Source organism: Aegilops tauschii, chromosome 5, assembly GCF_002575655.3.
Source record: "Aegilops tauschii subsp. strangulata cultivar AL8/78 chromosome 5, Aet v6.0, whole genome shotgun sequence".
In the NCBI taxonomy this organism is placed as follows: Eukaryota; Viridiplantae; Streptophyta; class Magnoliopsida; order Poales; family Poaceae; genus Aegilops; species Aegilops tauschii.
This window is the reverse complement of record NC_053039.3, coordinates 232,451,300-232,522,876: the sequence shown is the minus strand read 5'-3', so window position 1 is coordinate 232,522,876 and position 71,577 is coordinate 232,451,300. Positions and strand designations below refer to the sequence as shown.

The window sequence follows — 71,577 nt, the reverse complement described above, 5'->3', positions numbered from 1 at the left end:
CCAACTCGGCGCGCGCCGCTCAGTCGCTGACGTCAAAAAGAGCTTCGGCTGATACCACGACGCCGGTTGCCCATATCTTGTCCCACGTGGCGGTTAGTGCGTATAAGGTCAACGACCCAACTCGGATCAAATACCAAGATCTCGTTAAGCGTGTTACTATGAAGTAACCGCGGACGCCGACTAGGGCCAGGCCCACCTCTCATCTAGGTGGTCTCAACCTGCCCTGTCGCTCCGCCACAAAGTAACAATAGGGGCCGTCGGGAACCCATGCCCACCTCTACTGGGATGGAGCCACCTGTCCTTTCAGCCCCCACATCGGAATCACTTGCGGGTACTCTACGAGCCGACTTTAGTCACCACATGTATCATATAATATGTATGTAAGTGTATACCCGTGATCACCTCCCGAGTGATCACGGCCCGGTAGTATAGCATGGCAGACGGACAAGAATGTATGGCCACTGATGGAATACTAGCATCCTATACTAAGCATTTAGGATTGCAAGTAAGGTATCAACAACTGTAGCAACAATGTCAGGCTAAGCAGCAGAATAGGATTAATCGAAAGCAGTAACATGCTACACTACTCTAATGCAAGCAGTAGAGAGAAGGAATAGGCGATATCTGGTGATCAAGGGGGGGCTTGCCTGGAAGCTCAGCCGAGAAGGAGGGGTCGTCAACACAGTAGTCGTACTGGGTAGCAGCGGCGTCGGTCTCGGTGTCTAGCGAGAGAAGAGGGGGAAGAAACAATAAATATAATGCAAACATATGCATGACGATGCATGACATGACAATGAGCGTTGCTAGGTGTGCCCTAACGCGGTAGTAGGTGATACCGACGAAGGGGGGAAACATCCGGGAAAGTATCCCCGGTGTTTCGCGTTTCCAGACAGATGAACCGGAGGGGGAAGTTGCGTGTTCGCTATGCTAGGGATGTGTGGCGGATGAACGGGCTACGTATTTGGATTCGTCTCGTCGTTCTGAGCAACTTTCATGTACAAAGTATTTTCATCCGAGTCACGGATTATTGTATATTAATTTCCAAATTTTTAATTCATTTTCTAATTTATTTTAATTCGAAAATTTAATGTTAAATTGCTAGATGTACCCAACACAGTGTACCCAAAAATGTACACTGGCTAACATGTGAGACCAGGGGGACCCAGTTGACCGGTCAAACTTTGACTGGTCAACAGGGGGTGGGGCCCCTGTCATTGGCTGCCTAGTTAACTAACAGGATTAGTTAGACTAATTAAGTAGTTAACAGGTTAAGTAACATGATTAATTAGGTTAATTAGTTCACTTAATTAATTAATTTAATTATTATTTACTTTACTTTTTTTCATATTCTTTTTCTTAAATGTTCTCAGGGGCTGGGGCCCACTTGTCATAGGCAGGAGGTCCTTAGCGGGCATCGGGCGCCAGCGGGCACTGCGGGCGTCAGCCCGTTTGGGCGCCGGCCCAGGCCAGTGGAGGCGTCGGGGTGCCGGCGGCTGCGGCGAGCAGGCGCGGTGGAGGCGGCGACGAAGCGAGCAGGGCCGTGGCAGTAGCGGGCGCGAACGGGGCTGTTGGCCTAGTGCGGCGGCGGAGGCAGAGCCGACGAGGCCATGGCCCGTGCGCGGCCAGCGGCCACGGTCGGGGCTCCAGTGCAGCGGAGGTGATGCGGGCGAGGGAGCAGCAGGGGCCGAGGGTGCGCGGCAGGCTGCGGGCGCGGGCTTGGCCACGGCCGGAGGCGGAGCAGAGCGGGGGGAAGCAGGGGCGGGCCGGAGTGCGCGGCACGGGGCGCACAGCAACGGTGCGAGCACGTGGAGGAGAGGGGCGCTACGCAGGCAACCGATAGCGATGGTCGAGGGCGCAACCACGGGGCGCGGGTGGGCGCGCACAGGCGCGTGCAGGGGGCGCTCGGCGCGGCCCCGAGCGGTGTGCAGGGGAGGGGCGAGCTGCGTGTGAGCGGAGGCATGACCGGGCGCAGCCGTGCGGGGTCAGAGTAGGGGAGGACGCCAGGGTTCCTCACCGTGGGGCCGTAGGGACTAGGGCAGCAGGGCTCGAGGTGGAAGACAGGGACGCGCGACGGAGATGGGGAGGCAGTCCGGCGAGTCGGCTTCGGGCGACGGCGAGGTCAAGATCCGGCGAGGGAGTCCGACGAACGGCGGGGTCCAGGCGGGATGAGGCGGCGACAGTGTGCGGCTGCGGCGTCGGGTCGCGGGGAGGACGGGCGGCGCGGGCGGCACGCCGAGGTCGGGCCCCTCCCCGATCCAGACGGGATCGAGAGGAGAGGGAGAGGCGAGCGAGTGGGGGGAGTGGGGGTTGCTGGGTGTCGGTTAGGGTTTCGGCAGGGGTGTATAGGGAGTGGGGTGGGCCGTCCTAGTCGGCCTGGTGGCCAGCTGGGCCGGTTGGCCCAGTGGGAGGGGGGCTCCTTTTCTTTTTTGTTAGTTTTCTGTTTTTGTTTTTCCTTTTCTTTTTCTCATCTTATTTCTTTTCTGTTTTAATTTATTTTAAAGTATTTAGGCATTCTGTAAAAGCGTGGTTTCTTCACCATAAATACCTAAGCATTAATTGGCACACTCCAAACATTTTAGTTTTAATGTTTGGAAACTTTTATTGTTTGCCTCTGTTTTAAATTTGAAATTCGAACTAGGTTTCGAACTAACGCGAGTTTATCCACAGTAACCGAGGTGACGTGGCATCATTAGCGGGGATCACTGTAGCTTAATTATCCGGGCGTCACATTGTCGGAGAGGTGTTTCTAGGCCCTCTCGGTAATGCACATCACTATAAGCCTTGCAAGCAATGTGACTAATGAGTGGAGAAGAGGAGGGGCGGCCACGGCAGGCCGCGCGCCCCCTCCCCCTCTAGTCCGAATTGGACAAGGAGGGGGCGGCGCCCCCTTTCCTTTCCCCTCTATCCTCCTTCCCTCTCTCCTACTCCTACTCTTGGAAGGGCACTAGGAGTATGACTCCCCTTGGGGATCTCCGAGGAGGGCCGGCCCCTCCCCCTCCTCCACTCCTTTATATACGGGGGAGGGGGGCACTCCATGGACACACAAGTTGATCATTGATCTCTTAGCCATGTGCGGTGCCCTCCTCCACCATAATCCACCTCGGTCATATCGTAGAGGTGCTTAGGCGAAGCCCTGCGTCGGTAGCTTCATCATCACCGTCATCGCGCCGTCGTGCTGACGGACCTCTCCCTCGAAGCTCTACTGGATCGTGAGTTCGTGGGACGTCACCGAGCTGAACGTGTGCAGATCGCGGAGGTGCCGTATGTTCGGTATTAGGATCGGTCGATCGTGAAGACGTACGACTACATCAACCGCGTTGTCATAATGCTTCCGCTTTCGGTCTACGAGGGTACGTGGACAACACTCTCTCCTCTCGTTGCTATGCATCACCATGATCTTGCGTGTGCGTAGGAATTTTTTTGAAATTACTACGTTCCCCAACAGTGGCATCTGAGCCAGGTTTATGCGTAGATGTTATATGCACGAGTAGAACACAAGTGAGTTGTGGGCGATACAAGTCATACTGCTTACCAGCATGTCATACTTTGATTCGGCGGTATTGTTGGATGAAGCGGCCCGGACCGACATTACGCATACGCTTACGCAAGACTGGTTCTACCGACGTGCTTCGCACACAGGTGGCTGGCGGGTGTTAGTTTCTCCAACTTTAGTTGAATCGAGTGTGGCTACGCCCGGTCCTTGTGAAGGTTAAAACAGCACATACTTGACGAAATATCGTTGTGGTTTTGATGCGTAGGTAAGAACGGTTCTTGCTCAACCCATAGTAGCCACGTAAAACTTGCAACAACAAAGTAGAGGACGTCTAACTTGTTTTTGCAGGGCATGTTGTGATGTGATATGGTCAAGACATGATGCTAAATTTTATTGTATGAGATGATCATTTTTTTAACCGAGTTATCGGCAACTGGCAGGAGTCATATGGTTGTCACTTTATTGTATGAAATGCAATCGCCATGTAATTGCTTTACTTTATCACTAAGCGGTAGCGATAGTCGTAGAAGCAATAGTTGGCGAGACGACAACGATGCTACGATGGAGATCAAGGTGTCGCGCCGGTGGCGATGGTGATCATGACGGTGCTTTGGAGATGGAGAAAGGCACAAGATGTTGATGGCCATATCATATCACTTATATTGATTGCATGTGATGTTTATCTTTTATGCATCTTATTTTGCTTAGATCGACGGTAGCATTATAAGATGATCTCTCACTAAATTTCAAGGTATAAGTGTTCTCCCTGAGTATGCACCGTTGCGAAAGTTCGTCGTGCCGAGACACCACGTGATGATCGGTTGTGATAAGCTCTACGTTCACATACAACGGGTGCAAGCCAGTTTTGCACATGCAGAATACTCGGGTTAAACTTGACGAGCCTAGCATATGCAGATATGGCCTCGGAACACTGGAGACCGAAAGGTCGAGCGTGAATCATATAGAAGATATGATCAACATAGTGATGTTCACCATTGAAAACTACTCAATCTCACGTGATGATCGGACATGGTTTAGTTGATATGGATCACGTGATCACTTAGAGGATTAGAGGGATGTCTATCTAAGTGGGAGTTCTTAAGTAATATGATTAATTGAACTTTAATTTATCATGAACTTAGTCCTGGTAGTATTAGCATATCTATGTTGTAGATCAATAGCTCGCGTTTAGCTCCCCTGTTTTATTTTTAATATGTTCCTAGAGATAACTAAGTTGAAAGATGTTAGTAGCAATGATGCGGATTGGATCCGTGATTTGAGGATTATCCTCATTGCTGCACAGAAGAATTATGTCCTTGATGTTGGAAATATGCCCTAGATGCAATAATAAAATGGTTATTATTGTATTTCCTTGTTCATGATAATTGTCTATTGTTCATGCTATAATTGTATTAACTGGAAACCGTAATACATGTGTGAATACATAGACCACAACATGTCCCTAGTAAGCCTCTAGTTGACTAGCTCGTTGATCAATAGATGGTTATGGTTTCCTAACCATGGACATTGGATGTCATTGATAACGGGATCACATCATTAGGAGAATGATGTGATGGACAAGACCCAATCCTAAGCATAGCACAAGATCGTGTAGTTCGTTTGCTAAGAGCTTTTCTAATGTCAAGTATCGTTTCCTTAGACCATGGGATTGTGCAACTCCCGGATACCGTAGGGATGCTTTGGGTGTACCAAACGTCACAACGTAACTGGGTGGCTATAAAGGTGCACTACAGGTATCTCCACAGTGTCTGTTGGGTTGGCACGAATCGAGACTGGGATTTGTCACTCCGTATGACGGAGAGGTATCTCTGGGCCCACTCGGTAATGCATCATCATAATGAGCTCAATGTGACTAAGGAGTTAGCCACGGGATCATGCGTTACGGAACGAGTAAAGAGACTTGCCGGTAACAAGATTGAACGAGGTATTGGGATACCGACGATCGAATCTCGGGCAAGCAACATGCCGATAGACAAAGGGAATTGTATACGGGATTGATTGAATCCCCGACATCATGGTTCATCCGATGAGATCATCGTGGAACATGTGGGAGCCAATATGGGTATCCAGATCCCGCTATTGGTTATTGGCCGGAGAGGTGTCTCGGTCATGTCTGCATGGTTCCCGCACCTGTAGGGTCTACACACTTAAGGTTCGGTGACGCTAGAGTTGTTATGGGAAATAGTATGTGGTTACCGAAGGTTGTTCGGAGTCCCGGATGAGATCCCGGACATCACGAGGAGTTCCGGAATGGTCTGGCGGTGAAGATCGATATATTGGACGAAGGGTATTGGAGTCCGGAAGAGTTCCGGGGGTACCAGGCTATGGCCAGCATGACCGAAAGGTGTTTCGGGAGCCCCGGCAAGTGTTGGAGGGCCTCATGGGCCAAAGGGGAAGGGGCAAACCAGCCCACTAAGGGGTGGTGCGCCCCCACACCCTTTCCCACGTTACTTGGGGAGGTGGGGCGCCTCCACCTGGCTTGGGAGGCAAGCCTCCACCTGCTTGGCTTGGGGGGCAAGTCTCCCTAGGATTTTCCCTAGGGAGATCCAATCTGCTTGGCCGCCGCCCCCTAGGGGAAACCCTAGGGCGCCTCCCCCTCTCCCCTTGCCCCTATATATAGTGGAGGGGTGGGAGGGCAGCCGCACCTCTTCCCTGACGCAGCCCTCCCTCCTCATACACCTCCTCCTCCTCCGTAGTGCTTAGCGAAGCTCTGCCGGTGAACCACGAGCTCCATTGCCACCACGCCGTCGTGCTGCTGGAGTTCTCCCTCAACTTCTCCTCTCCCCTTGATGGATCAAGAAGGGGAGACGTCCCCGCGTTGTACGTGTGTTGAACGCGGAGGCGCCGTCCGTTCGGCGGTAGATCGGATCTTTCGCGATTTGAATCGCTGCGAGTACGACTCCATCAACCGCGTTCTTGTAACGCTTCCGCTTAGCGATCTTCAAGGGTATGAAGATGCACTCCCTCTCTCTCGTTGCTAGCATCTCCTAGATTGATCTTGGTGACACGTAGGAAAATTTTGAATTATTGCTACATTCCCCAACAGTGGCATCATGAGCTAGGTCTATGCGTAGATTCTATGCACGAGTAGAACACAAAGTAGTTGTGGGCGATGATTTGTTCAATTTGCTTGCCGTTACTAGTCTTATCTTGATTCGGCGGCATTATGGGATGAAGCGGCCCGGACCGACCTTACACGTACTCTTACGTGAGACAGGTTCCACCGACTGACATGCACTTGATGCATAAGGTGGCTAGCGGGTGTCTGTCTCTCCCACTTTAGTGGGATCGGATTCGATGAAGAGGGTCCTTATGAAGGGTAAATAGCAATTGGCATATCACCGTTGTGGCTTTTGCGTAGGTAAGAAACGTTCTTGCTAGAAACCCATAGCAGCCACGTAAAACATGCAACAACAATTAGAGGACGTCTAACTTGTTTTTGCAGGGTATGCTATGTGATGTGATATGGCCAAAAGGATGTGATGAATTATATATGTGATGTATGAGATTGATCATGTTCTTGTAATAGGAATCATGACTTGCATGTCGATGAGTATGACAACCGGCAGGAGCCATAGGAGTTGTCTTAATTTATTGTATGACCTGCGTGTCAATGAAAACGCCATGTAATTACTTTACTTTATTTCTAACCGTTAGCCATAGTAGTAGAAGTAATAGTTGGCGAGACAACTTCATGAAGACACGATGATGGAGATCATGATGATGGAGATCATGGTGTCATGCCGGTGACGAAGGTGATCATGCCGCGCCTCGAAGATGGAGATCAAAGGCGCAAGATGATATTGGCCATATCATGTCACTTTATGATTTGCATGTGATGTTTGTCATGTTTACATCTTATTCGCTTAGAACGACGGTAGCATAAATAAGATGATCCCTCACTAAAATTTCAAGAGACGTGTTCCCCCTAACTGTGCACCGTTGCGAAGGTTCGTTGTTTCGAAGCACCACGTGATGATCGGGTGTGATAGATTCTAACGTTCGCATACAACGGGTGTAAGCCAGATTTACACATGCGAAACACTTAGGTTGACTTGACGAGCCTAGCATGTACAGACATGGCCTCGGAACACAAGAGACCGAAAGGTCGAACATGAGTCGTATAGTAGATACGATCAACATGGAGATGTTCACCGATGATGACTAGTCCGTCTCACGTGATGATCGGACACGGCCTAGTTGACTCGGATCATGTATCACTTAGATGACTAGAGGGATGTCTATCTGAGTGGGAGTTCATTAAATAATTAGATGAACTTAATTATCATGAACATAGTCAAAAGGTCTTTGCAAATTATGTCGTAGCTTACGCTTTAGTTCTACTGTTTAAGATATGTTCCTAGGGAAAATTTAGTTGAAAGTTGATAGTAGCAATTATGCGGACTGGGTCCGTAAATAGAGGATTGTCCTCATTGCTGCACAGAAGGCTTATGTCCTTAATGCACCGCTCGGTGTGCTGAACCTCGAGCGTCGTTTGTGGATGTTGCGAACATCTGACATACACGTTTTGATGACTACGTGATAGTTCAGTGCGTAATGTTGAACGGTTTAGAATTGAGGCACCGAAGACATTTTGAAACGTCGCGGAACATATGAGATGTTCCAAGAGCTGAAATTGGGATTTTAGGCTCGTGCCCACGTCAAGAGGTATGAGACCTCTGACAAGTTTCTTAAGCCTACAAACTAAGGGAGAAAAGCTCAACCGTTGAGCATGTGCTCAGATTGTCTGAGTACTACAATCGCTTGAATCGAGTGGGAGTTAATCTTCCAGATGAGATAGTGATGGTTCTCCAAAGTCACTGCCACCAAGCTACTAGAGCTTCGTGATGAACTATAACAAATCAGGGATAGATATGATGATCCTTGAGCTATTCGCGATGTTTGACACCACGAAAGTAGAAATCAGGTAGGAGCATCAATTGTTGATGGTTAGTAAAACCACTAGTTTCAAGAAGGGCAAGGGAAAGAAGGGATACTTCATGAAATAGCAAATCAGTTGCTGCTCTAGTAAAGAAACCCAAGGTTGAACCCAAACCCGAGACTAAGTGCTTCTGTAATGAGGGGAACGGTCACTGAAGCAGAACTACCCTAGATACTTGGTAGATGAGAAGGTAGGCAAGGTCGACAGGAGTATATTGGATATACATTATATTAATGTGTACTTTACTAGTACTCCTAGTAGCACCAGGGTATTAGATACCGGTTCGGTTGCTAAGTGTTGGTAACTCGAAATAAAAGGCTACGGAATAAACGGAGACTAGCTAAAGGTGAGATGACGATATGTGTTGGAAGTGTTTCCAAGGTTGATGTGATCAAGCACCGCATGCTCCCTCTACCATCGAGATTGGTGTTAAACCTAAATAATTGTTATTTGGTGTTTGCGTTGAGCATAGACATGATTGGATTATGTTTATCTCAATATGGTTATTCATTTAAGGAGAATAATGGTTACTCTGTCTATTTGAATAATACCTTCAATGGTCTTGCACCTAAAATGAATGGTTTATTGAATCTCGATCGTAGTGATACACATGTTCATGCCAAAAGATATAAGATAGTAATGATAGTACCACATACTTGTGGCACTGCCACTTGAGTCATATTGGTATAAAACGCATGAAGAAGCTCCATGTTGATGGATCTTTGGACTCACTCGTTTTTGAAAAGATTGAGACATGTGAACCATGTCTATTGGTATATATGCATGAAGAAACTCCATACAGATGGATCATTTGGACTCACTTGATTTTGAATCACTTGAGACATGCAAATCATACCACATGGGCAAGATGACTGAAAGGCCTCGTTTTCAGTGAGATGGAACAAGAGAGCAACTTGTTGGAAGTAATACATTTTGATGTGTGCAATCCAATGAGTGCTGAGGCACGCAATGAATATCATTATGCTCTTACTTCACAGATGATTTGAGTAGATGCTAAGTATGTTTACTTGATGAAACACAAGTCTGAATTATTGAAAGTTTCAAGTAATTTCAGAGTGAAGTTGAAGATCGTCGTGACAAGAGGATAAAATGTCTATGATATGATCATAGAGATGAATATCTGAGTTACGAGTTTGGCACACAATTAAGACATTGTGGAAATTGTTTCACAACTAATACCGCCTGGAACACCATAGTGTGATGGTGTGTCCGAACATCATAAATGCACCCTATTGGATATGGTGCATACCATGATGTCTCTTTTCGAATTACACTATCGTTTATGGGTTAGGCATTAGAGACAACCGCATTCACTTTAAATAGGGCACCACGCAATTCCGTTGAGACGACACCGTATGAACTATGGTTTAGAGAAACCTAAGCTGTCGTTTCTTAAAAGTTTGGGGCTGCGACGCTTATGTGAAAATGTTTCAGGCTGATAAGCTCGAACCCAAAGCGGATAAATGCATCTTCATAGAATACCCAAAACAGTTGGGTATACCTCCTATTTCAGATCCGAAAGCAAGGTGATTGTTTCTAGAAACAGGTCCTTTCTCGAGGAAAAGTTTCTCTCGAAAGAATTGAGTGGGAGGATGGTGGAGACTTGATGAGGTTATTGAACCGTCACTTCAACTAGTGTGTAGCAGGGCACAGGAAGTTGTTCCTGTGGCACCTATACCAATTGAAGTGGAAGCTTATGATAGTGATCATGAAACTTCGGATCAAGTCACTACCAAACCTCATAGGATGACAAGGATGCGTACTACTTCAAAGTGGTACGTAATCCTGTCTTGGAAGTCATGTTGTTGGACAACGATGAACCTATGAGCTGTGGAGAAGCGATGGTGGGCCCGGATCCATGTATGAAAACAAAGTATAGACTTTGAAAGAACTACTTGATGGTCGTAAGGCTGTTGGGTACATATGGATTTTAAAAGGGGAGACAGATAATGATGGTAAGTATCACCATTAAGAAAGCTCGACTTGTCGTTAAGATGTTTTCCTACAAGTTCAAGGAGTTGACTACGATGAGATTTCCTCACTCGTAGCGATGCTAAGAGTCTGTTGGAATTATATTAGCAGTTACTGCATTATTTATGAAATCTTGCAGATAGGATGTCAAAACATTGTTTCCTCGATGATTTTCTTGAGGAAAGGTTGTATGTGATACAACCAGAAGATTTTGTCAATCCTGAAAGATGCTAACAAGTATGCAAAGCTCCAGCAATCCTTCTAAGGACTGGAGTAAGCATCTCGGAGTTGGAATGTACGCTTTGATGAGATGATCAAAGATTTTGGGTTCATACAAAGTTTAAGAGAAACTTGTATTTCCAAAGAAGTGAGTGGGAGCACTATAGAATTTTTGATGAGTATATGTTGTTAACATATTGTTGATCAGAAATGATGTAGAATTTCTAGAAAGCATCCAGGGTTATTTGAAAAGTGTTTTTCAATGGAAAACCTGGATTAAGCTACTTGAACATTGAGCATCAAGATCTATAAGGATAGATCAAAAACGCTTAATAGTACTTTCAAATGAATACATACCGTGACAAGATTTTGAAGGAGTTCAAAATAGATCAGCAAAGAAGGAGTTCTTGGCTGTGTTACAAGGTGTGAGTATTGAGTAAGACTCAAGACTTGACCACGGCAGAAGAGAGAGAAAGGACGAAGGTCGTCCCCTATGCTTTAGACGTAGGCTCTACAGTATGCTATGCTGTGTACCGCACCTGAAGTGTGCCTTGCCATGAGTTAGTCAAGGGGTACAATAGTGATCCAGGAGTGGATCACATGACAGTGGTCGAACTTATCCTTAGTGACTAGTGGACTAAGGAATTTTCTCGATTATGGAGGTGGTAAAAGAGTTCGTCGTAAAGGGTTACGTCGATGCAAACTTTGACACTAATCCGGATGACTCTGAGTGGTAAACCGCATTCCTATAGTAGAGAAGTTATTTGGAATAGCTCCAAATAGCGCGTGGTAGCCGCATCTACAAGATGACATAGAGATTTGTAAAGCACACACGGATCTGAAAGGTTCAGACCCATTGACTAAAAACCTCTCTCACAAGCGAGATATGAACAAACCCCATGGGTGTTGGATTCATTACAATCACATAGTGATGTGAACTAGATTATTGACTCTAGTGCAAGTGGGAGACTGTTGGAAATATGCCCTAGAGGCAATAATAAAATGGTTATTATTGTATTTCCTTGTTCATGATAATTGTCTATTGTTCATGCTATAATTGTATTAACTGGAAACCGTAATACATGTGTGAATACATAGACCACAACATGTCCCTAGTAAGCCTCTAGTTGACTAGCTCGTTGATCAATAGATGGTTATGGTTTCCTAACCATGGACATTGGATGTCATTGATAACGGGATCACATCATTAGGAGAATGATGTGATGGACAAGACCCAATCCTAAGCATAGCACAAGATCGTGTAGTTCGTTTGCTAAGAGCTTTTCTAATGTCAAGTATCGTTTCCTTAGACCATGAGATTGTGCAACTCCCGGATACCGTAGGAATGCTTTGGGTGTACCAAACGTCACAACATAACTGGGTGGCTATAAAGGTGCACTACAGGTATCTCCGAAAGTGTCTGTTGGGTTGGCACGAATCGAGACTCGGATTTGTCACTCCGTATGACGGAGAGGTATCTCTGGACCCACTCGGTAATGCATCATCATAATGAGCTCAATGTGACTAAGGAGTTAGCCACGGGATCATGCGTTACGGAACGAGTAAAGAGACTTGCCGGTAACAAGATTGAACGAGGTATTGGGATACCGACGATCGAATCTTGGGCAAGCAACATGCCGATAGACAAAGGGAATTGTATACGGGATTGATTGAATCCCTGACATCGTGGTTCATCCGATGAGATCATCATGGAACATGTGGGAGCCAATATGGGTATCCAGATCCCGCTATTGGTTATTGGCCGGAGAGGTGTCTCGGTCATGTCTGCATGGTTCCCGAACCTGTAGGGTCTACACACTTAAGGTTCGGTGACGCTAGAGTTGTTATGGGAAATAGTATGTGGTTACCGAAGGTTGTTCGGTGTCCCGGATGAGATCTCGGACATCACGAGGAGTTCCGGAATGGTCCGGCGGTGAAGATCGATATATTGGACGAAGGGTATTGGAGTCCAGAAGTGTTCCGGGGGTACCAGGCTATGGCCAGCATGACCGAAAGGTGTTTCGGGAGCCCCGGCAAGTGTTGGAGGGCCTCATGGGCCAAAGGGGAAGGGGCAAACCAGCCCACTAAGGGGTGGTGCGCCCCCCACACCCTTTCCCACGTTACTTGGGGAGGTGGGGCGCCTCCACCTGGCTTGGGAGGCAAGCCTCCACCTGCTTGGCTTGGGGGGCAAGTCTCCCTAGGATTTTCCCTAGGGAGATCCAATCTGCTTGGCCGCTGCCCCCTAGGGGAAACCCTAGGGCGCCTCCCCCTCTCCCCTTGCCCCTATATATAGTGGAGGGGTGGGAGGGCAGCCGCACCTCTTCCCTGACGCAGCCCTCCCTCCTCATACACCTCCTCCTCCTCCGTAGTGCTTAGCGAAGCTCTGCCGGTGAACCACGAGCTCCATTGCCACCACGCCGTCGTGCTGCTGGAGTTCCCCTCAACTTCTCCTCTCCCCTTGCTGGATCAAGAAGGAGGAGACGTCCCCGGGCTGTACGTGTGTTGAACGCGGAGGCGCCGTCCGATTTGAATCGCTGCGAGTACGACTCCATCAACCGCGTTCTTGTAACGCTTCCGCTTAGCGATCTTCAAGGGTATGAAGATGCACTCCCTCTCTCTCGTTGCTAGCATCTCCTAGATTGATCTTGGTGACACGTAGGAAAATTTTGAATTATTGCTACGTTCCCCAACACTTGATGCACCGCTAGGTGACAGACCGACTGCAGGAGCAAATGCAGACGTTATGAACATTTGGCAAGCTCAATATGATGACTACTTGATAGTTTAGTGCACCATGCTTTACGGCTTAGAATCGGGGCTTCAAAGACGTTTTTGAAACGCCACAGAGCATATGAGATGTTCCAAGAGTTAAAATTAGTATTTCAGACTCATGCCCATGTCGAAAGGTATGAGACCTTTGACAAGTACTTTGCCTACAAGATGGAGGAGAATAGCTCAGCTAGTGAGCATGTGCTCAGAATGTTTGAGTACTACAATCACTTGAATCAAGTGGGAGTTAATCTTCCAGATAAGATAGTGATTGACAGAGTTCTCTAGTCATTATCACCAAGTTACTAGAACTTCGTGATGAACTATAATATGCAAGGGATAACGGAAATGATTTCTAAGCTCTTCGTGATGCTGAAATCGATGAAGGTAGAAATCAAGAAAAGCATCAAGTGTTGATGGTTGACAAGACCACTAGTTTCAAGAAAAGGGCAAAGGGAAGAAGGGGAACTTCAAAAAGAACAGCAAGCAAGTTTCTGCTTCCGTGAAGAAGCCCAAAGCTAAACCCAAGCCTGAAACTGAGCGCTTCTACTGTAAAGGAAATGGTCACTGGAAGTGGAACTGCCCTAGATACTTGGCAGATAAGAAGGATGGAAAAGTGAACAAAGGTATATTGGATATACATGTTATTGATATGTACTTTACTAGTGTTTATAGAAACCCCTCGGCATTTGATACTGGTTCAGTTGCTAAGAGTAGTAACTCGAAACGGGAGTTGCAGAATGAACAGAAAGTAGTTAAGGGCGAGGTGACGATGTGTGTTGGAAGTAGTTCCAAGATTGATATGATCATCATCGCACACTCTCTATACTTTCGGGATTAGTGTTGAACCTAAATAAGTGTTATTTGGTGTTTGCGTTGAGCATGAATATGATTTGATCATGTTTATTGCAATACGGTTATTCATTTAAGTTAGAGAATAATTGTTGTTCTATTTACATGAATAAAACCTTCTATGGTCATACACCCAATGAAAATGGTTTGTTGGATCTCGATCGTAGTGATACACATATTCATAATATTGAAGCCAAAAGATGCAAAGTTAATAATGATAGTGCAACTTATTTATGGCACTGCCGTTTAGGTCATATTGGTGTAAAGCGCATGAAGAAACTCCATGCTGATGGGATTTTGGCATCACTTGATTATGAATCACTTGATGCTTGCGAACCATGCCTTATGGGCAAGATGACTAAGACTCCGTTCTCCGGAACAATGGAGCGAGCAACTGACTTATTGGAAATAATACATACTAATGTATGCGATCTGATGAGTGTTGAGGCTCGCGGCAGGTATCGTTATTTTCTGACCTTCACAGATGATTTGAGCAGATATGGGTATATCTACTTGATGAAACATAAGTCTGAAACATTTGAAAAGTTCATATAATTTCAGAGTGAAGTATAAAATCATCGTAACAAGAAAAATAAAGTTTCTACGATCTGATCCTGGAGGAGAATATTTGGGTTACGAGTTTGGTCTTCATTTGAAACAATGTGGAATAGTTTCGCAACTCGCGCCACCTGGAACACCACAGCGTAATGGTGTGTCCGAACATCGTAACCGTACTTTATTAGATATGGTGCAATCTATGATGTCTCTTACCGATTTACCACTATCATTTTGGGGTTATGCATTAGAGACAGCTGCATTCACGTTAAATAGGGCACCATCTAAATCCGTTGAAACGACACCATATGAACCGTGGTTTGGCAAGAAACCAAAGTTGTCGTTTCTTAAAAGTTTGGGGTTGCGATGCTTATGCCAAAAAGTTTCATCCTGATAAGCTCAAACCCAAATCGGAGAAATGTGTCTTCATAGGATACCCAAAGGAGACAGTTGGGTACACCTTCTATCACAGATCCGAAGGCAAGACATTCATTGCTAAGAATGGATCCTTTCTAGAGAAGGAGTTTCTCTCGAAAGAAGTGAGTGGGAGGAAAGTAGAACTTGATGAGGTAACTGTACCTGCTCCCTTATTGGGAAGTAGTTCATCACAGAAATCTGTTTCTGTGACTCCTACACCAATTAGTGAGGAAGCTAATGATGATGATCATGTAACTTCAGATCAAGTTACTACCAAACCTCGTAGGTCAACCAGAGTGAGATCCGCACCAGAGTGGTACGGTAATCCTATTCTGGAGGTCATGTTACTTGACCATGAGGGGCCTACGAACTATGAGGAAGCGACGATGAACCTAGATTCCGCGAAATGGCTTGAGGCCATGAAATCTGAGATGGGATCCATGTATGAGAACAAAGTGTGGACTTTGGTTGACTTGCCCGATGATCGGCAAGCCATAGAAAATAAATGGGTCTTCAAGAGGAAGACGGACGCTGATAGTAGTGTTACTATCTATAAAGCTAGACTTGTCGAAAAAGGTTTTTGACAAAGTTCAAGGTGTTGACTATGATGAAATTTTCTCACTCGTAGCGATGCATAAGTCTGTCCGAATCATGTTAGCAAGTTACCACATTTTATGAAATCTGGCAAATGGATGTCAAAACTACATTCCTTAATGGATCTCTTAAAGAAGAGTTGTATATGATGCAACCAGTAGGTTTCGTCAATCCTAAAGGTGCTAACAAAGTGTGCAAAGCTCCAGCGATCCATTTTTGGACTGGTGCAAGCATCTCGGAGTTGGAATATACGCTTTGATGAGTTGATCAAAGCATATAGTTTTATACAGACTTGCGGTGAAGCCTATATTTACAAGAAAGTGAGTGGGAGCACTACAGCATTTCTGATAAGTATATGTGAATGACATATTGTTGATCGGAAATAATGTAGAATTTTCTGGAAAGCATAAAGGAGTATTTGAAAGGAGTTTTTCAAATAAAGACCTCGGTGAAGCTACTTACATATTGAGCATCAAGATCTATAGAGATAGATCAAGACGCTTGATAAGTTTTTTCAATGAGTACATACCTTGACAAGATTTTGAAGTAGTTCAAAATGGAACAGTCAAAGAAAGAGTTCTTGCCTGTGTTACAAGGTATGAAATTGAGTAAGACTCAAAGCCCGACCACGGCAGAAGATAGAAAGAGAATGGAAGTCATTCCCTATGCCCCAGCCATAGGTTCTATAAAGTATGCCATGTTGTGTACCAAATCTATTGTATACCCTATACTGAGTTTAGCAAGGGAGTACAATGGTGATCTAGGACTAGATCATTGGACAGCGGTCAAAATTATCCTTAGTGGAATAAGGATATGTTTCTCGATTATGGAGCTGACAAAAGGTTCGTCATAAAGGGTTACGTCGATGCAAGTTTTGACACTGATCCAGATGGCTCTAAGTCTCAATCTGGATACATATTGAAAGTGGGAGCAATTAGCTAGAGTAGCTCCGTGCAGAGCATTGTTGACATAGAATACATACGGATCTGAATGTGGCAGACCCGTTGACTAAACTTCTCTCACAAGCAAAACATGATCACACCTTAGTACTCTTTGGGTCTTAATCACATAGCGATGTGAACTAGATTATTGACTCTAGTAAACCCTTTGGGTGTTGGTCACATGACGATGTAAACTATGGGTGTTAATCACATGATGATGTGAACTATTGGTGTTAAATCACATGGCGATGTGAACTAGATTATGACTCTAGTGCAAGTGGGAGACTGAAGGAAATATGCCCTAGAGGCAATAATAAAGTTATTATTTATTTCCTTATTTCATGATAAATGTTTATTATTCATGCTAGAATTGTATTAACCGGAAACTTAGTACATGTGTGAATACATAGACAAACAGAGTGTCACTAGTATGCCTCTACTTGACTAGCTTGTTGAATCAAAGATGGTTAAGTTTCCTAGCCATAGACATGAGTTGTCATTTGATTAATGGGGTCACATCGTTAGAGAATGATGTGATTGACTTGACCCATTCCGTTAGCTTAGCACTTGACCGTTTAGTATGTTGCTATTGCTTTCTTCATGACTTATACATGTTCCTATGACTATGAGATTATGCAACTCCCGAATACCGGAGGAACACTTTGTGTGCTACCAAACGTCACAACGTAACTGGGTGATTATAAATGTGCCCTACAGGTGTCTCCGATGGTACTTGTTGAGTTGGCATAGATCGAGCTTAGGATTTGTCACTCCGATTGTCGGAGAGGTATCTCTGGGCCCTCTCGGTAATGCACATCACTATAAGCCTTGCAAGCAATGTGACTAATGAGTTAGTTGCGGGATGATGTATTACAGAACGAGTAAAGAAACTTGCTGGTAACGAGATTGAACTAGGTATTGAGATACCGACGATCGAATCTCGGGCAAGTAACATACCAATGACAAAGGGAACAACATATGTTGTTATGCGGTTTGACCGATAAAGATCTTCGTAGAATATGTAGGAGCCGATATGAGCATCCAGGTTCCGCTATTGGTTATTGACCGGAGACGAGTCTCAGTCATGTCTACATAGTTCTCGAACCCGTAGGGTCCGCACGCTTAACGTTCGGTGACGATCGGTAATATGAGTTTATGTTTTTTGATGTACCAAAGGTAGTTCGGAGTCCCGGGTATGATCACGGACATGACGAGGAGCTTCGAAATGATCGAGACATAAAGATCGATATATTGGATGACTATGTTTGGACTTCGGAAGGGTTTCGGGCAAGTTCGGACAAATACCGGAGTACCGGGGGGTTACCGGAACCCCCCGGGGAGTGTAATGGGCCTATTGGGCCTTAGTGGAGAGGAGGAGGGGCGGCCAGGGCAGGCCGCGCGCCCCCTCCGCCTCTAGTCTGAATTGGACAAGGAGGGGGGGCGGCGCCCCCCTTTCCTTTCCCCTCTATCCTCCTTCCCTCTCTCCTACTACTCTTGGAAGGGTTGGAGTCCTACTCCCGGTGGGAGTAGGACTCCCCTTGGGGCGCCCCTAGGAGGGCCGGACCCTCCCCCTCCTCCACTCCTTTATATATGGGGGAGGGGGGCACCCCATGGACACACAAGTTGATCATTGATCTTTTAGCTGTGTGCGGTGCCCCCCTCCACCATAATCCACCTCGGTCATATCGTAGCGGTGCTTAGGCAAAGTCCTGCGTCGGTAGCTTCATCATCACCGTCATCACACCATCGTGCTGACGAAACTCTCCCTCGAAGCTCTACTAGATCGTGAGTTCATGGGACGTCACCGACCTGAACGTGTGCAGATTGCGGAGGTGCCGTACGTTCGGTACTAGGATCGGTCGATCGTGAAGACGTACGACTACATCAACCGCGTTATCATAACGCTTCCGCTTTCGGTCTACGAGGGTACGTGGACAACACTCTCCCCTCTCGTTGCTATGCATCACCATGATCTTGCATGTGCGTAGGAATTTTTTTGAAATTACTACGTTCCCCAACAGGAGCATGACCAGTCGCACGAGCAGATGTGGCCACATGACTGGAGCCAAGGGTGTGAGCACGCAGCCCAGGAAGCCCGAGCGATGATGCACAACAGGGCAAGCCACCGGCCAACTGCCCGCCACGCGTGTCAGGGAATGGCGTGACCGCTCCCTGCCATCCAGCTAGAGCCGGAGATCGTGCTTGATCAGCGCCCAACATCAGATGGCCACCGCCTAGGCGCGCCACCTCCACCGTCACGCTCCCACCTCCAGGGAGCAATGATGATGCCTGCGAGGAGCGTTGTGTCATCCTCCGCCACACAAGCCCCCGCTCAAGAGCGCACCACCCCGGGACGCTAGATCCCCCCTACCGTCGGCTTCCCTTGGGCTTTGCCCGGCAGAGGCCATCTGGTGGCGAGAAGAGGGGAAGATGGGGGAAGAGGTCATGTGTCTCCTTTGGTGAGCCACCGCACGAGCCTCGGATAGCCTGCAAGCGAAACAGGATGGTGTATCACTTTCACGTAAGTATCCCAAATAGTAGTCGTCCCAACAAAGAATGGAGGAGAGTACTTATAAGTACGTTTCTGTCAAACACAAGTTGTCACAGCTCTTATGTGAACTAACTGCTTGTGGTTCTGCAAATGTTGTTAGTGTCCCAAGGAGCAAACTAATCAGACTAGTAAATATGAAAGGTTTGTGATAAGGAGAGCAGTAGTAACCAAGAAGTAAATAACATAAATAGAACAGAAAATAGAAATGTTTTCCTGCAATGGAGAAGTTAGGCATGGAGAGAATTCGGATTATGGTATACATCAAGTGTGCTAGTGCGACGATAATACCAGTTACCTTGTATCATGAGTTTACACTGGTGTAGAGACATGCTATACAAACGGTTTTTACCCCCTTTCTGCGACAGAGTTTTAAAACATCGCCTTGCATGTGTGTGTGATAAGGGGTCCTTCCCACATGACCCATAAACCATCGGTGATAGGTCCTCCGGTCACACACGCGGGGCAAAAAGAGCTCGTGTCACTAGTAGAAAATAGACCTTACGTCCAAATAATTAGTCCCGGTCTGGTTTTAGCTCGGGACTAATGTGACCATTAGTCTCGGTTCCAACGGCTAGGAGCGGTCGGGGGCATGGGCATCACTAGTCCTGGTTCATTTTCTACCTATAGTCCCGGTTTGTGATACAAACCGGGACTAAAGGGGTGGTGGCAGGCTGGCGTCAGGCTGGGGGCCCCACGAGCCCATTTAGTCCTGGTTTGTATCACCAACCGGGACTAGAGAACCGTGCCTAAAGATGTCCCTATATAAACCCTTCGTCCAACCCGAGCCCATTCTCTGTTTTTTCCTTTATCTCCTCTGTTCTCGTCCCCTTACTCGAGCTCATCCTTAATTTTTGCCAAAGATTTGTCAAGATTTGAGGCACCCCATCTCTCCAAGTGTTCACAAAGGTTAACAGTCTTGTCCTTTCATCTTTCATTGCTAGATTAGCTCGTGCAATGCTCTATAAGTATAGTGATTTGTGGGTTTTAGTTTGAGAGTAATTATGTGGGAGTTTATTTGATTTATATGCAATTTGAGCTCAAATTAACTTCTTAGTTTGCATATGTGTAGGTGTGGTTTACTTAGTGTCTTCCCGTTCCCATCCTAACCACCGTCGATCGCCCACACCATCCCATCACCGACACCACCTTGGTGAGCCTCTTTTTCTTATCCTTTTTATAAAAAAAAATCTTATTTGTATGATTTAGATAGTTACTTGTATGGTTGTTTGTTATACATAGTGCCATGATCTTGATATCTGTCCCCGTCGGCCCTCGTCCTGTTTATGATTCAGATGTGGCATATTCTCTTTTATAACTATTTGTTGCATTTCGCGTTTATGACAATTATGCCCATCAAGAAGACATAGATATTTTTATCTAGGAGGTATGTGAACCGGAAATTGCAACCGACCCTCTTGTCGAGAAGTTAAATTTAGTTGGAAAAGAAAACGAGTATTTGAAACAAAAATTAAAAAGAATTGAAGAAGAGAAGATGAAACTGGAGTTGTATGTTGCCGATGTCGTTGATGATCACAAGATTAAGATGGATGCAATGCGCTTGAAGATTAGAAAGATTAGAAAATATGTCGTTAATAAAGTGGCTTGGTATCACAATGTTGTTGGATCAATTGTTACCTTAGTTGTGATCTTGATCGCATTTGTTGCTGCATTAAATGCTTTAGCTAAATAGTTGTATGTTGTTTTATGAGAATAAGTGTGTATGAAATTCTATGATATATGATTGGTTGTACGAGAAATTCTATTATATATGCATGACTTGTACAGTATGCAGTAGCAGTGGAGGTGTTGTCATGCCAGTCAAGTCGAGGGGCTCTTCTGTCCCGTCCCGCCGCTTGGATAAAGAAAGGGCGACAACTGCAAACGGAAGTCAGCTCCGTGGCACTTCCATGCACTCTGTTGTCATCCTTCACGTGTGCCGCTCTGCTCGTACTCTGCAGTGGCACTTGACGACTGCAGTAGCATAAAATATGTTTGAAATAAATAAAATAAATGGAAAACACAAAATAAAAAGGGAAAATAAACCATAAACCGTAAAACCCTATATCTCTAATCCCGGTTGGTGTCACCAACTGGGACTAAAGGTCTCCAGCCCCCGGCGCGCGCTGCCGGCCACGTGGAAGGGATTTAGTCCCGGGTCGTGGCCAACCGGGACTAAAGGGTGGGGGCCTTTAGTCTCGGTTGGTGAACCGGGACTAATGGCCAATCCTCTACTAGTGTGTGCGATCGGGCAAGTGGTACGTCTCCAACGTATCTATAATTTATGAAGTATTCATGCCATGTTTACAACAATTTTATATGGTTTTGGTGCACTTTTATATGATTTTTATGGAACTAACCTATTAACCTAGTGCCCAGCATCAGTCGTTGTTTTTTTGCATGTTTTTGGTTTTCCAGAAAATCGATACCAAACGAAGTCTAATAGCCACGAAACTTTACGGTGACTTTTATGGACCAAAAGAGACTCAGGAAGTGTCAGAGGTGGACCAAAGGGTGGCCAGAGGGGCCACAAGCTCAGGGGGCGCCCCCCTATGGCGTGCCTACTGAGCTCGTAGGACCCTCTGGCACCCCCCCTGACGTGAGACCGATACCAAAACCCTATAAATACATAAACCTTCGAAACTTGACCTAGAACTTTGACTCTGCCGCTGCAAGCCTCTGTTCTGAAGTGATCTCATCTAGAGGCCTTTTCCCACACCCTGCCGGAGGGGGAAATCATCACCGAAGGTCATCTTCATCATCCCGGCAGTCTCCATGACGAGGACGGAGTAGTTCACCCTCGGGGCTGAGGGTATGTACCAGTAGCTATGTGTTTGATCTCTCTCTCTCTCATGTTCTTGATTTGGCATGATCTTAATGTAACCATGGGCTTTGTTAATATAGTCGGATCATATGGTTGATACGTCTCCAACGTATCTATAATTTTTGACTATTCCATGTTGTAATATTATCAATCTTGGATGTTTTATATACATTACCAGCAACTTTATATCATTTTTGGGGACTAACCTATTAACCTAGTGCCCAGTGCCAGTTGTTGTTTTTGCTTCTTTTTTTACTTGGCAGATCCCTGGTGGATATCAAGTCCCCTTTTGGGGAAGGATCTATCTAGATCATCAAGACCTTATCTCCTCTTGGATTTGGGATGAACTCTACCTTGTATCTTTGTTCCTTTGATTGTTCATGTACCTTGTGGGTCTTATGTGTTTGTTAGTCTAGTGGATGTGTGATTGGACTTACTCTTGAGTGTTCCTCTTGTGGTTTCTCCTCGTTTTCCCCTCTTGTTCGTCGTGTTGGTCATGTTCTTCCTCGAACTCACATACGATTCATGAACATCGGGACAAATTGGGGCACGTTGGCCCATGCCCTACAACACACAGTCATCGCCGTTGAACCCTTGAATAGACCTGAAGCAACTGGCACCAAATCTCGCAATAGCGCGGACACGTCAAGAAAACATGTCCTCACAAGGAGACGACATGAACATACACCAATGCTCCACCGACTATGTTCAGATGGACGAACTTGAGAAGGATCAGAGCCGCCAAAGAGAAACTCGAAGGAGTCGTCATCCGCCGGAGTGCCGCACCAGCAAGAACTAAAATACCCTAACCTAAACTACCAGTCGAAGCGAATGCATCGGGATTCCCCTTCCCGCCACCAGCCACGAGAGCGACAAGCAGTGGGGCGAATCTGTGAATCCATGGGCTCGCAGGCGAAGCTTCGAGGGGAGAGTTTGCCCTAGCCGCCAAGGGGAAGGGAAGAAAACCCTTGAAGAAAAAGCCTTTGAAATAATTGATCACACTTTTTTTCGCATGGCTCTACTTTTTTCGGCAATGCTATTTAGGTGAAGTTTGCAGGGAGGCGATGACAAATCAAATGTTTTTTATGACATTTGATATTGTCATGAGGAAGACAAAAATTCTGCCAAAAAAACTGAACTAAGACGGTAGACGGATTTGTCATTCTTGCTAAATGAATTTGGCTTCCTCAACCAACACAAATTGCCTGGAAAAAATATAATTGTCATCTCCAAGCGAACGTTTGCTGTTTAAGTTGATCTAGATTTTTTTTGAAGCACGGCGAACGCTTCTGAGTATTTTTCTTTGACCGGAAAACCATAGAACTATTGTTCTAGGTATATTATATTAAATAAAAATGTACAACAAAAAGTCCTTACAAAAGGGGATCACCCTCTGCCAGTCTTATGAAACATGGAAATTATTTAAATGTTCTGTGAAATTCAGGACCTAATCTTATCAGCTTTGGAGTGTTTTGCCTTGATCTGTGCTGCCCATAGGCCTTCTTGGAGATAAAAGTTCCATCCCTGTATGTGTGGTGCTGCTGCTCTAAAGATCTTGTCATTCCTAATGGACCAAATGCTCCAACAACCCATAGAAACAATGTCCAATGCAATGTCTTGTGGTAGTTGTGATATGGCCAGCTGGAAATCATCAAATATGGAGATGCCTTTGAGTTTAGAAGGAATGATGGTCTCCCAACATTGGAGTGCAAATGGGTAGTTCCAGAAGAGGTGGAGCAGGGTTTCCTTAGTATTGTCAGAGCAGAGAGCACAATTATAGTTATCTAGATGCATGATCTTTTTGTTGAGGAGGTTTCTTGTGTTAATCCTGTCATGAAGGAGTAGCCATATGAAGATCTTATGCCTCAGTCTGCAAGATGTTTTCTAGATCTGTTGGAAAATAGGGTGTACCATGCTAGGTCCTCTCATGTGGTGGTACATTTTGATGGATGAGTATCCTTTGCTAGATCCAAGAATGATCCATTCATCTGGGTTGCTGGATGCAGGTCTATGTTGCAAATGCTGAAGGAGTAGATTGTACTACTGGTATGCATGTTGTGACATGGGTGTGTGGAAAAGTACTGACAAATCCTGGCAGCTAATAGCTTGTTTCAAAGTCTCAAATTCATTTCTAGCATAGGAGTGAAGCTCTGGGAATTTAGTTACTAGAGGTTGTTCCCACCAGTTGTCAGACCACATAAGTGTAGCATTACCTGAATTTGCTTTGCAGACTGCAAACTGTTTATAATTAGGCAGAAGTTTGAGCAAAGATTTCCACCAGAATGAGCCCACCAGTCTCTATCCAGGGAGAGAATTGGAATAGTAAGTCTCCCAAATGATACTAACCCATGGTATATATGCCTTATTCAGAAATTTGTGGAGTTGCTTCATGAGTAGTGCCTTGTTATGAGTCTCAATATCCAAAATCCCAAGTCCTTCATTGGCTTTAGGTTGACATGCTTTATCCCATGCTATGAGAGTTGATCCTCTCTCATTTGATCCAAAATTCCTCCAAAAACAGTTCTTCAGATAAATATTCAGTTGATTGACCATAGTTGCAGGTAAACTGAAAGAGCACATGAAGAAAATGGGCATGCTAGAGAACACAATTTTAATGAGAGTCAATTTGTCTCCAGTGGAGAGTAAAGTTGAGCACCCTAGCAGTCTGTTTTCCACTCTTTTCAGAAGAGGCAAGTAATCCTCAACTCTTGGTTTGTGGAGGCTGAGTGGTAGGCCCAAGTAAGAGTGAGGTAGATTCCCAATTTGACAGCCCAAGATAGAAGACAAGTATAGCATCTGGTGATCAGAAGTGTTGATGGGGATCATAGTTGACTTGTCGTAGTTCACTTCCAGGCCAGTGAAAGTTGCAAAGTGGAGCAGCAGATTTTTGAAATGGATCAGTTGAGAGGCCTCAGCTTTAACAACTAGAATGGTGTCATCAGCATATTGAATGATAGGAAAGTCTGGGCTTGTTTGATGGACCGAAGGTGCTTCTATCATCGAATTATGCATAGCTTCATTCATCATAGATTGCAAGAGATCTGCAGCAATCACAAAGATGAGAGGTGATAGAGGATCACCCTGTCTCACTTCACATTTACATAAGAATTGTTTGCCAGGTACCCCCATTGAGTAACACAGATGAAAAACCAGTGCCATAAATCATTTTAATCCAATTAATCCACTTGCTTGCAAAACCTTTGGCTTGCAGAATCTCTATGATTGTGTCATGATTAAGCATATCAAATGCCTTTTCAAAGTCTAATTTCAGGAGGACCACTTCTTGATTTGACTTATAGCATTGATGGATGTACTCAAAAGACCAGGCTAGGCAATCTTGGATACATCTGTTAGATAGAAAGCCATATTGATTGGGATGGATCAGTTTGAGAATCTTCTTTTGTAGCCTGTTTGCCAGCAGCTTGGTTAAGATCTTCAATGTACAGTTTAATAGAGAGATGGATCTAAAGTCGTCGGGGTGAACAACATCATCTTTCTTGGGGATCGAGGTGATGAATGAATAGTTGATACTCTGCAAATTCACTACCCCCTTGTGAAAATCTTCAATAAGTCTGTAAAAATCTGGTGCCACAATATCCCAACAAGCTTTGAGAAATGCTGCATTAAATCCATCTGGACCTGGAGCTTTATCAGCAAGCATATTCTTAATGACATCATCAATTTCTTTCTTAGAGAAAGGGGTCTCAAGGTCTATCAACTCTTCATGGTGCAAAAGCAGAGACTGGAGAAGAAGTGGGTTTTTTGTTTTGGAGGTTCTGCCCAATCTCTTCTTAAATGCACTGAAAAGAATAGCAGCTTTTGCTTGGTGGTCAATATGCTCTTGATCCTCCTCATCTTTCAGCATTGCAATATGATTGAAGCCTATGTTTAATGGTGGCTTTAGCTTGAAAGTACTTTGTATTAGCTTCCCCCATCTTAATGTTCCTGATGGTAGCCCTTTGCTTCCAAAAAATCCTCTGTTGTTCATTAATAAGCCTCAAGTGTTCAATGAGAATCCTCCTGCCATAAGATTCTTCTACAGTCAAGTCTCTATATTCCTCTATAACATCATAGAATAAAATCATGAAGTTGGTGTTCTTGATAGTATCTTTCAGACTGGAAATGGTTCTGGCCCAGATTTTAAGGCCCTTCTTGAGCCTTTTGAACTTAGTTGCAATGCACTTTGCACTATCATTTTCATGAACCTCTTGTTCCCAGTTTTGTTTGACTACTTCCTTAAATTGAGGGTGTTGGAGCCAAAAAAATTCAAATATGAAAATTTGAGATCTTGGGATGCAGGTGCCAATTTTGATAAGAATAGGGATGTGGTCTGAAGTGGTTTTGGCAAGGGGGGTGGCTAATGTGGAAGGGAAAGTGAGTGTCCATGCTTCTGAGGTGAAACACCATTCCAGTTTTTCCAGTAGAGGGGCTTCTTGCTGAAGGAAATATGCCCTAGAGGCAATAATAAAGTTGTTATTTTATATTTCCTTATATCATAATAAATGTTTATTATTAATGCTAGAATTGTATTAATCAGAAACTTGATACATGTGTGGATACATAGACAAAACAATGTGTCCCTAGTAAGCCTCTACTAGACTAGCTCGTTAATCAAAGATGGTTACGTTTCCTAACCATAGACATGTGTTGTCATTTGATGAACGGGATCACATCATTAGGAGAATGATGTGATGGACAAGACCCATCCGTTAGCTTAGCATAATGATCGTTCAGTTCTGTTGCTATAGCTTTCTTCATGTCATATACATATTCCTTTGACTATGAGATTATGCAACTCCCGGATACCGGAGGAATGCCTTGTGTGCTATCAAACGTCACAACGTAACTGGGTGATTATAAAGATGCTCTACAGGTATCTCCGAAGGTGTTTTTTGGGTTGGCATAGATCGAGATTAGGATTTGTCACTCCGAGTATCGGAGAGGTATCTCTGGGCCCTCTCGGTAATGCATATCATAATAAGCCTTGCAAGCAATGTGACTAATGAGTTAGTTGCGGGATGATGCATTACGAAACGAGTAAAGAGACTTGCCGGTAACAAGATTGAACTAGGTATGAAGATACCGATGATCGAATCTCGGGCAAGTAACATACCGATGACAAAGGGAATAACGTATGTTGTCATTACGGTACGACCGATAAAGATCTTCGTAGGATATGTGGGAACCAATACGAGCATCCAGGTTCCGTTGTTGGTTATTGACCGGAGAAGTGTCTTGGTCATGTCTACATAGTTCTCGAACCCATAGGGTCCGCACGCTTAACGTTCGATGACGATTTTGTAGTATATGAGTTATGTGATTTGGTGACCGAATGTTGTTCGGAGTCCCGGATGAGATCACGGACATGACGAGGAGTCTCTAAATGGTCGGGAGGAAAAGATTGATATATAGGACGATGGTATTCGGACACGGGAAGTGTTTCGGGATGCACCAGATACTTATCGGGTCACCGGAAGGGGTTCCGGGCACCCCCGGCAAAAGATATGGGCCTTATGGGCCAAGATGGAAAACACACCAGCCACAAAGGGGCTGGTGCGCCCCCCATATGGGCTGGCCAAATTGAAGTATGAAAGGGGAAGGAGGAAAGGAAAAAGGGAATAGGATTCCCCCTTCCTCCTCTTCCCTTCCTACTCCGAATAGGAATAGGAAAGGGGGAAGGCCGAATTGGGAGGACCCCAAGTAGGATTCCTCCTACTTGGGGCACCTCCTTGGCTCCCTCTCCTCCCCTTCAACCTATATATATGTGGGAGGGGGCACCGCTAGAACACACAACAAACATCAATTGTTCCAAGCCGTGTGCGGCGCCCCCTCCACAGTTTGATCCTCCAGTCATATTGTCGTAGTTCTTAGGCGAAGCCCCGTGCATATCACTTCACCATCACCGTCACCATGCCGTCGTGCTGACGAAACTCTCCCCCGACACTTTGCTGGATCAAGAGTTCGAGGGACGTCATCGAGCTGAACGTGTGCAAAACTCGGAGGTGTCGTACGTTCGGTACTTGATCGGTTGAATCGAGAAGACGTACGACTACATCAACCGCGTTAAGTAAACGCTTCCGCTTTCGGTCTACGAGGGTACGTGGACACACTCTCCCCCTCTCGTTGCTATGCATCTCCTCGATAGATCTTGCGTGATCGTCGAATTTTTTTTAAAATTGCATGCTATGTTCCCCGACACTTGCATATTGCTCCAGGTGAATTTTCTTCCTTTAAGGGGAATTTCAACAAGTATGAATGGGGCTCATGCTCACTTGTTCTCTGATGATCGAACTGTGCGATCCCTGCTCGAAAATTGCGTCAAACACATCAGAGATTGATTAGACGGCCTCGTAGAGTGTTTTCCTTAACGAGATGACCAGACTCTCTTCTACTAGCCATATGAAATGAGAGAAATCAATATTTAGCACGTCATGTCTTCCATCTTTATGTTAGTTTCTTTATAAGAGCATGGTTAATAGTATAGTCGGATGATGGCTACATGATCTTGCCACATCATCTATAGCCTACCTTATAGCCCACAAATATAATAGTCACATATAAATATATACTACTTTGGTGAAACATGGCCCACCTACCTCCATCCTTGTTTATAGGTCCCCTTTGTAGTTTGTGCCAAAATTTGACCTAAGATTTAACTAACAAAATACCAATGCATGCCAACAAAAGTTATATTGTTGGATTCGTATTTGAGATAGTTTTCAATGATATAATTTTTTATGACATGCATGAACATTTTGGTAGTTCAATCTATGGTCAAAATTTGGCACGAAATACAATGAGGACCAATAAACCAGGAAGGAGGTAGTAGTGTCTAGGAGCGCGTGCTACAGCCGGCTCTTAATCATTAGCCCACTTATCTTCTCTCTCCTCTTCTCTCTCATCCAATTCATCAAAAATATAATATTTAAAGCGTTACAGCCCACCTACATCATCCTATTATCATTGCTCTAATCATGTTTAGCTTTTAGGTCATGTTTTCCTCATTAACTGCAAACTCTCTTTTTCTTAATGGCAATTGAGGACCCATATAAAAGATATATTTTCTCTTTTTTGCACGCCAACCAAGACCATATTTTCAGTATACAAACATTGCCAGCGCGTTGTAACGAATATAAATAATCTAGTATGCTAGCTTCTGATTACTTGTCCATCTTAGTATGATTGTATAAATAAATATTTTTAAAATCCTGTCCATGATCTACTTTGATGAGAAGTTTGGTAACTAAAGTAAAATAAAATTAGTCCAGAAGGTAAGTAAATTAAGACGATTGATTATAACATATAGGATGTTAAACGAAGAGGTAGTGGGAAGAAAAGTAAAAGATGAGACCTTACTTTTTAAGTAGTATTAGTATAGAGATAATAAAGATGTTGGTCCAAGAGAAAGAACAAATTTATATGTCTCTTTTATCTAAAATAATTACAACTATCAACCATGTTTCAAAATTTATATGGAATACTTTTATTCATATATATGTAATGCACGTAATAATTTTGAAATATTTGAAGGGAACAGTCCTTTCTCCGAATACCCATTTGAAAGTATTGTTTACGTAGAACGAAATTTCACACATTTTCTACTGTACAGATCTTGGCATAATAATAAACCTCTAATAAATATACAGGCCCAGCCCAGACAAATACTGGTAGGATCGGACGGCTCGTGTCCTCCCGCTCCTGATCGGACGGCGGGATCCGCGGGCGGGCAGACTTAAAGCGGAAGGTTCCTCCTCCTCCGGCTCGTCGCCACCTCCGCTCCGGCAGTTACCGGTTCGCTGCTGTGCCTGCGCGCGTGCCACCCTCGCCGCCGGGTTGCCATTATGAGTTGAGTTGGAGCCCGATCTCCCCGTCCCCGTTGCGTTAGCCCCACCACCTTCTCACTCATAACTCCCTCCCCTCCCCTCCACTCCCCTCCCCCTCCCTCGCTCCTGGCGCGGCACCCGCAGGCCGCAGCGCAGATCTCCTTCCCCGAGGAGGAGGAGGAGATGGTGAGCGCGTCAAGCCTGCTGCTGCCGTCCTCCATGCGCGACTTCGCCTCCTGCATCGGCGACGGCGCCGTCCGCGTCGCCTGCGCCAGCCCCTCCTCCACCCTCACCTCCGGCGGCGGCTCCGGCTCCGGCTCCGGCGCCGCCTCCACCCTCGCCGTCACGGCGTCCTACCGCGCCACGCCGCTCAACTCTAACGCCTCCTCTCCGCCGCTGCTGTTTCGCCTGACCTGGGCCCACTCCCCGGTGGGCCCCACACTGTCGTTTGCTCCGTCCGCCGCCGCGCCTTCCGTTCTCCTTCGCAGGCGCAGGGGCACCCGCTCCTTCACTCTGGCGGATGGCGGCGGCGATGCGGATGATGCGGAGGCGGGCTCGGAGCCCCCCATGCTCGCCCTCTTCTGGGACCTCACGGCGGCGCGGTACGACCCCGGGGCGTCGCCGGAGCCGCTCTACGGCTACTTCGTCGTCGCCGTGGCCGGCGCAGAGGTCGTGCTCGCGGTGGGCGACCTGGCCGCGGAGTTCGTCAAGACCAAGTTCGAGGGCCAGATCTCCAAGGCGCGGTGCCTGGCGGTGTCGCGCAGGGAGCGCGTCGTGGTCGCCGACCCGGCGGCAATGCACACCGCAAGGGTGCGCTTCTCGGAAGGCGGGCCGGAGCACGAGGTGAGCGTCGGGTGCGCCACGAGCTCCGGGGGAGGGGAGGAGCTGTGGGTCAGCGTCGACGGGAAGCGGGCGGTGCAGGCGCAGCGGCTGCGGTGGAACTTCAGGGGCAACCAGACGGTGTTCGTGGACGGCGCGCCGGTGGACGTTATGTGGGACCTCCACGGGTGGTGGTTCCGGGACACGCCGGGCTGCGCGGTGGTGATGCTCCGGGCGAGGAGCGCACTGGAGAGCCGGCTGTGGCTGGAGGAGGAGGGGGCAGCGCCGGGGTTCTCGCTCGTCGTGCAGGCCTTCAAGGCCCCGCCATGATCTCCATGACCATGAGGTTTCCGCTTGCTCCTCACTCTGGCTACCTGCCCATTTGGGAAAAGGTAGTTGATTGAATTTAGCAAAACCAAGACGAATGCGATGTTTGGTTGGTGTTAATTTACAGCTCTAGACATATATAGCTTGTTTTTAGAGGGACAATAAGCTTGGGATGAAAGTGAAACATAATTCATGGATCATTTTAGGTGGTAATACTCAGAGAGAGATTTACTGCGAGTGTGCAGTGCAGGATCATCCCCTTTGTTTGTTTTCCCTCTTTATCCCAACCATTTTTAGTGGTGTGTGCTCGTACAGTTGACAAATAATTATACAACATTTCAGAATCTTGATTCTGCTCTTCTCTTCTGTGTGATCAAGGTGGGTGCTCGTAGCTCAATACTCTTTATACCGGTGATTTGTGTCTGTCTGCATAAATTCTGCAATTCAGCTCTCGGGTTCCCACAATCTGAGATCCACCAGAGCATCAAGAACCCAAGTGTGCAAATTTGACCCCTTTATATCCGCGGACACGTACGGTCACCCCTCACTGGAACCACACACCTCATTTACAAACCCCTATTTCCATTCTCATCCATGCAACGTTAAGTTCCTCATACTCGCTCCGCTTCTAAATACAAATCCTTCTAGAGATTACACTACGGACTACATACAGATGTATCTAGACATATTCTAGAGTGTAGTTTCACTCATTTTGCTCCGTATGTAGTCCATATTGAAATCTCTATAAAAGGACTTGTATTTAGAAACGGAGGGTGTACATAGATAAACGAGCTACATTTGAATGAAGATTATCCTACTTTTACTCATTGTCATCAGAGATGTAGATGCCCCCTCGCCGGAGCCACTGGGCTTGTGGTCATTGGCGGCTGGGCGAAGCTCCGGCGCCTCCTTGTCGTCCTCGTCCGTGACAAGCCGCTGCCTCCTCATGTTGGCGAGGTAGATACGGCGGCGGTTTGCCACCACCTCCCGCTCGGACAGGAGCGACTCCAAAGATAGCTTGGTTTTCGGCCACGAAGATGGGATTAGTGACGAGCGCCACGAATGCGGCATTGCCTACTTGTTTCGCCTCCAATGGCTACTCCACTACAAGTTGCTCTGGAACTCGGCCTCCTCCATGCCAAATCCGTCGGGCTCTATGCCCGGCGCCTCCATGTCCGCCTCCTCCTCCTCCTTCACAAGGGGTGCAACGTTCCTCTACCTCGCACACCTCCCGCGTGATCTCCGTCGACGCTCGCACGTGAGCATTTTGCAGTATGTGATCTTTTGACGGACCATAGCGAGGTCAGAGTTGGAGTGGAAGCAGACGGGGGAAGCGGTGGAGGCGCAGGCGGGAGGGAAATGGGGCAGTTCGGGTTTATCCTCGCCATCCGGCTTAAATAGCCGGATTTGGTCCCTTTGGGTCCAAATCGATGGAGGAACCCGCCTGACCGATGGTTTACGCGCGTGTTCCGACTGTCAGTCCGACGTTGCAGACATGTCCGAGCATCCCCATATTCGCTCCACATATGAACTGGATATGTGGGGTACCGGACAACCCAGACGTTTGGACTGGGTGGGTGTTGGGGGGGGGGGGGGGGTCCGGTGAGTGGCGTTTTTTTGTCCGGGCCCTGTCCGGTTGTCCGCTCAAACATTTAGAGGGAAAGTGAGGGGTTCGGTTGTAGATTTCTGAATTTATTCGAAAGTGATTCGCTTTTCTTATTTGATGCTCTCACAGGTCAGGTCGATCATCCTAGAACCGCCATTTCCTGCATCATGCTGTTCTCACTCTCTTGTCATGTAGAGTAATTTGTACGGCACATTGGACCTATATATAGTTGTCCACATTAGTAATTTGTCATGTCACCCCCTCATGGGAATTTCCTTTTGGTCTGTGACTCTACTGTATAGCTGGTGCTGGACAATTGCACATGGTCTTGGACATAGTACAGTAGTAGTATAGTCTAGAGTGGAGTGTGTTGATTTCACATTGGTCCCAGCTGCCCCAGGATAGGAGGTAGTCACTGTTCCCCTCCCCTCGCACACAGAGTCCAACTCGCCACTCGTGAGATCCTCGCTTGCTTTTCTTTCTTTCTGCTGCTGCTTCTCACGCGAGGAGTTTTATTGTCTGTGTCATGCATTCCTTGGTTGTTGATGTTTGTTGTGCCTTTTTCCATTGGGTGCGAAATTGCCAGCACAAGGCACACAGCACCTCGCATGTCTCCATCATCGGCTCTACACCACACTTCACTCTGCTCGCCACGCAATCACGCTGACACGCATACATTGCCACGCCTTACGTGCCATCCTCGATCGTAAACTTGCCACAACAGCAGCATTTTGTTGCAATGTTGCACGAGTCCCTCGAGAGATTGTTCTTTTGTTCTTGTTGCGGAGTAGATTTCGTTGCTTTGCTTTTGGGTAACATGACACCTTGTATAGCTGCGTGATAGTAGTATGCTGTTCTCAACCATTTGTGACCTGGACGTATGCGTTAAAGTGGCGGGGCTATCGCTCCATTTCTCCATTGCTGTACGTCTAAGAAAGAAAGTCGATAGATGGGGAGAGCCACCACATGGTTTACGCTTGCAAGTCTTGTCAAACCTCCTCTCTGCCTCTACGTGGATGATATCTGCAGGTATGATATGATGCTGACGGGTGACTTGCGGGAAGCTGAAAGTAACGACCTCAGTCGTGAGGTTTCTCCTCATCACCTCTAAGTCTTGAGTCTCAATTTGTTGGAGGATCATCATCTTACCACCGGTTGCATATATGTACTCCGTGTTTGGCAAATCACATCTGAAAACCATGACAACCCTAGATGACGGCTGCATACGCACACTATTCATTTCACCCGTTTACTCATGGCCGGCATCCATGTCACCGTCAGAATTCAGCACTCCTTACGTTTCTAGATGTTACTTCCTCCGTTCATTTTTATGAGTCGTTTCAGACAACTGAAATTAAGCTGTTTTGCACGCTGTCTACAACGCCTTATAAAAGTGAACAGAATGAGTACAGGAATTTTTTAGGCATTAAAACCGTCAGGAAGTTTCGGTGCGCACTTGGTAACCTCTGCAGTTGCCTCCTCTGAAGGCTAAGTAGAAAGATAGATCCCCAGCATCCCCCGAAAGGAAAAGCGAGAAAGATAGCACCGCTTCTAGAGGACGGCAAGTTAACTGCCAATGTAAATGGCTTCACATGAATGTACTCACGCGCATCTCACTGCCCAGTGTTCGCCACTGTGCTACCTCTATACTATAGAGATCCATCAAGCGTACGTCATGAAGACCGAAATGTCAAGAAAAACAAATGAAAATCGCACAAGTTTATTCAAGGGTGGGTAACCAAACAACTTTTCAAGGGAACACGCGGCATTACAGTCTTACAGGCAGGCAGCTGCACCAGCTAAACACTGAAGCAGAGAAAGGAGGCTCAGGTACTCCTACACTACACCAGAGCTGCAGCAGATAGATAGATAGTTGGCACATCCATGCTTGGTAGAGATACTGGAGGCGGATCAGGCAGGCGGCGCTGGCTTGACGAAGACCAAGGGGAAGTCCATGACGACGACCTTGTCGAGCGCGGCCATGAAGGTGGCGGCGAACGCAGAGTGCTTCTCATGGCCCATGCACGCCGCCAGGTCCTCGGCGCTGGCGAAGGTCATGACGAAGACGTGGGTGAAGCCCTGCGTGAGCGCCTCCTGGTTCAGCACGTCCTTGCCCCTGCAATATGCATGGTGTCAAGTGCTACTAAAAGCAGGCTGAAGAAATATCCATGAATGAAGTATGATGTACGCAATCTTGATCTTTTACTGTATGCCGGCCTTCAGAAAGAACTTTTGGTCACTGGTTTATAGCACAAAGTTCTTCAGAAGAAATGTAGCACTAGATTTGGATACATTAAAGTGCACTGGAAAGTATATATGGATCTGGTGATGTTGCTTTTTCACAGCACAAGCTAAGGAATGCAAAGTATTTATGCGTACCACCCGAAGTATTTGACGGTGTCGAGCTCCGCGGCGAGCTTGGTGAGCTCCTGGATGATGTCGTCCACCACGACGCCTTCCTTGAACTTGGCCATGCAAAGGTGCTTGAACTCCGCCATGGCCCAAAGGCGGCTAGCTTTCTCTTTTCTCTCTTCCCTCCGGCCGGTGGCTTTGGTTGCAGTGGCAGAGGCCGCCATGATCACGCCGTTTTAAAGCCGGGAGGGAGCGGGGGGAGAGTTCTGCCCAGATTTGCTCACGGTGACGGTGAGGGCCACCACCGCCCATAGGAATCACTCAGTCAGTCTAAAGCTTGTTGGGCATTTTTCTTCCTTTTTCTTGCCACCACACTGGACTTAATCATTTCAGCACAGGAGGTGAAGGCCGACCATGCTACTGCTGCATTGAGCACAGCACAGCACACTGTTAGATCTACTAGCTCGCATGGCTGCATGAGCCTCTCAAGTCTGAACCATGATTGTACCCGATCCGAGCGGCATCGGCATCGGCGCGCAGGCCCCACCGGGATCTGCATGCCTGCTAATGAGATGTCAACATTCTGGAGTTCCATCTTTGTGATCTTGAATCTTGGATCAGAGTTGCTTAGAATTATGCGTGTTAGATGATGCTTGACCAGTTCATCTCATCAGACCAGTTAGGTCGCTCACTCACCAAGACCAAGGTAACTTGACGAAGAATAGACACTGAATCCAGGTAGATGGAAACAAGATGGCACCTAATGTTGATGGAGATTGCTAACCACGTGTGCCATGCGGTGATGTTGATGCTAATCAATTCTCGTGCTGATGGATCGGTGGGACACCTCCAATCTTTCAGTCCGAGCAACATCTCTCTCCTAGTCTCTACTACAGGTCACCAATTTTACTAAGGGTATTTTAACCGATCCCAGGGAGTAAATTTAGCTTTTTTCTCCTCTAAACCGCACTTAGCCGATCCCTTATAACCATTAGTGGTGTATAAACTTTTTACTCCATCCCCATTCTTCTCCCTATATTTACTCCGGCTCGCGGCGGCCGAGTAAAATTTCCGTACTCTCTCTTCTGTCCCCCGCCTCCTCTTCTCCCCCTCATCCCGCCGCCGGCGCGACCCCGACCCCGATCCGCCGCCCTCCCTCCTCCCCGATGGCCTGACACGGTGGCCGCCGGTCCCCTCCGCTAATCCGCAACACAGATCCGCGACGCCACGCCCGCGGGTTGTCGTCCACGGCTGCTTCCTCGAGCCGCCGCCGCTCGGCCAATCCGCCAGCCGCCGTGTCCCCCACACATTTTGCGGACTTCCCGGACCTCCCTCCGCCGCAGCCACCCACGAGGACCTACATGGGAGTCTGACAACGGTCGTAGGGGATGTGGCCGAAATCACCGATCGCGAGACCCACAAGCGGAAGTGGGTCGGCTCCTTCCACACCGCCGAGCTCGTAGCCATGGAATACGACTGGTGGTAGGTCCAGTTCCACGACCGCGATGCGATGCTCAACTTTTCCATCGGCATGACTCTGTTCCACCTCGTCCCGTCGGAGCTGGGGGTGGTGACCGCTCGGATGGCGCGGGAGGCGAGGGAGGCGAGGGAGCGCCTCGAGGCCGAGGCCTAGGCCTACATGGATGAGTTCCACCGGCATTACCCGGAGCTAGTGGAGACGGAGCGGGAGAGCTTCGCCGTCAATGACGGCGAAGTTATCGTTATCTCCGACGATGAGGGCGGCAACGCCAACGGCGAGGAGGGCGGCAACGCGGGTGGCAAGATGGGCCGCAACGACGAGATGGACGTCGAGGAGTGGTGGAGCATCTTCCCCGACTACGGCGACGACAGCACCGGCCCGGACCCAGCTCTCACCGAGGGTGGCCTCACCCGGAAGGATTGACTCGACCTCCACTTCGGCCGAAAGTAGTTTAAGTTTAGTTTTAGTTTAAATTTATGTTTAATGTTCGGTTGCGAGAACTTTACGTGTTGAACTTATGTTTAAATGCATCATTTTCGGTTCAAATTTGATTGAATTTGTGCAAATTTAATTATACTCCACTAATTTTAGGGGATCGGTTAGGTGTGGCGAAATTTTAGGTTATACTCCGCTAACTTTTAAGGGATCAGTTAGAAATGCCCTAAGCACATACAAACCTGTGCAGTGCAGCTTCCATTGTTGCAGTTATCTGCTACACATGTTTTCGTTTTTTTGTAAGCAAACCCCGTTTATCGTCAATCTTTTTCCCAAGGAAAAACTAGCATTTCATCGATCCCCTGATCATTTTCGGCCTCTTCTTTCCATTCGACAGTATTACCATTTGACAAAATCTGCAGTAACTCCACACGTTTCGACTATTAACAAGATACACGGTTGTGTGCATCGGGCCGGCCTTCATTCTTGGTAAATAATGAAGGAGAAGGCAAGAAAGATAGCACCGCTCAACCACCCCAGGGGCAGCAATTGAAAGGCTAATGTAAATGGCTTCACATGAAAATTCTGACATGTTACTGTTCATCAATGCCTTCAGCTTCAACAATGAAACTTGCATTGCCCGAGTTTTAACTGTTTACGCAATAGTGGTCAGCACGAGTGAGCCATTACAGATTGGATATCCATCGATTCATCATGAAGACCAAAAAGTAAAGCAAAACCACCGATGTTTATTCAAGGGTGATAACCAAGCAACTTTTGAAGGGAATGCACGGAATAGAGTTACACCTTACAGTGGCTTTACAGGCTAGACGGCCGGTTAATGCCGTGGTAGCAGGACAAGCAAGCAAAAAAATAGGAGGCTTTAGGTACATCACAGCTGCAGCCTTCAGATAGATAGATGGTGGTATTACCTGAAAAGGTAGGCACCTTACAGTTGCTGGCGATGGTAGATGCTTATACTTGCTTAGTAGTAACAGATAGACAGTGGGGTGGGGTGTATATATCATTCAAGCTTTTTTAGACGGAGGAAGTAGTAACAGATAGATACTGGGGTGGGGTGTATCATTCAAGCGGCCTCAGGCGATGGCACCGGCTTGGCGACGACGAAGGGGAAGTCCAGGACAACCACCTTGTCGAGCACGGCCATGAAGGTGGCGGCGAACGCAGAGTGCTTCTCGTGGCCCATGTACGCCGCCAGGTCCTCGGCGCTGGCGAAGCTCATGGAGAAGACGTGGGTGAAGCCCTGCGTCAGCGCCTCCTGGTTCAGCACGTCCTTTCCCCTGCACCCCCAACACAAGGAACAATCAATCAATGATATACTCCTACTAAACTCTAGATAGACACACTGATGAACGGTGATGCCTAATCTTGAATTCTTGATCTGTTGCTGAATTAAACTTCAACATAGTTTTGGTCACCGGTGAAAGACTTTAAGGTTCTTTTAAAAGAAAAATGCAGCAGACAGTTTGAAGTGTACTGTGCAGTAAAGATGGAATCCCTTTTTCGGAACAATACAAATGAGAGCAATGCAAATGCATACGTACCACCCGAAGAATTTGACGGTGTCGAGCTCCGCGGCGAGCTTGGTGAGCTCCTCAATGATGTCCTCCACCACCACGCCCTCCTTGAACCTCACCAGGCACAGGTGCTTGAACTCCATGGCTCAACAAGTGCAAAGCTGAGCCAAGCTTTCTCCTCTGCTGGCTTTGCACTTTGCAGCGGATGCGTATCATCACGCCACGGCGCTGGCCGTTTTATGGACGGGATGAGAGCTATACTCCGGTGAGGGCCACCACCACACCACTGACAGGAATCACTCACTGTAAATAGCCTTATTTATTTTTTCTTCTTATTGGCAGTACACTTGTAGTTGTAGACAATGTCATGTCCCTGCTATGCTGTTGGTCTTGAGCACACTGTTAGATCTACCACGAGCCATGAGTGGCCCCCACCGGACCGGCATCGGTGTGTAGGGCCCACAGGGGTCTGCTTTCAGAACAAGTATCATCATCATTCTGGAGTTGGATGTTGTGATCCCGAATTCTGGATCAGAATTATGCAGCACTGTACTGGTTCCAGTTCCCTGCAGTGTAGGTCAGTTAACCTCAAACCAGCCAATTGCAGTTGGGTCACTTAACCATGGTGGCTTGGAAAAACCAGACACTACTTCCAAGCGGATGCAAACAGGACACCAGCTAATCTTGATGCTGTTCATGAAGAATTCTCTCATGGATGCATGAGCGCGACATCTTCAATATGTTTGTTAGCTCATCAGTTCTTCATCTGCATTAAAACAGTCATCTCAACCAGCAAATCAAGATGCCCTACCCATCCTGTTTGTTAGCTCATCACTTCATTCATCTGCATTAAAACAGTCATCTCAATCATGTTTGTAGCTGTTTGAATTGGTACATGCACTGATGATGATGTTCCTACAACAATTCTCTGTGGGCTACCATAGATGGATACAATGGACTGTTTTCAGTCAAATTATCGAGCAAATGTGGCTTTTCGACAAGAAACCCAAAGATTTCTCATATTTACATCAGACCCGCGGAAATCTAATCTATAACAGACATCCGTTCATCCACATGGGCAGATGTTTCCAAGTTTACAGGTTGTTCACAAAAGAAACTCCAAACAGCTACTTGCCGGAGCTTAGCTGGGGAGATCACGACCTGCTGAGTACACGAGGACTCTCCATGTGCTGTTTTACTGTTTGGTTGTTATTTCGCCGGGAGAGGTAACCTCAGACAACGTCAAGTTGTCTGGCCCATCCAAGGGTGGACCGGGTACTGTCCGATTCGCCTGGTCGGGTTCGTTCTGAAGAACCTCTGATGGCCTTGGCGAATGCACCGTGCCGACAAACAGGCAATGGCACGGATCCGATATTGATGCTTCGGGAGAATAAGGAGGTATAGGTATAGGTATCACCACTGCACTTGGTAAAGGAGGCGCGATATGCTTGCTATCGGGATAGTCAGACAGTGAAATTCTACAGACTGGGCACGTTGAGTGCTGCTTTAGCCAAGCATCTATGCACACCATATGGAAATTGTGGCCACAGTAAGGAAGAGTGCGGAGTACATCTTTGTCCTCGTATTCTGCAAGACAGACAACACACCTGAAAACGAAGACACGAACAGTTCAGAGTCTAGATTTTGGTGTAATCAGGAAGAATTGCTAAAGAAAAACTAGCACAAGAAAATGGAAATACAGAATATAACAGACTAACAAATGCACACACCATCAACTAACTAATGAGCTTTTCTATAAATAACAATATACAAGCTCCGCAAAGCAATAAAGTTCGACAGACAAATCTGAAAATGATCAATTAGTGATGCGTAGATAAAAAGAAGGCAGGCTATTTCGGTTGCTCTGTTTATTTTTTGGAGTTTTAGGGGAATAATGTGTTTTCTTAGAAACCATGGTTCTAAATACGTCAATGTGTTTAGTATCAACAAATACAACAGATTTGTAAACCGTAGTATCTCCACTACCATGTTTTTCTTTTGGTAGTGCTAGAGAAAGAAGTTTCTTCCTCTTTTTTTCTAAACCAAACCGAGAAAAACTGCGATTTTTAGAAACTGAAGTGTTCATTGCCCATGCATTGGCCAAAGGCTAGCTGGCAAACTGGATGGAATGTAGTGCTTGTTACAAGATACTAAACAAGAAAGTGAATCACACAATTGGTGCAAGTAAAAATTACTCCCTTCATCCCATAATATAAGATGTTATTACAACCATTGTACTCATATATTGGTTGTAGCAACATCTTATATTGCGGGATGGAGGGAGTAGTAAATGATGTGCATCCAGCGAAAGACTTGTTCAACTAACAGTGAAGGATTAGATCGGACATCAGACCACCAAGCCAGTCCTAGCCTCCTTCTAATTAAGCACATGTGAGTACTCAATATACTTAATTACGATGCCCCATTATTCCTCAGTACGATTTTATTCAGGAGCAGCTCAAAGATATTTGTATTCCAATTATATGTTATTAATCGAGTGGTCTTATCTGTCCAATGAAAATGAAATCTCAGGGACCTCATGGTTCAATAGTCAATCCCAGTTAAACACCGTAATCAGGACTCTTGTACTAAAAAGGTCACATAATTTATCTTGGGCACCAACATGCACAAGGACATTACCTACGGTACTAAAAGAATCTAAAAACACTCTCAAGGACAGCTTCGTTACTACAAGAGAGGATCCATCTCCCCATGTGGCATTGCTGCTTGAAGATTTTTCAGTAGTATTTATCTATGGCTATACATTGGCATGATCAAATACTCACGCTGAGAAGTGATCAGAAGAATGCAAATACTTGCCAAAGATTACTGAGGACAATGGTGGGTAGTTTATACCTAGGATAATTACCCTTTTGGGCAGTATGTTTGTAACAACTAGCGCCGAGCAAAGCTCAACAATTCTTTATCCATATACTATCGTCTATGGTAAAGTCGTTGACAAACACCAAAAGCATGAATTTTCGTATGAATAAAACCAGAATTCATATTAGCTAATAATTTGTTACCAGCTTATATTATTCAGCAAGCTGGAACTGAACCATGGCATTTCCCAGTCCCAGTCCCACCTCCGTACTAATATTAGAACTCTAACCAAAAAGCATTTCACATGTATGTGGGGGATTCAGTGCTCACAGCACTAGTATCCAAAAGAATCACTAATCTTTGGCTTATAATAATGATAGTGAGATCCCTCTTTCGCCACTCACTGAGTGCGCACTCACAGCTAGAAGCTCCTAATTGCAGCGTTGGTTGCCCCAAATCAGTGGCCTAACTAAGGATCAACTAAAACCAGCGCGACCGGACTGCAATTCCGATGAATACGAGGGACATACTGACTAAATGGCGCTGCACAGTGGAGTAGATTCCAAGTTTAGGCGGCAGGCAACGCACGGCACCGCACGGGGAGGGAGAGATTGGAAATTGGAATCGGCGATGGATGGAGCAAAGGCGGATCGAGGAGCACTTACTGCGGGGCCGCGTCTGAGGAGTCGGAGTCGGAGGAGGCGGCAGCTGCGAAGGCGCGGGTGGGGAAGGAGGCGACGGCGGCCAGGTCCAGCCCCCCGGCACCGGGGCCAGCCGCGGCCTGGGCTCCCAGGCGGTCGACCTGGACGGCGAAGAAGTAGTTCGCGGCGAGGGGCGGGAAGCCCGGCGGTAGCGGCGAGGCGCGGGAGCGGCGGCGGCGGCGGCGCACGAGCGCGCAGACGAGCCTGGAGCAGACGAAGACTATGAAGAGGACGCTGACGCAGAAGCCGAGCAGCGTGAGCACCATGCTCGTCGACACCCCCGACGCCATGGCGCGGCCGGCGGATGGGAGTGCGGGTGCGGGTGCGGGTGCGAGTGTGGGCGCTGCCGCTGCTCTGCTCTCCCCTGTCTGCCTGTCTCTCGCTCTCGCTCGGTGGTGTGAGTTCTGTTAATAAATGGGATCTGCGTCTGCTGCGCACTCACGCCGTTGGGTTGGGCATTTAGGAAGTCGTTGCGTGTCGCGTGGCCGATTTTTATTCATCCGGGAATGGGAATGGGAATGGGAAGGGATGCGATGCGGTGGTGGGGGCCGATCCCGAATCCCGTTCGGTGGCCTTCAAGGAGGAAGAAAGGCTGTGGCCTGTGGGTGTGGCTGCAGCGGGCGGGGCCGTGACACCACCGGACGCGCACTACGGCGCCAGCGGCAGATAGATAGATACGAATAGGACGGATTTGCAAGCGACGGATGGGCGGAGCGGCGCAAAAGGGGAAGATACCGTGTCGACGTGATCACGCAGGGCGAGAGAGATGGATGATGAGACGTGAGGTTTCAAGCCACGCAGCGAGTCAGCGACCAAAAATTGACAAGGATTTCTCACAAAAAGGCAAAACTTTTTTTTTTGAGATGCGGGGTATCGATCCCCGTGCCTCTCGCATGCTAAGCGAGGGCTCTACCATCTGAGCTACATCCCCGTTTGAGGCCATTTTTCATTTTGACCCTAATTATACTCTTTTTCTATGGTCACATTTGCCTCGAAAACGTCCCGCTCAATGCTTGGAATGTCGTCGCGGCGCAGGTGCTCGGGCCGAACACCTTTCTGCACTTCTTCAACATCGCCTCCGTGCAGTGCGAAGACGCGACCACGCTCAATCTGTGGGCTTGGTCGGCGGACCCCAGCAAAATTCCCAAGGTGCAGAATGTCACCTTCACCTGCAACCAGCCGCCGGCGGACAGCGTCCCCGTCCCCGCCGTCGGTCGCCAAGGGCTGCGTCGGCGCGTCCTGGTCCACCTGGACCTGATCGAGGATTACCTCCCAGACTCGAATGGCCGCATCCCTCGACGCCCTCGCTCGCACCCCCCCCCCCCTTCAGCTGGCGCTACGGCGTGGACGGTGAGGTCCGCTCTCGTGACCGCCAGGTGGTCTTTCGGAGCCGCTCCAGGGCTCCTCGCCGTGATGACGAGCGGGCAGGTGGCTCACGTGATGATTGACGACGAGACGACTGCGACTCCCATAATGAGATTGAACTAGGTATGAAGATACCGACGATCGAATCTCGGGCAAGTAACATACCGATGACAAAGGGAATTACGTATGTTGTCATTACGATTTGACCAATAAAGATCTTCGTAGAATATGTAGGAACCAATATGAGCATCCAGATTCCGCTATTGGTTATTAACCAGAGAGGTGTCTCGGTCATGTCTGCATAGTTCTCGAACCCGTAGGGTCCGCACACTTAACGTTCGATGATGATTTGTATTATATGAGTTATGTGATTTGGTGACCGAATATTGTTCGGAGTCCCGGATGACATCACGGACATGACGAGGAGTCTCGAAATGGTCGAGAGGTAAAGATTCATATATAGGACGATAGTGTTCAGACACCGGAAGTGTTTCGGGGGTACCGGGTACGTATCGGGTCACCGGAAGGGGTTCCGGGCACCCCCCCCCCCCCCCCCCCCCCGCGCGCGCGCAAAGATATGGGCCTTATTGGGCCAAGGGCGGGACAGACCAGCCCTTGCGCCCCCATATGGGCCAGCCTAAGTGGAGAAAGGAGAAGGGGAGGAGGAAAGGAAATAGAGGGAATAGGATTCCCCCTTCCTTTCCCCTCACCCCTCTCCCCTCTTTCCTTCCCCCCTCCAGAGATAAGGAAAGGGGGAGGACGAATTGGAGGAGGCCCCCAAGTAGGATTCCTCCTACTTGGGGCGCCCCATGGCTGTTTGATACGTCTCCAACGTATCTATAATTTATGAAGTATTCATGATGTTATTTTATCATTCTTGGATGTTTTACAATCATTTTATAGCAACTTTATATCATTTTTTGGGACTAACCTATTAACCAGTGCCCAGTGCCAGTTGTTGTTTTTTGCTTGTTTTTTACATCGCAGGAAATCAATATCAAACGGAGTCCAAACACCGTGAAACTCCACGGAGATTTTTTTATGGGCCAGAAGACTCCCGATGGGCCAAAGAAGCACCTGGGGGGTGCCCCGAGGGGGGCACAACCCACCAGGGCGCGCCAGGCCCCCCTGGCGCGCCCAGGTGGGGTGTGCCCACCTCGGTGGTGGGGGCCGATCCCGAATCCCGTTCGGTGGCCTTCAAGGAGGAAGAAAGGCTGTGGCCTGTGGGTGTGGCTGCAGCGGGCGGGGCCGTGACACCACCGGACGCGCACTACGGCGCCAGCGGCAGATAGATAGATACAAATAGGACGGATTTGCAAGCGACGGATGGGCGGAGCGGCGCAAAAGGGGAAGATACCGTGTCGACGTGATCACGCAGGGCGAGAGAGATGGATGATGAGACGTGAGGTTTCAAGCCACGCAGCGAGTCAGCGACCAAAAATTGACAAGGATTTCTCACAAAAAGGCAAAACTTTTTTTTTGGAGATGCGGGGTATCGATCCCCGTGCCTCTCGCATGCTAAGCGAGCGCTCTACCATCTGAGCTACATCCCCGATTGAGGCCATTCTTCATTTTGACCCTAATTATACTCTTCTTCTATGGTCACATTTGCCTCGAAAACGTCCCGCTCAATGCTTGGAATGTCGTCGCGGCGCAGGTGCTCGGGCCGAACACCTTTCTGCAGTTCTTCGACATTGCCTCCGTGCAGTGCGAAGACGCGGCCACGCTCAATCTGTGGGCTTGGTCGGCGGACCCCAGCGAAATTCCCAAGGTGCAGAACGTCACCTTCACCTGCAACCAGCCGCCGGCGGGCGGCGCCCCTGTCCCCACCGTCGGTCGCCAAGGGCTGCGTCGGCGCGTCCTGGTCAACCTGGACCTGATCGAGGATTACCTCCCAGACTCGAATGGCCGCATCCCTCGACGCCCTCGCTCGCACCCCCCCCCTTCAGCTGGTTCTACGGCGTCGTGGATGGTGAGGCATGCACTCGTGACCGCCAGGTGGCGGGTGAGCGACACCGGGACCGCGACGATCGCGATCGGCACGACGACGACCGCGACAGTGATGGCGACCACGATGGGCGTGGGAGGCGTGAAGACCGCAATGCTTCCTCTTGGTGTGGCCTCTTTCGAAGCCGCTCCAGGGCTCCTCGCCGTGATGACAAGCGGGCAGGCGGCTCGCGTGATGATCGGCGACGAGACGACCGCGACTCCCGCGGCCGCTATGATGATGGTTGTCGGCGGGACCTGCCGGACGCCTAGAAGATCGACAACGCCAAGGTTCAATGCCTTCCCGACGGAGCAGTGATCCCAGCTTCTGGTAGAAGGGCTCGGCACCGCACGACATGTCCAGAGCGGCGTTCCCACTCTTGCGAGGTCGTCTACATCCGGCGCACTGAAGACACCAGGGGCAGACCACCCCCCCCCCCCCCCCCCCCGCACGACCTCCTACGATGTGATCGAGCTACGGCCTTCCTCGAAGCTCCCTGTTTGGCTGTGTGGCGCAGCCCTGTGCTTGGGCTCGCCTGTGACACCTGATGTGCCACCAGGCTGGTCCTCCACTGCTCGTTTGAGGCAATGATCGGGTTCAGTGCCCCCAAGTCCAGCCACACCTATCCATGCACCTGCTGCTGCTGTTAGAGATGATGAAGACCGAGCGGTGGAGAGCCCTCTGGCTATGGCACCGACCCAAAGTGCCTCTGTAGGCACTCCCTTGTTCGTGCCTTGTCCAAGTGGCATCCTCCCGACACCCAACTCCACCCCGCCAAGGCCGCCGACTGCCGGAGGAAGACCCTGGCCGGTGCCACAGGACTGAACCTGACCAGAAGCAGCCCAAGGCTACAAGCGAAGAACAGAGACATGCCCGATTGCTTTGATGGCGGAAAGGCTTCTCTTCCAGCACATGGGTGTGGTGGATGAGGGGGAGATGGTAACAGAGGTTACCATTGCCAAATATGTGGCCCTCTTTCGTGGGCAGCTTCCCGACTTGGCTGTTGCTGCGCTTCGGGCGCTTTTCAGGCTTGATTGTGACCTCGCCACTGCGGTGGAAGGCGCTTTGCTTGATCACGGAGGAGGAACTGGGCTGGAACTTCAAGGCCAAGGCAGAGAGGATGCAACGACGGCCTGATGCTGTTGCTATGTTTAGCTACTGATGTACCCTAGTTTCTATGATTAGTTCACCACTTGTTGATGCTCTGGATAGGCCTGTTTGTAGCTCTGTACTTCAGCTACTCCCCGTTGTAGCCCCGGCAAGGCTCTTGTTTTTGCTCTATGTTACCTCTGATGTATCCTGGTCTTCCAATGAATGAAAGCCTTTCCATCCTAAATTAGAATGTTCGTGGTCTTAACTGTCCGAATCGTCGCACTACCGTTCATGAGACAATCGCTGCTACCTTTTGCAACCTTGTTTGCCTCCAGAAAATGAAATTGGCAGCGGTTGATCCTTCCTTGGATGCTTTTTTGGGTGGCCAACGACTGAAAAACTATGCTGAGCGGCCAGCGGATGGAACCAGAGGAGGCATCCTCCTTCTCTGGAACGAAGACTTCATTAAGGTGGATAATATTTCCTTGGGCACCTTTAGCATCTCTGCTACCATCACTATTGTCAGCACTCTTGTTTCCTTAAAACTCACTTCGCTTTATGGTCCTATTAGAAGCAACCTTAAAGATGTTTTTTCCAAGAGCTTGTCAGCCTTAAACCGCAACAGGGTACGCGATGGCTGGTTGCGGGCGACTTCAATCAAATCTACCGCGCGTGAGACAAAAACTGCGCAAACCTAGATCGCTCTCGTCTTGTGTGCTTTCGAAATGCCCTCAACTCCTGTGAGCTGAAAGAGATCCACCTCCAGAACAGGAAGATTACTTGGAGCAATGAGCAAGCTAACTCGACCATGAGCAAGTTAGATTCTTTCTTCTGCAATGACGACTGGGACGTTGAGTTTGGCTCTCACATCCTTCGTGCTCTCTCATCCTCGCTCTCGGATCACTTCCCACTGCTTTTGGCTAGCGACAAGGGACCAAGACGACCCAAAACTTTTTGATTTGAAAATTTCTGGACGAAGTAGTCCAACTTCAAGAGAATTGTCCAAGATGCATGGAGCAACGGAACAAGCCACTCCGAGCCCTATCAAGTGCTCTTTCACAAGCTGAAAAGAACAAGTCAGTGCCTCAGGTGGTGGAGCAAATCCATCTTCTCGAATCACAAAGTGCATCTCCACATGGCCCTCGAGATCACCTTCCGCCTCGACGTGGCTCAAGAGACCAGGACACTCAGCTTGGCTGAATGGAATCTGAGGAAGGACCTCAAAAAGAAGGTGGTGCCCTTGGCGGTTCTTAAGCGAACCAGGAAAAGACAAAGTTCGAGAGTTAAGCTACTCAAAGAGGGGGGATGCGAATACCCGTTTCTTTCACCTCTGTATCAACCACCGCCGAAGGAAAAACTTCATTCACCGCCTTAAGCACAACAACGGTTGGGTCACCAGTCATGATCACGAGAAGGATATTATCCAGAGCCACTTTTCAAAAGCCATTGGGAAGGGCCTCACGCGCTCCAGGGACTTCAATTGGGGCTGCATCCCGCCGTCGACTTGTGACCTCTCCGACCTGGGTGCCCTTTTCACTGAGGAGGAGGTCCGGGCTGCGATCAACGAACTTCCTGGGGACAAAGCTCCGGGCCGTGACGGTTTGTGATGCCCGGATAATTAGGCTACAGGAATCCCACGTTAACGATGCCACGTCACCTCGGTTACTGTTGCTAATCTCGCGTTGGATCAAAACCGTTCAAATTTGAATTTGAATTTTTGTCAAACATCAAAAAATTTCAAACATTAAAACTAAAATGTTCGGAGTGTGCCAATTAATGCCTAGGTATTTATGGTGAAGGAACCACGCTTTTACAGAATTCTTACATATTTTAAAATGAATTAGAACAGAAAAGGAAATAAATAAAAAGGCAAAGAACAAAAACAGAAAAACAAAACTAACAAAAAAAGGCCCCCTGGCCAACTGGGCCAGACGGCCCAGCTGGCCGACCCACCTGGCCCAATCGGCCGGCCCACCCCGCCTCCCTTATCCCCCCATCGAAACCCTAGCCACCTACCGACACCCCCACTTTCCCCCACTCACCCACGTCGCTCCCCCCCGATCCAGATCTGGATCGGGAAGGGGAACGAACTGCACCGGACCACGCCGCCACCGCCACCGATCCCCGCCGCCCAGAGCTGCGTCGCCGCCCTCCTCCTCGCCGGACGCCCTCGTCGCCTCATGTCCTGCGTCGCCTCGTCTCCGTCCTCCTCCTCGACCCCCACTGCCCATGCCCTACACCGTCCGTGAGCGCCTCCCTCTCTCCCCTATCCTCGCGCGCCCGTCGACTGCGCTCACGCGCCCGCGCGCACGCACACCTCGCGCCGCTCCTCGGCATCGCCCACATCGTCTCCGCCTCTCCGAACGCGCAGCCCCTCCACCACGACCTTGCCCCGCAGCTCCCTGCTCCGATCGTCGCCGCACCACCCACCCCCGCCTACGTCCGGGGCCGCGCCTCCCCGGTGCCCCTCTGCCCCCCTGCAGCCACCGGCCCACAACCACACACACGCTCACCACGTCGGACCCGCGCCCTGGCCGCTCGCCTCCTTGTTGTGGCTTCCCCCGCCGCCTGCCGCTGCTCGCCGGCCACCGCCGTGCCCGTCGCGCTCGCCGCTCGCCCCGCGCCCCTGCCTCCGCCCTCCCGCTCGCGCCCGCGCGAGCCCCTGCTTGGCGGCCAGCGCCTGTCCGCCGGTGCGGCCGCGCTCGCCGCCCGCCCGCGCGCCGCGTCGCTCCCTGATACGTCCATTTTGCATCATGCTTTTATATCGATATTTATTGCATTATGGGCTGTTATTACACGTTATGTCATAATACTTATGCCTATTCTCTCTTATTTTACAAGGTTTACATGAAGAGGGAGAATGCCAGCAGCTGGGATTCTGGGCTAGAAAAGGAGCAAATATTAGAGACCTATTCTGCACAGCTCCAAAAGTCCTGAAACTTCACGGAAGTCATTTTTGGAATTAATAAAAATTACTGAGCGAAGAAACTACCAGAGGGAGGCCACACCCTGGCCACGAGGGTGGGAGGCGCGCCCTACCCCCTGGGCGCGCCCCCTGCCTCATGGGCCCCCTGGCAGGCCTCCGGTGCCCATCTTCTGCTATATTAAGTCTTTGGTCCGAGGAAAAATCATAAGCAAGCTTTCGGGAAGAAACTCCGCCGCCACGAGGCGGAACCTTGGCGGAACCAATCTAGGGCTCCGGCGGAGCTGTTCTGCCGGGGAAACTTCCCTCCGGGAGGGGGAAACCATCGCCATCGTCATCACCAATGATCCTCTCATCGGAGGAGGGTCAATCTCCATCAACATCTTCACCAGCACCATCTCCTCTCAAAACCTAGTTCATCTCTTGTATCCAATCTTTGTATCAAAACCTCAGATTGGTACCTGTGGGTTGCTAGTAGTGTTGATTACTCCTTGTAGTTGATGCTAGTTGGTTTAATTGGTGGAAGATCATATGTTCAGATCCATTATGCATATTAGTACCCCTCTGATTATGAACATGAATATGATTTGTGAGTAGTTACGTTTGTTCCTGAGGACATGGGAGAAGTCTTGCTATAAGTAGTCATGTGAATTTGGTATTCGTTCGATATTTTGATGAGATGTATGTTGTCTTTCCTCTAGTGGTGTTATGTGAACGTCGACTACATGACACTTCACCATTATTTGGGCCTAGAGGAAGGCATTGGGAAGTAATAAGTAGATGATGGGTTGCTAGAGTGACAGAAGCTTAAACCCTAGTTTATGCGTTGCTTCATAAGGGGCTGATTTGGATCCATATGTTTCATGCTATGGTTAGGTTTACCTTAATACTTCTTTTGTAGTTGCGGATGCTTGCAATAGGAGTTAATCATAAGTGGGATGCTTGTCCAAGTAAGGACAACACCCAAGCACCGGTCCACCCACATATCAAATTATCAAAGTACCGAACGTGAATCATATGAGCGTGATGAAAACTAGCTTGACGATAATTCCCATGTGTCCTCGGGAGCGCTTTTCTCTATATAAGAGTTTGTCCAGGCTTGTCCTTTGCTACAAAAAGGATTGGGCCATCTTGATGCACCTTATTTACTTTGTTACTTGTTACCCGTTACAAATTACCTTATCACAAAACTATTTGTTACCGATAATTTCAGTGCTTGCAGAGAATACCTTGCTGAAAACCGCTTATCATTTCCTTCTGCTCCTCGTTGGGTTCGACACTCTTACTTATTGAAAGAACTATGATAGGTCCCCTATACTTGTGGGTCATCACTCCCCTCGCCGCCTACGCCGCGCTCGTCGCCGTCCCCTGCCCGGCACCACTCCGGCCTCCTCGCTTCCCGCCTGTGTCGCTGCCATTGCCGCCGGCGTTCACCTCTAGCCTCGCCCCGCTGCACCGCGGTGGCCTTGCCCCGCTGCGCCCAATCGGGCGCTCAAACGCACCCGTAACCCGTCGCCCACAACGCCCGAACCCGCTATGGCCCCCCTGGGCCAATGACATGTGGGGCCCAGCCCCTGGAACGTTTTAAAAGAAAAAAGATTAAAATAAAATAATAAAAATAAAGATGAAATTTTAATTAATTAATTATTTAACTAAATTAATCCTGATTAGATTAACCTAATCACTAATTAATCTGTTTTAGTTAATCTCAGTCAATGATAGTGGGGCCCACGTGTCAGCTTGACCAGTCAATGGTCAAAGTTGACTGTTCATGTCATGCTGACATCATGATGACATCATAAATGCAATTTTCGAATTAAAATAAACTGTTAATTCTAGAAAATGTTTTCAAACTTAAGAATTAATATAAAATAATCCGTAGCTCGGATGAAAATACTTTGTACATGAAAGTTGCTCAGAACGACGCGACGAATCCGAATGCGTAGCCCGTTCGTCCGCCACACATCCCTAGCATAGCGAACACGCAACTTTCCCCCTCCGGTTCATATGTCCGAAAACGCGAAACACCGGGGATTCTTTCCCGGATGTTTCCCCCCTTCGTCGGTATCACCTCCTACCGCGTTAGGGCCCACCTAGCACCGCTCATTGTCATGTCATGCATCGTAGTGCTTATGTTTGCATTATATTTATGGTTTCTTCCCCCTCTTCTCTCCGGTAGACTACGAGACTAACGCCGCTGTTGGTGCCCCGATTGACTACGTTGTTGACGACCCCTTCTTGCCAGAGAAACCAGGCAAGCCCCCCCTTGATCACTAGATATCGCCTATTCCTTCTCTCTACTGCTTGCATTAGAGTAGTGTAGCATGTTACTGCTTTCGGTTAATCCTGTTCTGCTGCATAGCCTGTCATTGTTGCTACAGTAGTTACCCTTACCTGCAATCCTAAATGCTTAGTATAGGATGCTAGTATTCCATCAGTGGCCCTACATTCTTGTCCGTCTACCATCCTATACTATCGGGCCGTGATCACTCGGGAGGTGATCATGGGTATATACTTATATACATGATATATGATACATGTGGTGACTAAAGTCGGGTCGTCTCATAGAGTACCCGCAAGTGATTTCGATGTGGGGGCTGGAAGGACAGGTGACTCCATCCCGGTAGAGGCGGGCCTGGGTTCCCGGCGGCCCCCGACTGTTACTTTGTGGCGAAGCGACAGGGCAGGTTGAAACCACCTAGGTGACAGGTGGGCCTGGCCCCTAGTCGGCGTCCGCGGTTACTTCAAAATAACACGCTTAACGAGATTTTGGTATTTGATCTGAGTCTAGCCACTGGCCTATACGCACTAACCAACTACGCGGGAACAGTTATGGGCACTCGACGTCGTGGTATCAGCCGAGGCCTTCTTGACGTCAGCGACTGAGCGGCGCGCGCCGGATTGGACTGAAATTCCTACTCTTGTATTAGGGAGGCTAGGTCTACTTCTGGCCGCCCTTACAACATGCAGGTGAGCAATGGGCGATGGGCCCAGACCCCTGCGCGCATAGGATTTAGACCGGCGTGCTGACCTCTCTGTTCTGCCTAGGTGGGGCTGCGACGTGTTGATCTTCCGAGGCCGGGCATGACCCAGGAAAGTGTGTCCGGCCAGAGGGATCGAGCGTGTTGGGTAATGTGGTGCACCCCTACAGGGAAGTTTATCTATTCGAATAACCGTGATCCTCGGTAACAGGACGACCCGGAGTTGTACCTTAACCTTATGACAACTAGAACCGGATACTTAATAAAACACACCCTTTCAAGTGCCAGATACAACCCGATGATCGCTCTCTCACAGGTCGACGAGGAGAGGATCGCCGGGTAGGATTATGCTATGCGATGATACTTGGTGAACTTACATCTACTCTCTTCTACATGCTGCAAGATGGAGGCTGCCAGAAGCGTAGTCTTCGACAGGACTAGCTATCGCCCTCTTATTCTGGCATTCTGTAGTTAAGTCCACCGATATTGCCCCTTTACATAGATACCCATGCATATGTAGTGTAGATCCTTGCTTGCAAGTACTTTGGATGAGTACTCACGGTTGCTTTGCTCCCCCTTTTCCACCTTTCCTTTCTTCTCGGTTGTCGCAACCAGATGCTGGAGCCCAGGAGCCAGATGCCATCGTCGATGATGACTCCTACTGCACCGCGGGTGCCTACTACTACGTGCAGGCCGTCGCCGATGACCAGGAGTAGTTTAGGAGGATCCCAGGCAGGAGGCCTGCGCCTCTTTCGATCTATATCCCAGTTTGTGCTAGCCATCTTATGGCAACTTGTTTAACTTATGTCTGTACTCGGATATTGTTGCTTCCGCTGACTCGTCTATGATCGAGCACTTGTATTCGAGCCCTCGAGGCCCCTGGCTTGTATTATGATGCTTGTATGACTTTTTTTATTTTAGAGTTGTGTTGTGATATCTTCCCGTGAGTCCTTGATCTTGATTGTACACGTTTGCATGTATGATTAGTGTACGATTGAATATGGGGCGTCACAAGTTGGTATCAGAGCCGACTGCCTGTAGGAATCCCCTTCCACACTCCTTGGCCAAAGTCGAGTCTAGACATTGCAAAACTTTTACTAACATGGTTGTGTGTCTTACGGGCCCACGTCGCCATTGGGTGGTATTAGGATCTTTTACTCCTCAATCTTTACTCCGGGACTCTAATCTCTCTTCTATTCGGGTTAATTGATTTTTGCTAATCCTAACACTAGGATCTCGTAACTACTTTCTCCCGGAGAGCCCCTTCACTCCAGATGATGGCTTGATTCATTAGAAGACCCCGAAGATACTCTCCGATGTTATCCCAAGAACTTGTGTTCATCGCGTTTGTAGTTCCCCTTCCACCGTCAACCCTTACGGATAACTACATGCACATCCCATTCTTACACTCATCCCCAGTTGGTCTTGTTATTACAAGATGCATCGAATTATTCTTTTACTTTTAAGAATCTCTTGAGCCACTGCCTTACAGATCTTTGCCGATGAATACCCCTACGGATAATTCCTCACACTTATCGAGTATTCGCTCATTCCCAGTTGTTCATGTGTTTCGCAAAAGACTTCGAAATACCATTCGATCTTTCGAAAATCCCGAGCCGCCTATTGCTCTTGAAATTCTTGCTTGCTTGCATTATGGTTAATCCCACAAGTACAGTAATCTTATTGGCAGCTTTTGCCACTATCATTTTGAGTCCATTGATTCAATATGTTGCCAATGCTCGCAATCCTCAATCAGATCCTAGAATTCATCCTTTCAGCTCAGACGTCATTTTAAACATGAGCTGGTTCTCGACCAATCGAGTTATCGCTGAATGTGCCCCTAAGTTTATTCAACTTATCCATCCTTGATCAGGGCGACTGCTTCTGATCCCTTGATTTGTAAATCACAATCCTTTCCATCCGAGCTTTGAATTAGTCAGTTGTTTCTATAATCCAATGCCTTTGCATTGTTTCTTCCTCTGATTGTGCCGATGCTCACCTCAACTCTATTATGGACCGTCAGATCCTTTGTTGAATTATCATCCGACAGTGTCCTTCGTATACCTAAAACCTCGAGAAGTTCTTTCCCCGATACATAATACCATTGGTAAATCCTATTCTCTGTTTTGGTCAACCATGCTCTGCTTTCGAGCTGGTGATATTTACTCTTGAAGCTTGTGGCATATGTTTTTGGGATGCTCGATGGTTGAACCCATACCTTCCCTAAAACCGTATGAGCCCGGAAGTTTTCATGAGTCATACTCTTCTGGTGTTTTGCCAGATAAAGTTTCAACACTACAACTTCATCGAACGCGAGGAGTGAATGAAGGGTTATGCATTGGAGAAGTGGGAGTCGACCTTGAACTTGTGTTCATGCCCATGGAAACGATGTAGATCTTATCATTAAAGCTTCTCTTACATTAATTATTCCCTTGGTATAAGTTCATCTTATATCTGGGATCTGGCCTTTTTGCAATCGTGGTTCCGACCATGTTGTCCTTTAAATACCATTTCTCGTGCAAGTTTAAGCACTTGTCTTCTCCAGAGCAATACCCGAGTCCAACCTCTACTTTGATCTGTCGTCGAGTATTACCCCCTGGAATCTCGAGATTATCATGGAACTGCATAACTTCTTATGGGTTCTTCATCAACTATTATTTCTCACTGATTTAAGATTTTCCTCGGGTTCTGAGTTATTAGTCACTCAAGAACACCGAATAGTGAATCGAGTCCGCACTCCGATTCAATAACTCTAAGTAATCTTCGTTGCTTACGAGTTTATTAATCCTTCCAGTCATTCCTAACATGATCGGCTATATCATTATCGTGCTAAATTTTAACTCTGCTACCTGGTCCTTCCCCGAGCACAATTTTTTGACGATGAGCTAAGCTTACGTCGATCTTCCTCATCATATCATTTCGCTTTGAACATCAAGCTTGGTTTGCAGTTTGTGTCGTACCCTTGGATCCATTAACCTTTCGCTTCATCATTCCTTTGACTTGATGTCATCACCGATCGATTACATCTTCGTGGAGCCTCTCGACAAAATTTGTCGTGATCATCATCAACATTTTGACTCCTTCCAGGATATCAATCGAATTCACGATGATAAGTGCCATCCTCGTCCCTTGGTAATTTGAGTTACCATCGACAACATCCTTACCTTACTTTCATCACAAAACTTGTTCATGTTATGGATGCAACTTGCTATCCAGCTTGTATTATGTTCTACCTTGTAGCATTACCATACTTTACGTCAAGGATGTTGTGAGAATTTCACCACCTCTTAAGAAATCTTGATACAAGCGATACATCTCGCCGTCTACATTCAGTTCTTGGTCCCCGTGCTGTTTCTAACCGGAATACCGACAAATGGACTGTGATGTGGAAAACTCAAAACTTCTAGCAACCCTATTTCTTATAAGTTAATGAACGGTCGTTTCATTCTTTGGGTATTGGTTATCGAATCACCATTCTAACATGATCATGCAATCTAAGCCCATATTTCGGGCGCACCTTTCAACCAATGTTTAAGTGTGTATGTTTTTCCTCGAGCATACATCATTATATAATTTGATATGACAAATGTTATCTCCTTGTTCACATGATTGTGGAAATCCATCTTTTTGGAAATCTTGATGCTATGTCGCTGAGTCCATCAGCCACCTCCCCATCCTCTCCTTGGTTTATTGATGAACTCTTGTTTCGGAACTCGCTTCCATAGTCATTTCTCGAGAATCTTACAATGTCAACTCGTCAAATTGTGTTGCACCTTTTCTTCTCAGGCATCCTGAGTCTAAGGTATCCTGACCCCAATCAGATCTGAATCTCGGTCAGATATGATTGTTGGAACATATTCCCAAGAGTTATAGCATTACGCTTTGACCCGATAAGGTGATGTCATGCCTAGCACACCTGTCCGGAGGACCTATTGTTATAGTTCTTCCTTTTTGGCAAGATTAACCATTCTTCCATGAGGAAATTGTAAGACTTATTCTATAAGTTATTCCTGATGAATCCTTTGAATATCCAAGGTCCGGACTTGCTTGAAGACCATGTCAATGCTATCTCGAAGCATGTCTGTGGTACTCCTATCTTCAATAAGAACATTTGAAGCACAATGCTAAATTTCTTTATCAATTGTCCTAACACAGTTGTATGGGTAATGTCATGAAATTCCTCTCCATTTACCTAAATGGTTCTCTACTTTCTATCCTACCATGTATATCATGCTCTGCTTGTCCTTGGGAAGGATATACCCCTGAAATATGTGTGTATACACATATTCCTTTCCATTGTTCTGATTAAACCTGATAATCACTCTTCCTTTCCATTAGTTTGTTTAATCCTTCTTGTGATCTATATTATATAAGCAGTAATACTCTTCTGTTTATGTAAAACACCTCGGTGTACAACTCTATCAGTAAGACCCTGTTACTATTGTTGAAAACATTCCGGTAACCACCGATGGATAAGAACTTTGCCTATTGGTCTGCCTCGTTCAACGAGCACGAATTGGTTCTATTCGTCCCTCGCCCTTGGTACCGATGTTGTTGCCGACATAACTGATGGGCTATCCTCTAACATGCCTTACTTACATGATCATGCAAGACGTCATCGCCCTTCCTACTTTTAACCCACATGATGGGCCCATAACCCACAGTTTCACAGGATCGAAACCTGACTCTCTTGTACACCCCCTGTTCCCAAATTTATTTCTCGCGCGTGGCATCGTATGTAATTCACGAGCCACCTTCCGATGAGATCATCAATTCTGGTATCAGACACAATACTTATTCCCGTTGCTACGAACCCCCTTCACGCCCTGTTTTAGGCACCGAACAATTGCCTGCCCGCTCGAAACTTCTCATGATACCTTCTTACTTTGCTCTCGATATTTTCAATCCGAGAGTTACTTCCCGACACCTTCCCCGATGTTATCTACCCGATAGTTAACCTTGCATAGGTCTGTTCTCCCGGAATACCCACCCTTTATTCTTTCGTAAGTACGATGGAGTTCCCGAAGAAAAGATGTCGACTTCATCATGATGACCTAAAGCAGAGAAATGAAGACATCAATGTATTGGATCGGCCTCTTCAAGAAGAGCAAGCCAGAATGAGAAGATCCGCTAGATTCGCTATCAAACCTTCCCCCCTTTCACTACCTCTTAAATCTCGGGACGAGATTTCTTGTAGTGGAGGAGATTTGTGACGCCCAGATAATTAGGCTACAGTAGTCCCATGTTAACGATGCCACATCACCTCGATTACTGTTGCTAATCTCGCGTTGGATCAAAGCCGTTCAAATTTGAATTTGAATTTTTTGTCAAACATCAAAAAATTTCAAACATTAAAACTAAAATGTTCGGAGTGTGCCAATTAATGCCTAGGTATTTATGGTGAAGGAACCACGCTTTTACATAATGCCTAGATATTTTAAAATGAATTAGAATAGAAAAGGAAATAAATGAAAGGAAAAGAACAAAAATAGAAAAACAAAACTAACAAAAAAAAAAGAAAGACCCCCTGGCCAACTGGGCCAGACGGCCCTGCTGGCCGACCCACCTGGCCCAACCGGCCGGCCCACCCCGCCTCCCTTATCCCCCCATCGAAACCCTAGCCACCTACCGACACCCCCCACTTTCCCCCACTCACCCACGTCGCTCTCCCCCCCGATCCAGATTGGGAAGGGGAACGAACCGCACCGGACCGCGCCGCCGCCGACCCCCGCCGCCCGGAGCTGCGTCGCCGTCCTCCTCCTCACCGGACGCCCTCGTCGCCTCCTCCCCTGCGTCGCCTCGTCTCCGTCCTCCTCCTCGACCCCCACCGTCGTGCCCTACACCGTCTGTGAGCGCCTCCCTCTCTCCCCTATCCTCGCGCGCCCGTCGACCGCGCTCACGCGCCCGCGCGCCTCGCGGCCACCGCTCATCGGCATCGCCCGCATCGCCTCCGTCTCTGCGACCGCGCATCCCCTCCGCCGCGACCTTGCCCCGCAGCTCCGTGCTCCGGTCGTCGCCCCACCACCCGCCCTTGCCTACGTCCGGGGCCGCGCCTCCCCGGTGCCCCTCTGCCCCCTGCGGCTACCGGCCCACACCCACACACGCGCTCACCGCGTCGGACCCGCGCCCTGGCCGCTCGCCTCCTTGTTGTGGCTTCCCCCGCCGCCTGCCGCTGCATACCGGCCACCACCGCGCCCGTCGCGCTCGCTGCTCGCCCCGCGCTCCCGCGCCCCTGCCTCCGCCCTCCCGCTCGCGCCCGCGCGAGCCCCAGCTCGGCGGCGAGCGCGCGTCCGCGCTCGTCGCCATCCCCTGCCCGGCACCACTCCGGCCTCCTCGCTGCCCGCCTGCGTCGCTGCCATTGGCGCCGGCATTCGCCTCTGGCCTCGCCCCGCTGCGCCCAATGGGGCGCTCAAACGCGCCCGTAACCCGTCGCCCACAACGCCCGAACCCGCTATGGCCCCCCTGGCGCAATGACATGTGGGGCCCAGCCCCTGGAACGTTTTAAAAGAAAAAAGATTAAAAGAAAATAATAAAAATAAATATGAAATTTATTTAATTAATTAGTTAACTAAATTAATTAACTAAATTAATCCTGATTAGATTAACCTAATCACTAATTAAACTAATTAATCTGTTTTAGTTAATCTCAGTCAATGACAGTGGGGCCCACGTGTCAGCTTGACCAGTCAACGGTCAAAGTTGACTGCTGATGTCATGCTGACGTCATGATGACATCATAAATGCAATTTCGAATTAAAATAATCTGTTAATTCTAGAAAATGTTTTCAAACTTAGGAATTAATATAAAATAATCCGTAGCTCGAATGAAAATACTTTGTACATGAAAGTTGCTTAGAACCACGCGACGAATCCGAATATGTAGCCCGTTCGTCCGCCACACATCCCTAGCATATCGAACACGCAACTTTCTCCCTGCGATTCATCTGTCCGAAAACGCGAAACACCGGGGATTCTTTCCCGGATGTTCCCCCCTTCGTCAGTATCACCTCCTACCGCGTTAGGGCACACCTAGCACCGCTCATTGTCATGTCATGCATCGTCATGCTTATGTTTGCATTATATTTATGGTTTCTTCCCCCTCTTCTCTCCGGTAGACTACGAGACTGACGCCGTTGCTGGTGCCCCGGTCGACTACATTGTTGACGACCCCTTCTTGCCAGAGAAACCATGCAAGCCCCCCCCCCTTGATCATCAGATATCGCCTATTCCTCTCTCTACTGCTTGCATTAGAGTAGTGTAGCATGTTACTGCTTTCGGTTAATCCTATTCTGCTGCATAGCCTGTCATTGTTGCTACAGTTGTTACCCTTACCTGCAATCCTAAATGCTTAGTATAGGATCCTAGTATTCCATCAGTGGCCCTACATTCTTTTCCGTCTGCCATGCTATACTATCGGGCCATGATCACTCGGGAGGTGATCACGGGTATATACTTATATACATGATATATGATACATGTGGTGACTAAAGTCGGGTCGGCTCATAGAGTACCCGCAAGTGATTCCGATGTGGGGGCTGGAAGGACATGTGGCTCCATCCCGGTAGAGGTGGGCCTGGGTTCCCGAAAGCCCCCGACTGTTACTTTGTGGCGGAGCGACAGGGCAGGTTGAGACCACCTAGGTGAGAGGTGGGCCTGGCCCCTGGTCGGCGTCCATGGTTACTTCAAAATAACATGCTTAACGAGATCTTGGTATTTGATCTGAGTCTGGCCACTGGCCTATACGCACTAACCAACTACGCGGGAACAGTTATGGGCACTCGACATCGTGGTATCAGCCGAAGCCTTCTTGACGTCAGCGACTAAGCGTCGCGCGCCGGATTGGACTGAAACGCCTGCTCTTGTTTTAGGGAGGCTAGATCTGCTTCCGGCCGCCCTCGCAACGTGCAGGTGAGCAATGGGCGATGGGCCCAGACCCCTGCACGCATAGGATTTAGACCGGTGTGCTGACCTCTCTGTTGTGCCTAGGTGGGGCTGTGACGTGTTGATCTTCCGAGGCCGGGCATGACCCAGGAAAGTGTGTCCGGCCAGAGGGATTGAGCGTGTTGGGTAATGTGGTGCACCCCTACAGGGAAGTTTATCTATTCGAATAGCCGCGATCCTTGGTAACAGGACGACCCGGAGTTGTACCTTGACCTTATGACAACTAGAATCAAATACTTAATAAAACACACCCTTTCAAGTGCCAGATACAACCGGAGGATCGCTCTCTCACAGGTCGACGAGGATAGGATCGCCGGGTAGGATTATGCTATGCGATGATACTTGGTGAACTTACATCTACTCTCTTCTACATGTTGCAAGATGGAGGCTGCCAGAAGCGTAGTCTTCGACAGGACTAGCTATCCCCCTCTTATTCTGGCATTTTGCAGTTCAGTCCACCGATATTGCCCCTTTACACAGATACCCATGCATATGTATTGTAGATCCTTGCTTGCGAGTACTTTGGATGAGTACTCACGGTTGCTTTGCTCCCCCTTTTCCCCCTTTCCTTTCTTCTCGGTTGTCGCAACCAGATGCTGGAGCCCAGGAGCCAGACGCCACCGTCGTCGACGACTCCTACTGCACCACGGGTGCCTACTACTATGTGCAGGCCACCACCGATGACCAGGAGTAGTTTAGGAGGATCCCAGGCAGGAGGCCTGCGCCTCTTTCGATCTGTATCCCAGTTTGTTCTAGCCATCTTATGGCAACTTGTTTAACTTATGTCTGTACTCAGATATTGTTGCTTCCCCTGACTCGTCTATGATCGAGCACTTGTATTCGAGCCCTCCAGGCCCCTAGCTTGTATTATGATGCTTGTATGACTTTTTTTATTTTAGAGTTGTGTTGTGATATCTTCCCGTGAGTCCCTGATCTTGATCGTACACGTTTGCGTGTATGATTAGTGTACGATTGAATCGGGGGGCTTCACACGGTTTCACAGGAGTCTTCTTCAAAGAATGTTGGGACATCATTAAACCTGAGATAATGCTTGTTGTCAACAGTTTCTACAATCTCCATGTCAACAATCTTCACTGGCTCAACTCAGCCAACATTGCTCTCATCCCTAAAAAGGATGTAGCGGAGGACATTCTGACTTCCAGCCAATAAGTTTGATTTACGCGGTTGCTAAGATTATCGCGAAAATGATGGCCACTCGACTGGCCCCTCACATGCCCGAGCTGGTTTCCAACACACAGAGTGCTTTTATTAAGAAAAGAAGTATTCATGATAACTTCCTGTATGTCCGCAACTTGGCCCGTCGATTTCACCGTGCCAAATCTCCAACCCTGTTATTCAAGCTTGGCATAAAAAAGCCTTCAACTCGGTTCGATGGGACTACCTCATGGACTGACTGTGTCACCATCATTTCCCAAGTGTTTTTTGTGACTGGATTTCGACGCTTCTTTCCACGGCCTCTTCCAGGGTGCTCCTTAATGGTATTGCGGGTGACCCTATCAAGCATGGTCGTGGGCTTCGGCAGGGGGATCCTTTATCCCCCTTGCTCTTTGTCCTCGCCATCGACTCTCTCCTCCACATTCTCGCAAAGGCCACCGAGCAAGGCAACCTTCACCCGCTATGTGGAAATCCGATTCAGCCATCTTTGTTGCGCCTATCAAAGAGGACATCCAGTTTCTAGCCTCGATGTTGAGCTGCTTTGGTGAGGTCATCGGACTTGTCACCAACTGCAACAAAAGTTTGGTTGCGCCCATTCGGTGTGCCAAGCTCGACCTTGATGGCATCCTCCAGGCTTTCCTTGCCGTCCAGACCTCTTTCCCTATGCGGTACCTTGGTCTTCCTCTGTCGATCACGAGGCTAAAACGCATCCATTTCTAGTACCTCAAGGACAAGATTGCGGGCAAGCTCCCACCTTGGTCGGCCATGCACGTGGCTGCCCCTGGACGCATCATTTTGGTCAAAGCGGTTCTCGCGGCCATAGCAATCTATCATCTAACACCCCTAGATATCCCGGTTGAGGTGCGGAAGAAAATCGATAGCCTGAGGTGTGCCTATCTTTGGGCAGGCTGCGACAAGGTGTCTGGAGGCAAATGTGAGGTTAACTGGAACCTTTTCTCCAAACCAAAGATTTTCGGCGGCCTAGGTGTGCTAAACCTCCAAAATTTTGCCGCCGCCCTTCGGCTCCGCTCGCTTTGGTACGAGTGGGCTGACCCCCCCCCCAAATATTGGGCTGGAATGGAGATACCTTGTAGCAATGCCGACAGAGATCTCTTTGCGATGTTCACGATTGTGTCCATTGGTGATGGTAAAAAGGCAAAATTCTGGGAATCGTCATGGCTTAATGGCCTCAGACCAAAAGATGTTGCGCCCAAGATCTTCGAGATATCTAAGAGGAAGGCGTGCTTGGTCAGCAAAGCGCTTGATAACAACTTCTGGGTCAGTTAGATCGACGCTACTTAGGGCCTCTCTTTGGCCCATATCCAAGAGTTCGCCAATCTTTGGGGGATGCTTCAGGATGTTACTCTCAGCCTGGATAGGGAGGACACTATACATTGGAAATTCACCTCTACCAATGAATATTCGGCGGCCATAGCTTACACGGCGCAGTTTGCGCGACAAGTTCTCAGCCCGACCTCTACCACGATATGGAAGACTTGGGCTCCACCTAAATGCAATTTTTTTCTTGGTTGATCATCCAAAATCGTGTGTGGACGGCCGATCGGTTACTACGGCGAGGATGGCCGAGTTGCGGCTTGTGCCCCCTTTTCAAGCAGGTTCAGGAGTCTGCTGCTCACATTCTCTTCCAGTGTAGATTTAGTGCCCGAGTTTGGAACGAGATCATCGCTTGGCTTGGCATTCATGGCCGATCTATGATGGCTTGGCGTCATGAGATCTCCGTCTAGGATTGGTGGCTCAAGACGATCAACTTTGGAGGCCACATCAAGAAGGCAATTGCCTCCGTTATGATGCTTGTCTTGTGGGAAATTTGGAAGGAGCGAAATGGGAGAGTCTTTCGCAACACGGCCACCCCGACCACTGTCATTGTCCTGAAGATCAAAGAGGAGGCCCGCCTTTGGTCGTTGGCTGGAGTGAGCCACCCGAGTAATCTTATGTCACGAGAGTAGTCTCTCCTTTGTTGTCGGAGTAAATGACCACGGTAGCCTCATCAGTCTCCCTGGGTATTTCAAGACATCATGGCCGGTTGCGCCCCTCAGACACCAAGAACGAGATGCCGCCTCCGTGGGGCCGGCTGGTCCCAGCGGTCTCCTAGCAGGCGGCCCCTTGTGCCCTCAAAGTTTGCACCCACATTAAGACGATGAGACAGGGCGTGGCTACAGTGCAGGCTGCCACCCCCGAATCCCGGGCCGAGCGTGGCCACAGTGCAGCGTACCGGGCGGACATCTCATGCCCGGCGCGGCACTGTTGCCATGCAGCCCATGAGATCATCCATGGTGGAGAAGGCCATGCTCCCATGACGGGCTGTCGGTACGGCCCACAGGCGGCGGGCCCTACCTGTCCGTGAGAAGTCAGAAGGCGGTGAGCCCCGGACAGCCGGCTCAGGGGGGGGCGACTCCTGACCAGGCGGCCCTCCCCTCCCTCGAAGTTTGTGCACCATTAATCAGAAGAGACGGGGAGTGGCTACAATGATCTCCCACCAGGCGGCGGGATTGTAGCCACACCTTCCCCGACAAAGCAAGCATCATCAGCAACACGGCTACAACGCTAAGCCGCCGGCAAGACCCGAGAGCCGCGGGCGCGGCCTGTCGGCCAAGTACAAGACAGCCTGTGGGTCCCACCAAGCGGCGGGCCCCAGCTGCCGGCGGAGAAGCCGGCGACCATAGACACTGACAGCCGGGTCCTACACTCGGCCAGATTACCTTTGTACCCCTGGGGTAGGCCTATATAAATCCCCCAGGGCACCCATGCAAAGGGTTCAGCCCCTGAGATACTCACACCCACCACGCAGAGAGAAGAGAGAGCTAGCCTTGCCCTTCTTCCTCCTCTAGCAAACAGCTCAAGGAGCACTTGTAGCTACTTGTTGATTTAGTGATCATGCGGAGACCCCGCAGAGCAGGACTAGGGGTGCTATCTCCTAGGAGAGCCCCGAACCTGGGTAAAGTGCGCCGGCGTTCGTGTCTACGCCTTATCCCGCTTCCAGGCACCGGCGATATCTTATTAGCTCCCACCATGATTAGCCATCCTTTGGCATATGTCGTACCAAAGCCCCGACATTTGGTGCCCACCGTGGGGCTAGGTGCACCATTGTCCGGAGATCTGTTTTGGACGGGAACCTTGTTCCTTCCTAGCGAGCGCAGCCAGCCTAGCACACCCGATGGCATTTGCGCCGACGCGCTGCAGGGCGCAGAGCTCGCCTGCATGGCAGCTAGCCTCGCTGACCTTGTTGGCGAGATCCGCCTCTCCGACGAGCCCGCACCAGGCACGGGCGCTGCCAACTCCAAGAGCTGCCTCATCGACCTCCTTGGCAAGCTCGACATCGCCAATGAGCCCGCCTCCGACCTGGAGTCGATCGGCTCCACCGATCCGATGCTTGTCGATTCCGACACGGCATCCCTCGATGCCTTCCCCACCAACGTGGTGGTCATCGACGACCTGCTCCCTCGAGCAGATAGCGGCGGTAGCACCGTCACAGAGGTGCTTGTTGTCAGCCACAACAGAGCCTCCGATGGATCCGACCATGACCCACTGCAGGCCGCCTTGCGCGACCTGTCCGCGCCCATCGCGGAAGACGCCAATGCCGAGACGCTGGAGGCATGCCGCATCTCCCTCGTCGAAAGCGCCACGTCGAAAGCGCCAAGAAGCTGGCTACCATGAGACGCCTCTCCGAGGCCAACCAGTGCGAGCTCGACCGCGCCGCCTGTGGCACGCCGGCTGCTGGAGGACCCAGCCGCATGGGCACTGTCTGACAGCGCGGCGCCGCCATCGCCAGCATGTTGGGCGCCGACCGCCCAGTCTATGCCACACCCATGGAGAACATACGCGTTGCCCAGGCGGCGGCTGACGAGCTGGATAACTTGGAGGGCGACGAGCACCGCTGCATGACCGAGCGCGTTCAGCGGCTCATTGACGCGGCTGCAGAGCAGCAAGAAGCCGCCTGCCGCATGACGGAGCCTGATAACCCACAAGTATAGGGGATCAATTGTAGCCTCTTTCAATAAGTAAGAGTGTCGAACCCAACGAGGAGCTAAAGGTAGAACAAATATTCCCTCAAGTTCTATCGACCACCGATACAACTCTACGCACGCTTAACGTTCGCTTTACCTAAAACAAGTATGAAACTAGAAGTACTTTGTAGGTGTTTTTGGATAGGCTTGCAAGAATATAAAGAGCACGTAAATAAAAGCTAGGGGCTGTTTAGATGAAGACACAACTAAATTAGTTTTAGTAGAGAGCTTTTTGTCACGAGAAAGTTATTTGTCCCTAGGCAATCGATAACTAGACCGGTAATCATTATTGCAATTTTATTTGGGGGAGAGGCATAAGCTAACATACTTTCTCTACTTGGATCATATGCACTTATGATTGGAACTCTAGCAAGCATCCGCAACTACTAAAGATTCATTAAGGTAAAACCCAACCATAGCATTAAAGTATCAAGTCCCCTTTATCCCATACGCAGCAACCTACTTACTCGGGTCTGTGCTTCTGTCACTCACGCCACCCACCATAAGCAAATCATGAACATATTGCAAACCCTACAGCGGGAATCCATCACGCTTGCGCGACACGGAGAGCACCATAGGACAGCACCAATAATAAAACATGCAACTCAAACCAATCTTGATCATCAAATAACCCATAGGACAAAACAGATCTACTCAAACATCATAGGATAGCCATACATCATTGGGAAATAATATATAGCGTTGAGCACCATGTTTAAGTAGATATTACAGCGGGTAGGAGAGAGGTTACACCGCTGCATAGACGGGGGAAGAGTTGGTGATGATGGCGGTGAAGTTGTTGGTGAACATTGCGGTGATGATGATGGCTCCGGCGACGTTCCGGCGCCACCGGAAGAGAGGGGAGAGAGCCCCCCTTCTTCTTCTTCTTCTTCCTTGACCTCCTCCCTAGATGGGAGAATGGTTTCCCCTCTGGTCCTTGGTCTCCATGGCATGGGAGGGGCGAGAGCCCCTCCGAGATTGGATCTGTCTCTCTGTTTCTCTCTGTTTCTGCGTTCCCGTCTGGTGCCCTTTCACCGTTTCGTATATATATATGGAGATCCGTAACTCCGATTGGACTGAAACCTTCGCCGTGATTTTTTACCAAAAATTAGCTTTCTTGCGGCCGAAGAAGGGCATCAACCGCCTTACGGGTGGCCCACGAGGGTCAGGGGCGCGCCCAGGGGGGCAGGGGCGCCCCCTGCCTCATGGCCACCTCGGGCACCGTCTCGCGTGGATTTTTCTTCCGGAATTTTCCAAATATTCCAAAAATAAGCTCCGTCCATTTTTATCCCGTTTGGATTCCGTTTGATATGGATATTATGCGAAACATAAAACATGCAACAAACAGGAACTGGCATTGGGCACTGGATCAATATGTTAGTCCCAAAAATAGTATAAGAAGTTGCCAAAAAGTATATGAAAGTTGAATAATATTGGCATGGAACAATAAAAAATTATAGATACGACGGAGACGTATCAGCATCCCCAAGCTTAATTCCTGCTCGTCCTCAAGTAGGTAAATGATAAAAAAGATAATTTTTGATGTGGAATGCTACCTAGCATAATCTTGATCATATGTCTAATCATGGCATGAATATTAAGACACGAGTGATTCAAAGCAATAGTCTATCCTTTGACATAAAAACAATAATACTTCAAGCATACCAACCAAGCAATTATGTCTTATTGAAATAACATAGCCAAAGAAAGCTCATCCCTACAAAATCATATAGTCTGGCTATGCTCCATCTTCACCACACAAAATATTCACATCATGCACAACCCCGATGACAAGCCAAGCAATTGTTTCATACTTTTGATGTTTCTCAAACCTTTTCAACTTTCACGCAATACATGAGTGTGAGCCATGGACATAGCACTATAGGTGGAATAGAATATGATGATGGGGGTTATGTGAAGAAGACAAAAAAGGAGAAAGTCTCACATCGACGCGGCTAATCAACGGGCTATGGGGATGCCCATCAATTGATGTCAATGTGAGGAGTAGGGATTGCCATGCAACGGATGCACTAGAGCTATAAGTGTATGAAAGCTCAAACTGAAACTAAGTGGGTGTGCATCCGACTTGCTTGCTCATGAAGACCTAGGGCATTTGAGGAAGCCCATCGTTGGAATATACAAGCCAAGTTCTATAATGAAAATTCCCACTAGTATATGAAAGTGATAACTCAAGAGACTCTCTATATGAAGAACATGGTGCTACTTTGAAGCACAAGTGTGGTAAAAGGATAGTAACATTGCCCCTTCTCTCTTTTTCTCTCATTTTTTTGTTTTCTTTTTTTTTTCCTTTTTTTTGGGCCTTCTCTTTTTTTGGCCTTTCTCAATTTTTTTTCGTCCGGAGTCTCATCCCGACTTGTGGGGAATCATAGTCTCCATCATCCTTTCCTCACTGGGGCAATGCTCTAATAATGATGATCATCACACTTTTATTTACTTACAACTCAATATTACAACTCGATATCTAGAACAAATATATGACTCTATATGAATGCCTCCGGCGGTGTACCGGGATGTGCAATGATCTAGCGTAGCAATGACATCAAAAAACGGACAAACCATAAAAACATCATGCTAGCTATCTTACGATCATGCAAAGCAATATGACAATGAATGCTCAAGTCATATATATGATGATGATGGAAGTTGCATGGCAATATATCTCGGAATGGCTATGGAAATGCCATAATAGGTAGGTATGGTGGCTGTTTTGAGGAAGATATAATGAGGCTTATGTGTGGCAGAGCGTATCATATCACGGGGTTTGGATGCACCGGCGAAGTTTGCACCAACTCTCGAGGTGAGAAAGGGCAATGCATGGTACCGAAGAGGCTAGCAATGATGGAAGGGTGAGAGTGCGTATAATCCATGGACTCAACATTAGTCATAAAGAACTCACATACTTATTGCAAAAATCTATTAGTCATCAAAACAAAGTACTACGCGCATGCTCCTAGGGGGATAGATTGGTAGGAAAAGACCATCGCTCGTCCCCGACCACCACTCATAAGGAAGACAATCAATAAATAAATCATGCTCCGACTTCGTTACATAACGGTTCACCATACGTGCATGCTACGGGACTTCCAAACCTCAACACAAGTATTTCTCAATTTCACAATTACTCAACTAGCACGACTCTAATATCACCACCTTTATATCGCAAAACTATTGCAAGGAATCAAACATATCATATTCAGTGATCTACAAGTTTTATGTAGGGTTTTATGACTAACCATGTGAATGACCAGTTCCTGTCATCTCCCTAAATAGATATAAGTGAAGCACGAGAGTTTAATTCTTTCTACAAAAGATATGCCCACGCTCTAAAAAAAAGTGAAGTAAAAGAGCATTCTACAAATGGCGGTTGTCTAAGTGAAGAGAAACAGGCAATCCAAACTTCAAATGATATAGGTGAAACACATGAAGCATTCTATAAAGCCATACTCAAAAGATATAAGCGAAGTGCAAAGAGCATTCTATAAATCAACCAAGGACTATCTCATACCAGCATGGTGCATAAAAGAAAAATGAAAACTAAAGCAAAAGACGCTCCAAGATTTGCACATATCGCATGAACGAAACGAATACGAAAACATACAGATACTTGTTGAAGAAAGAGGGGATGCCTTCCGGGGCATCCCCAAGCTCAGACGCTTGAGTCTCCTTGAATATTTACTTGGGGTGCCTCGGGCATCCCCAAGCTTGAGCTCTTGCCTCTCTTCCTTCTTCTCACATCGAGACTTTCTCGATCATCGAACACTTCATCCACACAAAACTTCAACAGAAAACTCGGTAAGATCCGCTAGTATAATAAAGCAAATCACTACTCTAAGTACTGTTGCAAACCAATTCATATTTTGTTTTTGCATTTTTTCTACTGTAGTATAACTTTTTCATGGCTTAATCCACTGATATAAATCGATAGTTTCATCAAAACAAGCAAACTATGCATCAAAAACAGAATCTGTCTAAAACAGAAGAGTCTGTAATAATCTGAACATTCACCATACTTCTGATACTTGAAAAATTCTGCTAAAATTAGGAAAAATAAAAGAATTTGTACAGAAAGACAGTTCAAAAATAATCAGAACCGTTTGACGTTCCAGTAAAAAATTAAAAATCGCGCACTACAGCCAAAGTTTATGTCCTGCACTGTACAAACCAACAAGTATTGTAAACATCCTAAAGGCAAACCTTGGCACATTATTTTTATAATACAATGGAATTGTACAAGGGGATAATTATTTTTATTGAAAAGTTTCTGTAATCAAGATTCACAAAGTTTCCGTGAGCGTGAACAAAGTTCAAGGAGCTCTCCCACTTCAACAATGCTTGTCTTTCTCACTTTCGCTTTTCTTTTTGAAAAGTTTTGGGTTCCCCTCTTTATTTTTGTTGTTTTTAAACTATATGAAAGCACTCAACAGAAATAAATGACTCTCTACAACTTCCGGGTTGTCTCCCTGGCAGCGCTTTCTTTAAAGCCATTAAGCTAGGCATAAAGTGCTCAAGTAGTGAATCCACCCGGATCCCATGGTATATCAAAGCCAATTTTAATTAGCAATGATTTGTAATTTAGTAGTGAGCACAAAGTAACATATATCATGTAATGACGAAGTCTAACTCTCTTCCTATGCATCGGCATGTCATAAAAGAACATCATGCACACATAGTAAAGGCCAATGCATAGTATAAACAGTTTCTTGCAATTTTATCGTGCGGGAAACATAGAGAGGTGGAGATATAGTTCCTCTCTCATAATAATTGCAAGTAGGAGCAGCAAGCACATGCATATTATATCTATCAAAATCATCATGTGTAGTAGTAAAAGGCAACCCATCAATATAATCCTTAATAAGGGTAAACTTCTCCGATATAGTATAGTCGGGAGAATCCAAAAAGATAATAGGACTATCATGCGTGGGTGCAATAGCAATAATTTCATGTTTAACATAAGGAACTATAGCAAGTTCATCTTCACAAGCATAATTCATATTGGCATCTTGGCCACAAGCATAGCAAGCATCATCAAAAAGGGACATTTCAAGAGAATCAACGGGATCATAATAGTCATCATAGCAATCATCCTTCGATAAGCACGAAGGGACATTAAACAATGTATGAGTTGAAGAGTTACTCTCATTAGAAGGTGGGCACGGGTAGCTAATCTGCTCTTCCTCCTTTTGTTCTTCGCTCTCCTCATCATCTTTTTCATCCAATGAGCTCACAGTTTCAGTAATTTCTTCTTCCATAGACTCCTGCAAAATATTAGTCTCTTCTTGGACAGCGGAGACTTTCTCAATAAGTGCATTAATATCGGAATTGTATACATAATTCTCATAACAATATTTGAGGATAGCTAAATTTTCAGGTCTATAAACAGCATCATCAAAATCTTCAAACTCTTTAAACATAGATTCAATTTCATAAGAACCCATAAAAGCAACAAATTCTTCTATTTGTTCCACATCATAGTAATCATATATACCATTAGCATAAGAAGCTAAGGTTTTATTATCATTAAATTTGCATGAAAAGGGAAGGTGTGGAGCCTTCATCCTAGAGCAACAAGTATAATCATAACTCAAGCATACTTGCCGAGCATACCACTTCAACATATGAATTTGATCCCATAATAGTTTCCCTTTTTGTGTCAAGCGATAATCCCTAAAGTATTCACGTTGATCCAACGTTACTCCCATTACCAAATTGAATGGGGTTTTCTCTGGATTATCAAAGTAGTACATAATTTCTGTCACATAACGAGCATCGAGGGTTTTAGGAGGTTCTCCATCTCCATGAGTAGCAAGTAAACCTAATTTTTTTGGTATTTCGTGTTCCATATCCATAACTAAAGATAAAGAACAACTAAGAACAGCAAATAAAAATTACTTAGTGATAAAGCAAACAAGCACACAAGAGAATACTCACCCCACGCTATGACTCCCCGGCAACGGCGCCAGAAAAAGGTCTTGATAACCCACAAGTATAGGGGATC

General features: G+C 47.7%; 4 protein-coding genes and 1 non-coding gene across 5 annotated transcripts; 1 reads left to right on the top strand and 4 right to left on the bottom strand.

Annotated features, from left to right (window-relative positions):
- Positions 1-29,921: 29,921 nt before the first annotated feature.
- LOC109787159 (uncharacterized) lies at positions 29,922-31,480 on the top strand. Its single transcript, XM_020345714.4, has one exon. The coding sequence runs from the start codon at positions 30,174-30,176 to the stop codon at positions 31,137-31,139; it is 966 nt and encodes a 321-aa protein (XP_020201303.1). The 5' UTR covers positions 29,922-30,173; the 3' UTR covers positions 31,140-31,480.
- A 2,952-nt stretch (positions 31,481-34,432) lies between these two features.
- Positions 34,433-35,423, bottom strand: LOC109787141 (stress-response A/B barrel domain-containing protein At5g22580). The gene is made up of 2 exons (XM_020345700.3): positions 35,122-35,423; positions 34,433-34,858 (listed from the first exon to the last, which is right to left on the bottom strand). The coding sequence occupies exons 1-2, from the start codon at positions 35,316-35,318 to the stop codon at positions 34,654-34,656; spliced, it is 402 nt and encodes a 133-aa protein (XP_020201289.1). The 5' UTR covers positions 35,319-35,423; the 3' UTR covers positions 34,433-34,653.
- Positions 35,424-37,738: 2,315 nt separating this feature from the next.
- Positions 37,739-38,866, bottom strand: LOC109787158 (stress-response A/B barrel domain-containing protein At5g22580). The gene is made up of 2 exons (XM_020345713.3): positions 38,575-38,866; positions 37,739-38,310 (listed from the first exon to the last, which is right to left on the bottom strand). Exons 1-2 carry the CDS (start codon positions 38,688-38,690, stop codon positions 38,097-38,099), a joined length of 330 nt encoding a protein of 109 aa, XP_020201302.1. The 5' UTR covers positions 38,691-38,866; the 3' UTR covers positions 37,739-38,096.
- Positions 38,867-39,392: 526 nt separating this feature from the next.
- LOC109787157 (RING-H2 finger protein ATL67) lies at positions 39,393-42,714 on the bottom strand. Its single transcript, XM_020345712.4, has 2 exons — positions 42,036-42,714; positions 39,393-40,154 (listed from the first exon to the last, which is right to left on the bottom strand). Exons 1-2 carry the CDS (start codon positions 42,359-42,361, stop codon positions 39,743-39,745), a joined length of 738 nt encoding a protein of 245 aa, XP_020201301.1. The 5' UTR covers positions 42,362-42,714; the 3' UTR covers positions 39,393-39,742.
- Positions 42,715-44,916: 2,202 nt separating this feature from the next.
- Positions 44,917-44,989, bottom strand: TRNAA-AGC (transfer RNA alanine (anticodon AGC)). The gene has a single exon. It is a non-coding gene; the product is annotated as a tRNA-Ala (tRNA).
- Positions 44,990-71,577: the final 26,588 nt, after the last annotated feature.

Excerpts from the sequence above, each read along its gene's own strand:
- LOC109787159 (XM_020345714.4), top strand. The coding sequence starts at position 30,174 with ATGGTGAGCGCGTCAAGCCTGCTGCTGCCGTCCTCCATGCGCGACTTC.
- LOC109787141 (XM_020345700.3), bottom strand. The coding sequence starts at position 35,318 with ATGGCGGCCTCTGCCACTGCAACCAAAGCCACCGGCCGGAGGGAAGAG. Across the intron at positions 34,859-35,121 it reads ACCGTCAAATACTTCGGGTG|GGGCAAGGACGTGCTGAACC; the intron begins GTACGCATAAAT and ends TGCATATTGCAG.
- LOC109787158 (XM_020345713.3), bottom strand. The coding sequence starts at position 38,690 with ATGGAGTTCAAGCACCTGTGCCTGGTGAGGTTCAAGGAGGGCGTGGTG. Across the intron at positions 38,311-38,574 it reads ACCGTCAAATTCTTCGGGTG|GGGAAAGGACGTGCTGAACC; the intron begins GTACGTATGCAT and ends TTGGGGGTGCAG.
- LOC109787157 (XM_020345712.4), bottom strand. The coding sequence starts at position 42,361 with ATGGCGTCGGGGGTGTCGACGAGCATGGTGCTCACGCTGCTCGGCTTC. Across the intron at positions 40,155-42,035 it reads TCCTCAGACGCGGCCCCGCA|GTGTGTTGTCTGTCTTGCAG; the intron begins GTAAGTGCTCCT and ends CTTCGTTTTCAG.